The sequence below is a fragment of the Ascidiella aspersa genome, chromosome 2 (genome assembly GCF_963924565.1).
Source record: "Ascidiella aspersa chromosome 2, kaAscAspe10.2, whole genome shotgun sequence".
Taxonomy (NCBI): domain Eukaryota; kingdom Metazoa; phylum Chordata; class Ascidiacea; order Phlebobranchia; family Ascidiidae; genus Ascidiella; species Ascidiella aspersa.
In genome coordinates this window covers 7,001,430-7,073,518 of record NC_139448.1, presented here as the reverse complement: position 1 = coordinate 7,073,518, position 72,089 = coordinate 7,001,430, and the positions used below count along the sequence as shown (strand labels likewise).

Below are 72,089 nucleotides of genomic sequence, written 5' to 3'. Positions count from 1 at the left end.
ATTTTTACCGCAGCATCATTATTAATGGTTAAGGCAGATTGCTTTGCAGAGTTTACGTTTTTTAAGACCGTACATTGTCGGGACTTGACACGAAGCCGAACAGACGCTTTAAATTAATTATAAGCATTGCGGTAAACAACGGAAGCATTTCACAACTGCAGCGGGTTAAGTGGTCGTAAATAAATCGCTTTAAAAAGCAGCACTAAAGCGTTAAACGGCCAAGTTGGCTGGCTATGGAGTTGCAAAGGCGAAATATGAACAAGCAATATAAAAGTTTAATGTTATAACGCTTTTGAAATTTAATGTGGTCCAAGTAATGTATGCAAACGTCTCAAAAGTTTGCCCTAAAATAGGTTCCTAAACGTTTGAATCAGCCGAGTTGCCGGTTATGGATTGCGAAGGTGCATTGTAGATGTAGATATGCAATTAAAATACAATATGGTGTTTCATAGAAAAAGGCAAAACAAACGCTTGCAAAGAGATAACAAAACAGTTGGTAAAGCGTTTCAGGCTAATTTACAAAGGGCGATTTAACTCAGACACGAAAAATCAAAAAAGCTTGTTGAAAGGAGTGTCTGATGTTTTTTGTTGGTTGCTGTATACTGGCCATAACATGTGAAAAAATGTATGAAGTATCAAAAAAAAATGTTTTTTTAACCTTGTTGCACAGTTAACGCGCTGTTTCAATCTTGTTTTTTTTTGTAAACTTTCCAGTTAACCATCCAGTAAAAATACAAACAAGGGTGCCGCGAACTATTTATAATTCTATATTGTGCGGCAAGCCAAAAAAGGTTGCGAAACACTGATTTACAGTGGCTGAAAGAGTACATTGCAGATTTCAAGTTTTTTTTTGTCAAAATTATCGGATGATGGGTATCGCTAACGAAATATCAAGTTACGTCTATCCTTTGTTGAAATTTTAGTTTAAGAGTGGGGGAGTTACCAAAATCACAATGCCTGTACAGTATACACACATGAACGAAAACACCACATCTTGGCAATGAATTATTCCGTTATATGACGTTTGATTCCATTTACAATAAAGTCATTACACTTCTGCGTAGGCGCTGACGCTTTATTGACGAATGACAAAGCTCGACAATAAATCCCTGACCGTTTTTTGAAAGTCAAGACGTCATGATCAAGACGTCATTGGTGGCTAGGCAACCATTCAATCTATAAAAGCACTTGCAACTCAATGGAGATGCTTTTACTTGTGTCAATCAGAACTTGCTTTCCTTCATTTGCTCGTAAAACCCTCGTATACGTCTGTAGGCAAAATTGTTTGGATTGAGTGCAACTCGCGAGGTTTTTCGTTCGCCTACGTTACCAATATTGGCGACCTTATATATAAACGGTGTAGCTTGCCAAAGTCTGTCAAAACGTTGGTCCGGTTTTGTGCGAAGCGCTGAATTGCCAAACGGCAGTAAATAAGTCTAAGAGAAAACATAATTTAGGTTTAGTTACGCTATGCACGCATCTGTAATGCAGCTTGATAACGAAAATCGACATTATATTGATAAAGACGTTTCGATACGCCCTGTTCTTATACTTATTATCCATTAATATGTTTTACCTATTTGAATTTGATCGTCATTATATAGATACATTAGAGATCCAAGCATAGACCTAAGTGCTGTATAGATTAATATATTGCCTGAAAGCGACTGTTTATCAGTCAATGTTCTGATGAATATATAAGTTGTTAGCCGCGTATTGGAACGTCATTATGCCTATCATATTTGTTGATTTACGCGTCCCTTTTGCTTTGAAATTTACTATTAAGCCATACAACTTATGTTAATTGAATTGAAGGAAATGTTAGTTTTCATGCAGGATTTTAGGTATAATTTTAATTTTCGTTTGTAAAAATCGTGATCTACATACTTTTTTTAACTTGGTAAAAACTTAAAGTGGTATTGCTTTTGCATCAGCAAAATATGAAAAAACAAACAGCACGATCGTGCCCAGAGTCAATGTTTTGTTTCATGTATATGTTGAACACAAAACGAATTTGTTTTAGGCAGTCACAAACGAATTTGTTTTAACCCAACAACGAATGTAAAACAAAAAACACTAACGCATACGCTCACGCGAACGATAAAATAATCGGTACAACACAATCAGTTATGTTAATCATGTTATCACATAAGAAAAAAATCAAGTCAAGTACATAACGTGCCTATACATTAACGTTGCGAAGAAGCGGCAACATTTTGTTGCACTCTATACGGGCAATATGTGGTCTATGTAGGGACCAGACCGTATAGCGAACCTTAACAGTTTCCGCAATATTACTGTTGAAAAGCGCGGAAATGCAACAATGGTAAAGCCAGCTTACGCCAGTGCCACAAGAAAACGTTGGACAGTGTTTAACATTTTCTAATTTAAATACTGAAAGAAATATTGATAAGACTTAAGACACAAGGCTGATCTGTCAGGTTCTTAATTTATTTTTAAATTCATACTCATATTTTAGATAATTAATCAGACAGATGGGCATTGTTAGTATAGTTGCGCTTTAGCGAAGTCCTATACAGTTTTAAAGCTTGGGTTGGTTGTTTATAGGCTAGTAGGAAATCTAATAGAAGATTTCAGACTAGAAGTGTTTTTTTAAGGAAATATATAAACAAAAACACAAATGCAAAAGTTTGTTTGAAAAAGCTTATATTCTACGTGCATGGGATAAAATTATTGCAGAGATAGGGCTTAAGCTATCTACAGAAAATGCAGCAAAAAACAAAGGTGTTTCAGTTAAACAGAACAATTTCTTGTTTTAACAGCATTTCTCTATAATTGAACAAACATGGATAAAGTAAAATTGTTTCTATTGATATGCGCCGCGTGCAGCAACATCGCAACAATAATCATATGCTACTACAGAAGAGAAAGAGGAGAAGGTTAGTTTAAACCTATTCGTTGTCATATTATACCACAAGGAACAACCAACTTGCAGTAAGCAACAAATTGTTTGTTCTAACGTCGTAGAAATCTTTAAAAAAAGATTCGTCCCTTAACCGTCAGATATGCGTATGTCAAGGGCTGAATTATTTCAAATGTTCCAAATAAAGTATTTTGATCGTGTTTAGGCTCGTAAAAACTACGCTCAATCTGAAAAAAATGCGATGAATTATGTTCCGAATGTTTTTCCGGAACAAAATTTGTACTTTCAAAACAAACTTTGTTCCACGCGAAACAAAATCGGGAACAATAATGCAAACACAATGCATATTCCTATAAACATTTTGTTTGGAGTGCATATGTTTCAACAAACAAAACCTATTTTGAAAACAAACCTATTTTGAATGTGAAATTTTCTAGGAGACATTTTTTATTCAATTATTATAAGTTCGTATATGTGTAGGTTGTTTTTGCTTGAAAAACCTTGATAAAATAACCAACTTTCCGCTCCTGGTGGTACTTTTAAACAACGTTCGATTGAGGGAATTAATTTAATTTCATGACTTTTAAATTGGATTTTTAATGAGACTAAGCAGATGGCTTTACCGTGCCAATGTTTATTTAGGGTGGTTTACAAGTGGATTCGCACCGATTAGCATTGGTTAGGTACACAATTTTGTAATATTATTTTATACAACGCAGTAATCAGTTATTTATAATAACTCGTATATTTAATTGAAATTAACTTACGACAACCTTACATGTATACTGCCATACTGAGAGAACTATCATATATGTTATAAGGATTCGAATCAAAGCCCTGGGGTAACGTTACAACTCTTAATGTGATATAAAGTAATTCACACTCGTTCGACATAATCAGATCGATTTATTCCTTTGCCGCCTTTAAACTTCCAAACTGTCAGATATCTTCGGTGATATTTGAACTTACGGCCGTTGGGTAACACAACCACTCTTCCATCAATTGAGCTATCAAAAAAGATGTTTGAAATTTCGACTGAACAGAATAGATACGGTCAATTTAAGGAGAAATGTTTCGAAAAACCTTGGTAAGATTCGAACTACCAACCATTGGTTTACACGACCAGCTTTCTACCGAACGGGCTATCAAGCGAAAGCTCTAAAAAGCCTATTGCCTTCTCCAAGTCCCGTCATATTTTCTGTCTTCCTTGTGAAAAGCATCCTTGTTTCAAAATTCGCGCCAAGCCGTGAGCGACAAATTTGATCACGAGATCATTCCCGACCACGTATTTTTCTTCGTGATATGGCCGCTGACTTTCTTCTGGAACCTCCTGGGCATTTGCTACCTTCTCGCCTCCATTTGCCTCCGCAAGGAAATCAGCCCGGTCAAGTCGGAGCCGCCGCTAATCACGAAGGTGAGAGTGATTTTTATATGACTCAAGTCCCAGTCAGGTTGTTTGTAAAAAAACTTAAGTCTCAGTCAAGTCTTTTTGAATAAATAACAAGTCAAGTCCAAGTCATAATACGATCAAGCCAATTCCAAGTCAAATCAAAAAAACTTGGTAACCCCTTCCGATTATGATCAATAACTCAACTAAAAATAACACAAACAAAATGAAGCTCTGTCGTTGAGCGTTATATAAACAGTTTTTTTGTATTGCGTAATAAACCTTGATGTAGCGTACTCAAAATCCTTATATACACAGGCATTGTTTAGTGGACCCTCAATGATGGTCTTAACAGGTAGGGTTGCGGCAGCAGCGAACTAAAAATATAAGAAAAAGCGCTGCAGCCTCGCAAATCAGTCACTCTCTCGAGCAAGCGGCCAAGTTCCCAACATGGCCTTTTGGCACTTTACATTATACACGAGGTCATGGCGAACTCGAGCGGTGGTTTAATCAATATTGAGGCTTCGTCGAAACAACGATCTTTCGCGTTTCGTAACACGGTACCATTAAGGCCGGCGCATATGACAAACGTGTCATCGTGTAATGGAATTCTGAAAGTATGTGTGGGCGTGCCATGGACCATCAACATGCGTATATCTATATCAGATTGATGTGTCATTTATCAACGCTTTCTCGAAATAATGGACACTCGGGGTTCCTTGGTGGTTTTATAATCTTATTTTACAACGTTGCTAAATAGCTGTAAAATAAAGTTGCAACCAGATCGTTTAAATCTAAGTTTAATCAGGAAAAGCCCTTCTTAATTGATTATGATTTACATTTCTTCCGACAAAAACGTCTTATGTAAGGATTGGTTTTCCGCTCTCCCGAGAATACTGATCGTTGCCGTTCGATTATTGTGAAGCACACAGTATTATCACTTCATGCGGCGCATAATGTTAACGAAATTGACTGTTTATACTTCGTTTAATTTCAAGTGCTTTTAGGTTGTTCAATTTACATACAATATGCCTTAATAATCGTTTAGAATATTCCTGCATTTTCACTATCAAAAATTTTTTTAAATACTTTCTGCTGTGTGTAATGCAGTTAACAAACCTCAAAAAGTGTTCGAGAGTCAAACGTAAGATTCGTTTCAGCAATTTCATACAAAGAATTTTAAACAGTCGATACTAATTTTATCCAGCATTAAATATATTTTAAAAATGCTCTGAAATTATATCAGTACATCTGGCGATTTTAAATCCCAAAACACTTTAGTCCTAATTTTTCTCATTTTTTTCTCAATTCTTTTTATTTGGTCGTTTCTCGAATAGAAAGCATTTGTTTTAAACTTTTGGTAGTTTTTTCGCTTTTAAAGTGTTACCCGACATCATAGATTAAAACTTATTTTTTAAACTCATTCAAGGACAATTGGTATCCCGCAGACTTTATATTCGCACAAACTAACGTGGTACCGCTGCAAAAACTCCAACATTTGAAGTAAATGTAAAAAAAACTTTAAACGCACGTATGTTTGGTTCGGCCGTCTTAAGTTTTAAAAATTAAAAAAGGAACATTTTAAGAAAGGTTAGATTCGGGCTTCTGTATAGCATGTGAGAATTTGTGCCACTTTATTTATCTCAGGTTAACTTTCATTTCCATAAAGCAAAACGCTATTGGTAAAACTTCAGATTAAATACAACTGATATGTTTATCTTCTGACTATATTCAAAGCTTCAGCTTGAATTGTAATATTGACACAAAATATTGTAACCACTTCAACGCATGACCTGATGAGGTAATTTATGTATTTACCGAACAATTTTCTGCTGCTATTTTTGTTTGACTTACTGAACCATTTCGCCCCGGCGGAAAATCCTATACTGTTTGTTTGATGGCATATTTTAATTGTCCTGGGACAGAATTTTTTGAGAAATGACATTTAACACGTTTTATTATCTATTCAATTGTATGAGATGTAAATTGTGATGCTGTGGATTTCAGCGTGTGGAAAGTTATAACTGTAATTTGACAATTTTTTGGCGTGTATTTTACAACATGAGAGATGTTATCTTTGGATGCGATACTAAGACCAAGCAGTTTAAAAATTTAAATTAAAAAAAAATTAAAAATGGATGAAAAATTTATTAAAAGCATCAGAACAATGCCTCTTTAAATGCCCTTTTTTCTCTTTTTTCAAGTGTCAATGTTTGGTAAAAACATCTCAATTTTAAGTCAAACGAGCAACAGCGAACTCAAATACCACTTAACCGACAAAAATTGACCGATAAGCAAAAATTACGGTGTTCATCAGATTTTTTATTTACCTTTATTTTATTTTACAGTTTTAATAATCATTTGAATGCGAATATTTTTGTAAGATAAAAATTTTTAATTCATTATTTTATGGCAGGTCAAACCTTTGGAATTTTTACAAAATGAGCCATTGAAAAGCGCCACGTTGTTTTGAAAGTTAATTTCACTGAAAAATTAGGAAAAACCGGTGTAAAGCATATCAAATCAAACTTTCGTATATGTGTTTTTGACCAGTCAAGCGTGCTGTATTCGAGTTGTTCCCAAACAAATGAAAAATCGACCGTGTTTCAGACGAGTTAGGGCTTGAAGTTGTTAAATCTTAATTTAAAAAGGCTTTCGAAGTGTTACTTTTAATCTATTTTTTAAGCGACTTGACCGCTAAATTGCCGTCCATTATAATAAAACGTCTTGAAATAATAATAAAACGAGTCTATAGTAATAAAACGCCTTAAAAACAACACTCCCTTTGCTTTTTTCAGATGTTCCTGGTCTTCTACATTGTAGCCTTCGGTCTTCCCGTGCCATGGGAGTTTGCCTACGACCGCGAGAATATGGATCTGTGCCTTTGCCTCCTCATGCTGACCGCTCTGACGTTGTACATTACCACGGCTCTGTCACTCAAGAGCATTCATGACTCTATGGGCGCACTGAAGGAGAATAGTGGCAGTAAGTCAACCAAGCTTTAAAAGGCTTTGATCAGGGTTTTTAAACTGGGGTCCATGCACAGCCTTCCGTGAACTTTAGTTTTAGGTGGTTCGTAAACTAGTTTTAGGGGGTCTGTGAACTTTAGTTTTAGGTGGTTCGTAAACTAGTTTTAGGATGTCTGTACTAGTTTTAGGGGGTCCGTGAACTAGTTTTAGAGGGCCTGTAAACTAGTTTTAAGGGGTCCGTGAAGGCCCACTTGAAATATTAGAGTATATTTAAGAACTAATCAAATTTTATAAGGAAAGAGTTTAATTAAAAATAAAACGTTTTTGCACTGAATGTATTTAGACTCTATTTGCCTTACACATTTTGTGGACCGAAAACTACAGATTTCTACAGTTTATTTGTATTGTGACGTTAATTTATGACGTAAATTTTGATAATTTCTATTTTACGTTGGTCAACGCAAGGCAAAAAAACATTAGGGGTCCGCGGTGAAAAATGTTTGAGAACCTCTGGCTTAGATAAAAGTAATGTATACAACTTGTATAGCTAACTGTCCAGTTTAAGTACCGCATTAGTCCAATATAAGATACACCGACATATCCGTAGAACAACTGTGATATGCCTGTTAAAGCCATTTTTAATTTTTTGATTTTGTTACTTTAACCCAGCAGACGTCAGTTCCTGGGTCAGGTTGCGACAATACAAATGTTGTTGAGACTCATAGGTTGATAAATACTGCTATAAATAAACGATTTTATTCAATTCGTTCATTTCACCATCTCTAATGGATTCGGGTGGGGTAGAACAGTAAAGAAAAATATCTCATCCTGAAAACGTGATATTCACTTCCAATTTCGCAAAACAGCGAATCGTTAAACGAACGCCATTTCCCAAAGAGCAAACAGCGACCTTCTTAATGTATGTTTTTGTGTATGACTGTTAACAAATGACTGTTTCCTTGCTACATCACCAATAAAAGTACAAATGCGAGTCCCTGATGCTTACTCCATGGGAGTGTTGAAGGAAAACAGCGGCAATATGTTAGCCCAGTCGTAAAAGGCTTACATAACGGAATATACGCTACTTGTATAACGATCTGCCAAGTTTACTAATCGTATTTCAATTTGTTCTCTTAATTAGTTGTTTTGCCGTATACCTGCACATGTATTTGGATGATATTGCGGCAGGGAGCGGCGGCTGACTTTGATGACCTAACGGTCTTTCGCTACTCCCTGAGAATCTACCATATGTCGTTTATCGAACAACATAATAAATATAAAGCTTGTTTGTAGCTCTGTCCAGCCGTTAAAGGATTACACAAAGTAGCTCATACCGAACTGTACAGTTTGCTGACATATCGCTCAACAGACATCGCATTTAATGCAACAGGAGATCAACAGACATCGCATTTAATGCAACAGGCATGACAACTATTGTCTGTTATCGAACTGCACATACGAAGCTTTCGTGTAACTCGGTCAAGCCTTTAAACGATTATACAAAGTATAACGAATTGATCAATTTGCTGACATATCGCTAAAGATCAACAGGTATCGCATCTACAGAAACAGGCATGGCAACTATTGTCTTTTAGCGAACAATGCAGACTAAGCCTGCGAATAGCTTAGACAAAACTCAACACGAGTAATGTTTTAAAAAGATTTTTTTTAGTTTTTTTGTTTTTTCGTTGGTCCTAAGTAAAATTACGGATTAATATGTGCGCCTTTGCGAAAGAATCTGTATATAGTACTGGTATTACAAGCTAGATCACCGTCATTGCGCACATATGTGAATTTTTTAGTTAAGTAATTGCCCGTTAAAATGCTTTCCACCTAAAATAAATCATTCAGTAACTCTCTGTTACAGGAACTCCAAATGAAATACAAAATGAAATACACAGTTCCAACTAAAATAAAAACGTAGCGAAGTTTATATTTGGAGACACATTCGCCATGCCTCATCAAAACGTTTAAAAAGGACCATTCTTTTATATTCCCAGACATGCTTCGAATATACGTGGTGCTGACACAGAACGGCCTGGCGTTGTACTCTGCTGTCTTGAGCGTATCATGTGGCATTAACATGGCGGCCGTTGTGCGATACAAAACAGCAGCAACAGGAGAAGACGTCATTTTGAGAGGTAAGTTGTCCCAAAAGAGTCATTTCGCTTGGAGAGTTGCAGACACCTATTTTCCTAAAGCATATGGACAAGCACCATTTCGGGGAATTTCAATTTAACAAGTGATGACCCACGATTGGTTGATTAAGTAATAAAAACGAAAAACTTACGTAAGATAATTGCATTGTTAACTAACGTGTTCGAGGAATCGGATATATATAGTTCAAACACCCTGATCTTTGGTGAAATATCTTCCATCCGCAGGTCTACTGAGCGACGAGGGATCTTGCACTGCAGCCCTGGTGACCCTTTTCGTGGCACTTTTGGTCTGGATCTGCATTGAGAACCTCTGGTTCCCTCACCACTGTCGCTATCTGATCACCATCTATCCAGTGTTGGTGTTTGCCTGTGCAACCATCCTGGCTCCGTTGATGCGCGAAGGCAACTTCGGCAAGAGCTTCGCCATGACCACCGCCATTCTAGTGACGTCAGGCATTATGACGTTGGTCCGTTGCGTCATCGTGGTGACTGGCAAGGTCTCGCCCTGCGCCAGGTTTCAGTCGGTTAAGCTGTAAGGGCAATTGGTTGCTGGTTAAAGCACGGGTGTATAGTTAAGCTTTCGCTGCTAATGCTACTGTGACCGTCCTTGCCGCTATATAAGCATGCTTGTGTTTATCAAAATAAATAACGCAGAAATACGGTTTAAGCTTTTTTTTCAGTTTCGCCTTGTAGAAACACACTTCTTTTTTTCTTATCCCCTTCTCTCTCTCTCCATTACCCTCTCTCGCTATCTCTCTCTCTCTCTCTCTCTCTCTCTCTCTCTCTCTCTCTCTCTCTCTCTCTCTCTTGCTCTTTTTTTCTCCCTTCTCTCGCTAAATCTCGCTGTCTCTTTCTCTTTCTTTATTTTTCGTTTTTTCTCTCACTCACTCTATATCTTTGTCGTACGTGTTATTATTAAAATGAGGGTTATGACAATTTTAATGTTGGATCTTCGTCATTACTATTACACAACTTATGGTAAAACTTGTCGCCAGCCATTATGGTGTTCGCGCTGCTTCGTTTTTCAATCACGATCGTGTCCTGTAAAATTCTAGGTTTCGTTGATATCAATGTCTTATACCGTGAGTTTGGCCATTGCAAAAACGTAGACAATAACGTAATGAAAACTAGTCAGCTAAACAGTTATTCAACTGAAATAGTGCAATAAAAAATCTAATTCAAATTCCCACTTCTTGTACCTGCACTTTATAAAAAACACATTTCAAATAAATTCATTGACAAATAGGAGCAAAACTATTTTGGTATAAACTGTGTTTCTTCCCGCGTCAAACTGTAGATACTATAGCTTTTTTTAATTCGCTTCCTCGTGATGCCTTGCTCCTTATCGCTTCCTCAGTTTTTATGCGTTGTATATTTCATGCTTCCTTGCCATTACGCGAATCCCAACAGTAAATAAAAAGACATACATTTCATCGTCCAAAAGCAAAATACCTTTTTGGTTTATTCATTGTGACTTTAGACCAGTTTTTTTTTAAACTGGGGTCTATAGGCTTGTGGGGGTACGTGAATTAGTTTTAGGGGATTCCTGAAGCCCTAATCGAAATATTACTGTATGTTTGAAAAGTAGTGATTTTTTTAAAGAAAATTGTTGAATTGTTGAAAACGTTTTTGCACTGAATGTATATTTAAACTCCATTGCGCTTTCACAAACTTAAGACCGGAATCATGAGATGTTTTAAGTCTATTTGTATTGTGACATCAATACATGACGTCAACTCTAAAATTCCTTGCCTAGATTTGTCTACTCAAACCAAAACACATTTATTAGGGGTCTGTGGTAAAATAAGTTTAAGAAACCCTGCCTTAGATGAAGTTTGGAAAATGTACGTAACAGTATACAGAAAGGGGCAAATAAACCTAATAAAATAAATATTTCTTTTTTGTTGGATTGTTCATATTTGTCCTGCTGCAATAGCCCCGTTAAAAGGTAGATTTAAAAGGTGAATATTCCTGATTAGCAAAGTTCGATAACATCGGGTTGTAACCGACACCCAGATATCAAGTGGTAGGATCGGCACTCGTGCAATAATAAGGTGGAATCTGCGCTGATACCATAACAAATAAGTAAAATAAATTTCAGCTGCGATTTGCGATCCAACACAGTGATTCTACTTTGAAAAAAAATTAAAGGTAAACCACTCGTGGCAGTTCAACTTCTTAAAGCCAAAGCATATTTTTGAGTAAGAATCAGGAAAACCACTTTGTCAATTTCATCTATTTTGCTAGTGAAAACATACCATTAACGTCATTTGTTATCGAATCCGATGGCTTTTTTTCGTTTTTTCCCCCAAAACGGAAGCGGTACCGGAATAGAATATCAAGTATCGGAAACCACTATTCCTGATTCATGTTCCTATATCAACTTACGTTACGAATAGCTTCTCGCATTTAATAAAGTTCTTCAGAATCATTGCATCCGTTATGACGTAATTTCGTTAATTTCATTACGTCATCGATCCTCTAAATGTCTCGTGCACAAGGTGTTAGTTTGCTGCTACTTAGGAAAAACCACGAACTTGAAGTCGGGCCGATATCGGACACTACAAAGCCGACCAATATACTCGAACTTGGCATATTGAGCCAGATTGTGCGCTCGAGAACTATCTCTTAACAGCTGGCGACGGTATCTCGCCTAATTGCCTTCAGGGTGGCCTCGTGCGGCGTTAAGTAGGCGTTTTACTGCGTTCTACAAAAAAAATATTCGATTTCAGGAAGCCTTTGTCCAAGGTGTTCGATAAAATGTGCGCAAATATCCTGCGAGGTTTAAAATCGCATTTCAACCACTATACGGTATAACGGAATTTATCCTACATATTTTAATCAAAATGATGAAACTGAAAAATGGCATTTGCAAAGATGACCCGCCTATTTGGAATATATCATATCGTAGTCGATACATGATTCCAAGTGGTATAGTGTCGTTCGTCGTCAAAGCATATTGTTTTGTTTATTTCAGGAAATTGTTTTGGTCATTTCAGCCATGGTGTGCAATCTAAATCTTAAAAATTAATTTTTTAGAAAAATGACGAATGTAAAAGTTCCGCTGAAACACTTTTTTGGTTAGCAACCTGATGGAAACCTAATATATGTTACCGCGATATTTTACACACCGTAAATGCACAAACACAAAGCTACGTCATGACTTGACGTCCTAAAACAGTTATAGGATTAAAAGCACAGTTTTCGATCGAGCTCGTGGGCAAATTGCATTGAATCCGATCTAATCAAGCACGAATAAATGCGTTTATTTGATTAAATAGGCAAAACATTTAACGTCAAACGATTCATGCCACATCAAATAAATTAGCATTTTGTTAGAAATCGCTGCGTTTATAACATTGCACTTTATAAAGTTTATGAGTCCATAAGACCTAACATGCAACAGTGTGCATTGCGTCTTTGCACACAGAGTTGTTATGTCTGCTAAAATCATAGTGCAAGTGGTTTCGCTTGAATGACCTAAGCCAAAAACGGCTATTCACTTGCTAGAGATAAAGGGTCGCGCTTGTGGCCCTCTGAAAGAGAGGTCTCTGGTGACACGGATTAGCTCGGGAGCGTGATAGTTGAAGCGACCGCTTGAGAACCATTTGCTGTCACTTTCCTTCAAATAAGGCATGGGCCGACTGCCTGCCATTTTGCGCGGTTTTATGTTTACCTGAATACGTGACTGTCGCATTGAAAGCTCTTCAATAATTGCAGCGACTAAGTTTGGGACAGTATAAAAGCAGGCTGATGCACAGGCCGTGTCTGCAATGCGGTTTTTGTTTTCTCGGAACGAAAGCGCGGCCTAAAGGGTTGGTTGTGGCCGATTAGGCGAAATGTTATATTCGGTTTTGCGAGAGCCGCCTAATGTTGGTGGAATAGGGTTTTTTGTTGGATGTAGTTGCATGTCAACGTAATCGTTGCCCTAGATCTCTGTCAACGTGCATCGGTGACGTGATTGATAAACTTTTTCCATCTCAAGTATCTCTTTTGTTTCCTCACTATCTCCTAACAGTATACAACTTGGGGCATAATGGTGGAGGGTTGTAATAAGGCGTAATAAGAATATCAAAGCCTTTACAGAAGTAGGTATCATTTTGAAAGTTTCGAATAACTCTTTATTCATTTTCAACATGATGAAAATGAATAAAGAGTTATTCGAAACGTTCAAAATGATATCTACTTCTGTATGGGCTTTGATATTCTTATTAAGTATACACCTTGTTTCGGATTTAAAACGACAAATGCTTTAAGATATCGCTATAATAATAACTGATTAAACAACAACCTATTAAAATTTGAAACAAGTAAGGATAAAGAAGGAACTGGAATAGTTTTACAATTATGATTGCAAAAGATAAAAGCTTATTTCTACGCATGTAAAATTTAGATAAATGATGCATGAAAATGTTACAGCGCACCGACCATGTTACATGCGAACTCCGTTTTCGAAAAAAATGTAGTGAACTTATGACAACACATGACAAAGAAATAGGAGATAAAACATTTTGGATAAATAACAAAGATAAACGAGAAAAAAAATATTTCAGCTTGAAAGGAAGAAGGAATAAATAAACAATTATTTGTCACTTAAATATTGAACGGATTCAAAATTCACCCTAAATTTATCTCTGAACTTTTTTACCATGGACTCCTTATATGTTTAACTTCGCATGGAACAGTGTAGGCAAGAAATTTTAGAGGTAACGATATATCTTTACGTCATAATACAAATCGACTTCAGAAATTTGCTTTTTTTAGTCGTGAAAATGTGAAATGAGGGTTAATTATATTCAGTGCAAAAACATTTTATTTTTACTATACTAATTTCTTTGGGACTCCGATTGCTTACATCTACCCTAAATGCTTAATTATAGGCCTCCGTGAAGCCCCTAAAGCTAGTTCACGTACCCCCAAAGGGTTAATTGAACACCAGTTTGAGAACCCCTGGTGTATCGGGTGCAACGTTTTACCGATGAAAATAGTGACGGCACTCTCAAGTCTCGATTCGCCCTTTCAAGCGCCAACAGATGCTGTCTCGTCCTTGTCGCTAAAGCGGAAAAACATTTGGCGCCTTCCCCCGAACGACACAAACTCCCATGATGCTGGAAATATGCGCAAATGCGAAATACACCCGACGCGGCACTCGCGATTTTTCATGGGAGGATTGCGGCGACGCTAGCGTTAAGCTGTTGCGGCAACAAGCAGGCATCGAATGGCAGAAGAAAACGTATTTGCGGCACGCGCAAGTGGCTATTACGCGGTCGGCGGCCCACGGAAGGTCAACTCAGATTTATTTTCGCCGGGTCTACGATTGTCAGCGATGGTGTAGGTCCGTCTTGTGTATTAAAGTTTTGAAGGAGTCTGTATGGAACCGTAGCAAACACAACTCGAACCCTGGTAATACACATATATGCATATTTATAACCGGCGTCAGTCACTTCGATGGTCACAATATACTAAAGATGTTTAAATTAAATTTATTTCCCTATATATATATATATATAGTGTTATGTGGTGTATGTCGTTCCTTCCATATTTTATCTTTACTAATACACAATTTGAGTGCATCATCTGAAACCACAAATCTTTCTAAAAAGGAGGCTAATGATTGAAGGTTGTAGTAAGACGTATAATAAGAATATCAAAGCCCAAGTATCTATTTGAACTTTTGGAAGATCTCCAAAAATTAATAAAGCGTTATTCTAAATCTTTTAAAATGATACCTACTTCTGTATGGGCTTTGATATTTTTACTACTTCCTAAAAAACTAAACACTGGGGTCCGGTTATTGTCTGACTTTTAAGAACGTATAGATCAATATTTTAACTCTAAATTTTAAATATAAGAGGAGTACTCAAGATTCACAAAGCTGATTGGCACTTCGACTCAAGTCAAACTCCACCGTATGGTTTACCGTAACTGGATAGCAAAGCGACACGGTCGATTTCAAGTATAACGGCTTTGTTTTTGCGCGGGTCCTTCAGGTGGCGTGTGTAAGGGTTTTGTCAACCTTTGCCACCGTAAGGTTAACACAGATTTTTTTGGTTTGCGCTATTCTGAGTCATTGCAAAATCGTTGAAACCCAAACCTGAAAGAAGTAAAATATGGAGGGGGTTTGACCTGCTGTCTAATGAACGAAATATGTAGCCCGATGGTTTAGTTTTTTGGCGCACGGTATAATGCCTTAATGACGACAAAACATGGTTCTTAATATAGTTTACCAGTGGAAGTGTTAGTAGTATCCAAATCTAAAATAGATCTAATTGACAATTTAAACTAAATCACAGTTTTATAAAACTTACCACATGTATTTTGTTAAATATATATTCATGTTTTCGTCGATTAATTATTAAGTCCATCGCCATCACAAGATTTTATATTCTATACACACTTGTATCAAATTGACATGTAACTAAATCACAATTCTATAAAGCTTACCATTTACTTTTCGACCATGTTATAATATTGTTTAAAACTAAAATGGCCGTCAATCTTGGTGGCATAAAAGTTATTATAGCAAAGGTAGTTAAATACACTGCGTGGAAGCTGTCTAATCATTTTATATTGGGTAACACAGAACAAACTGTTGGAATGTGAAAAAGAAAAAGTTGTACTGATGACATTTGGCGACAATTCTCTTATGGGGACTATGGTTATGTCACAACCTATTTTTATTTAGCGAACCGTAAAAGTTTTAGTACCAGTGAGTGTAGTTAATTTTTTGCCTAATTGTTGCTAGAACTATGGAAATATATCACATCTATTAGGCTTGTAACAATCGAGGTAAAACATTTCAGTCCAGTATAAGTAGAAAACACATACAATATTATTTTGGTTATCGTTTCTGGCGAGTTTTACTGAAGCGACACAGTAGCAAATGTATCAAAAAATAATTTGTTGGCCAGTAAGATAAATACTTTACCTCATGTTTTAATATAAAACATACAAACGGTTACCAACATATCTGTTATATCAGGGCAATTAAAAAATCAGCACCAATCTAGGTATAGGTTGTAACCCTTCTATAGTCTGCACAGAAAAGCATGTACATCGCTAAATGGGTCACGGGGTTGTGTGGGTTCAATCGAGGGTGAAACCCCGCTGACCCCAATTTGAAGCAACTCCATTAGCGCAAACCAAACTCACTGGACAGGAGGCATGACCCTTGTTGTTATAGCGGACAGGGTATAAGGGCTTGTGTAAGCAATAACTAAACGGCTGTTGATTGTTCCTCGGGCGGCAGATTGCTTCTCCGGGTGGCGCAAATTCCTTGCAGTTCAACGCAGTGTGAAGAAAATGCGTAGAACAGTTGAAGTCACTATTTTTTCAAAAATATTTTAAGAATGTTTACATTCAGAGGGCCAGCTAAAAAGTCACAGCTCTATAACGTAGTAACCACGTTGTATATTATGGGATTGGTTTAGCCACATTATTTTCTTAAGGTCCACAATGATGATATCAGTTAAATTGTTTAACCTAAAATATAATTGAGGGTTTTCATTTGGTTTATTAAACTAAATTGAAGATATAATTTATTATTACGCATAGACTGAGCTGACAAAGGGGCTGACATAACAAAAAATAACTCCAAGGTCTACTGGAATTTCTAAATGAACATCTGAACATCAACACAACAAATGAGACATTGCAAGCCGCTGTGAAGAAGTTTAGCAACGCACGAACCCAAGTTTTATTTTTGGCAGCCTATAGTCCAAGCTCACGCTTCTCAAAAACAAGTCTTAGCCCTTGACGGCAACGGATTTGTAATTGCTTCAATTTCTTCTCATTTTGAACGCTTCTAATACGAGGCTTTGCCGTGCAAACGGTGCGGAATAACACCCTGGACTTAGAGGGATATTGACTGATCGCCTGAGCAATTAAACTCGCAAGTAACGATGATGCCTGAATGAACACAGCTTAGTATGGTCGATCATGCTTAAACGTAAAGTACAAACATAGCGATGAAGCGTTATAAAGTAATCCTTCAAATCGACAAGAATTCGCGAGAAAAAAGGTTTGGGCATAGTTGCTCTTAAACAGAATAATTGTAATGGTGAAAATAATTGTAATGTTTAAAAAAGGCCCAAATAGTCGCAAAAAGCGACATGCTTAATTGTTCTAACGTTTCGGCAGATGCTCATGCCATCATCAGTGATTCTCTATTGGGTTTCAGCACGTCTTTTCGTATATTAACTGTTCCCGCGCAGTGAACACACTACATATCGCTTGGGATACCGAGCAAATTAATATTAGTTAGGCGACGCAGACACACATAAGTCATTTTTAATTTACTGTGTTAATTTAAGGATATACACTTAAAAGTGGCAATGTTGTTGAAACTCGCCAATTTTTCAAATAATCATTTTAAAAGAAAACAGTATAGTTAAGAATAACACATTGTTTATCATTTAAGTTCAATAACTCTTTGGTTTGCCACCACGTTGCTCTTTACCGCTATTGGTGGCCGACTGCTTCGGAATTTCGCGCTAATGCCATTGTCATTGTAAATTATTTTAGCAGAGTAATTCTTTGCGTCAATTGTTTTGAATGCAAAGGCCATTGGTTTGAATGTAAAATTATTTCGCATCCTTATACTTCTTTACACAGGCTAGTCCGAACAACAATATCACTTGAAGATGCGACAGCGTATGTATTTCTCAAGCGGCGTGCAAAACGAGAAGACAGTAGGAGAACTAAAGAAAATTAAACGCTCTAAAAAAACTAACTTTGGCAATATATTGCACACGCCACAAAACACAGTACAACTGCTAATAAAATTAAATTCTATAAAGCATGATGTAGAATAAAATAACAGCAAAACTTATTCAGAGCCACGAGTTGACTCTCACTAAACATGCGTCTGAATCATAATGTTGGGAGGTTATAGTAAGACGTAGTAAAAATATTAAAGCACATACAGAAGTATAGGTAGCAATTTGAATGCGGTGAGGATTTATTCGAAATTAATAAACTGTGTGGACTTTGATGTTCTTACTATACGTGTCTGAATGTTATTGAATGTTTTGCTTGCAACCGAATGAGAGCAAATATAATTTGTCAGATATATAATTCACGCAGTTGTTGTTACGTTTTAATGGTGGAAATTGGCAAAACCTACCATTCAACATGTAGCAGGTAATCATCATTTACCCAGAAACTGTTAGGAACTTTCACTAGCTTGTATGTTAGAATTGTACTTTGATATCAAGAAATATAAGCATTTGTTGATGATTTTACGTTATACTTAAATAGCTGTGCTTATAGTTTAGCTTGGAAAAGCTAAGTTTTGCTTGAGCCAGTACGATTTAAATGGCGACAACGTTGCAGTAATCTCGTCTTTTTTGAGTTTCGAAGCAGTGTGTCCACGTATCAGCGCGTGGATCGTAAACCTCAACGGATTTTTCACCAAGCCTGCAAAAAAGTAGTATGAGCTAATATTATTTGAAATAGCACAAGTAACTTTCCGTTCGTCTTATATTGTTTAGCTTTTAGTACCTCTTGGCAATTTTTAAGTTTTCGGCAACCAGATTGGCGATTTTGTTTTCACAAAGGGAAAACAGTTTGCTTTGGATTTGGATTGATTCAGCAGATTATAATTTTAAATGAAAACAAAACTCAACTTCTAAGGGCCGTTGAACATAATTTATGCGTTTTTGCTTTTATAATAATAGGAAAATGTTGAAAGTAAAGAAAACAACATATGCTTTCGTGTGCATATCCGTTCAACTTACCCGGCGACCGCATAAATATTTCCTTGTGAAACGCAGGCTCCGTGGTACCAGTGACCAACGTTAGTTGATTGGAGTCGCGTCCATTCGTTCATTCGCGGGTCGTAACGTTCCACAGTTGTGTCGTTGGGATAACCTAAAGAACGGTAGAATGTACATTTATTTAATTAGGGAAAAAACTCGTCTAAGATGAAATCTAGAGTCTGTTGCAGTAAAGTATACGGTAAGGTCATGTTAAATAAGCCACCAGACGTTTCGACAATAATGAACCAAAAAAGCTGTACGGGGAAATATATTAAAGTGAATATGTATTAAGTTTACTCTATTCATAGCTTTTTTTGATTAAAATTGTTTTATTTTCTTACAATTTTATCTATATGCCAAATGTTGCCTCTATATGCCAAATGTAGGTAATTAATGGCATTTTGCCACAAAAAATATACAATCGCTATAATTTACCGCCCCCGATAGCGTAGATGCATTGTTCATGTGCAACGGCTGCGACTCCGTATCTTGCATCGCACATTGCTGGAATTTCCAGCCATCGATCGTCCTGGTATTTTTCGCACAAATTCAGGCTCGTTCCATTCTCGTCCCACCCACCAATGCAGTAACATATATCTGGCAATGAAAATTGTATAGTTTGTTTATAATATATATTATAAAAAAATAGTATTGTTATGACAAAAGGAGGGGTTTACTGTTTAGCTCAAAATTATTCCGAACTTGAACGACTCTTTTTTTTTTAATTTCTTATATCTTATCGTTTATTGCATTCCTATATCAAAATCGAGACCGTGGAAGTTATAACTAGAGCAGTGTTTCTTAACCTTTTTGGCGCGCGTACCCTTTGAGCTTTAATAAAATTTTCTCGTACCCCCCTGTCTACAATGGCCGACGGAAGTAAATAAAATTGGAATAATAGAAATTAAACTAAGTGTATTTATAACTTACGTGTTGAATGCATGCATTCAATAAAGTCTTGTGAGCAACAATATTTACAACACACAAAAGTTCAGTCAATTTAATATTGTTTTTTATTATTTTGCTTTTCGTACTTGCCTAAATACAAATATGCCTAAATAGTGCATAATTTCCCACTGCATGTCGTACCCCCTACTTTGGTGCTTCGTACCACCAAGGGGTACACGTACCCCTGGTTAAGAACCCCTGAACTAGAGGTATAAATTACTTTTGTGTGTTCTTCTGATTCCCTTATCCCGTAATCTCGGCAAAAACCTCAAAAACTATAACAATGGTACAATCGTCCCAAAAAGGAATTAATCAATTATTGCCTATATACGATCTAAGTTGTAATATTCTAACTTTAAAGTCAAAACTTCTACGTATATTACAGCTGAAATACACACATTTTTGTTGTATATAATGGACTGCGATATCACCCCAATATAGGACCTATATCTATGTTTTCACTTCGTATCGTTTATTGCCCCAGATCCGGTTATCGAACATTCTTGCTAACAACAACAATAATTTTAAAACTAAATTTTAAACATATACATTTTTACAAATGTGTGGCAAATTAAAAATTAGGAAAACGTTTTTTAACGAAAGGATCGGCTTAACTTTTAGTCGAAAATGTCAGAATAGTTATCACGATAAAATATAAAGTGTAAGTAATGCTTAACGGATATACAACAGCCTCTTACCATTTAAGGTCACCATGGCGTGACTTGATCTCGAAGTAATCATGGCACTTGTGCTCACCCAAGAATCTTGCTTAACGTCGTACAGTAAACACGTCGCCAATGACTTTCCGAATACCGTAACTCTACCGCCAGATATTAAGATTAAACCTGAGACGAACAAAGTCAAGTTTTTGCCGTAAACATATAGATTAGATATTCTAAGGAATCTTCTATATTGACGATTTACATGTTTGGCTGATCGAAAAGCTAAACAATATCTATAGCTTGGGTTATCGGCTTATCTATATGTAGTTGATTTACGTGCATTTTAAAATCTCACTTTAAGTGAAGTAATTTCCATGTAAATACAAATCTACTAGCGTTTTTTGCTAGTGTACGACAAAAAAGATAATATAAATACAAACAATATCTTGGAACCCTCGAACATTTCATGTAATTCAAAGTTAAATGTATAGTTAGACAATGTATAACCTAAGTGCACTAATTTTTTATATTTTCCCTTCAATGATAGAATACCTTGGCTTGGAATTTACTTGTTAATTGATTTAAACGACCATATTGCACCAAATTCTTATTCAAAATGATCAGGCGTCAACATAGTCTTTTGGATGTTATATGCTTTAATTTGCACAACATTGCAGCCAATTTCTTTTTCGCGTGTGAAATATAACCAAACATGAGTTGATGCTAGATTATTTGCGACAAACTTACCGTTTACAACAGCAGAAGCGGCCCGGCACCGACCCTCTGTCATTTCAGACAGGAACGACCATCTTTCCTCAGCAGAGCCCAGGTCGAACATCTCACAACTGCTGAGGACGCCCTTTGGGTCTTCTCCACCAAAGGTACAGACGCGATTCTCACATTTCACCGAAGTCGAAGCCCATCTACCCTCGTTTAAATTCTGTTGTAAATTCGTTTAAATGCTTGTGTTTGTTTAAATTTTTAGCACAGCGTATCGACTTAACAAGTTGCGCAAAATGTTTCACGGATGTAACTATACTATATAAGGTATATATATATATATTTCTACAGCAAACATCAGTGCACGAACGCCGAAAGCGTGGCAAGCTCGCATTGTAGTAAACATTATAGTTCTTGCTAAGGTTTGTCTTAATCATGCCCGTCAAAGCAAAATTTTACTGAGGATGATACAAGTGCGTATTCAAACGTCTTAAGCAAGATGATCTCGATTTGCTTTTTGGCTATGACATTCTTATTAAGTTACATTACAGATCCATGTATTGTGTACCTAAAAAGTTTGTCTAATTAACATGTATTTCTTTTTATTTATTTCATAAGTACTTTGTTAGGATGGTGTCATATCGTTAAGAAATGGATCAGAAAGTTGTAAAATGAAAAGGGCACAACGGATAGTATTTTTTTTTTACAAACTATGCAGGAAATAGGGACCGAATGAGCAGATCGCTGATTTGGATTGGTCCCCTCTGTTAAACGTTCAATGGCTATAATGGCTGTATATTTAAACTGAAATATTTTTCGATATTTATCTAAACTATTTACCGGCATGATTGTGATGTCATTGTTTGTGACGTCATATTTTGTGCAATCTTGTTCCGATCTTTGACCTCCAATTTGAAGCAAGAACGAATCTAAAAACAATAAATACAAAAATAAGGCCAATAAAAGTAAAATAAGACATGTATATTTATTTACAAATAAGATATATTTGTGTACATAGATTTGATAGGAACTCCAAGTGTGCTATGATAAAAATGCGTTATATTTTTGTTTTTAGCAAATGCTATAGTTATTACAGGTTAACACTAGTTGACAATTTACTTTTTATTTTCGCAGTATTTTCATGTTCTGTAAAGAATTCAAAAGTAAAATTACGAGAGGGTTTTCGTCAAACCTGCTTCACTTGACGAAGAAGTTGTTCGGCCGCCGGATCCTCCAGCACAAACTAAACAACAGATTACATATAAGGTAATATTCTATTATAGGCCATCTTCAATATTACCCAGTCCTACTTTTGTTTGTATCGGAATAAAAATAAAAACGCTTTTGCACTGAATGTAGACTCTTCATACCACTTTCACCTTTTTAAATCACAGATTTCTGTAGTCTATTTGTATTATTAGGTCAATTTATGGCGTCATCCCTAAAAATTGCTTGACAACCATGGTCCATGTTAAGGAAAAAAAATTAGAGGCCTTCAGTAAAAAAGAAACCCCTGACCTGAACTACACTCATTACCGGACAAACAACCTGCAACATTAATTTGTGTTTCTCATGTAAAAGTCACCACTGTTACGATCTATCATTTATATCAGTTTGAATTTGGAATTCAGCCGGTTCGCCCCGGTTCTATAGAACCGTCTCGCGGAATTTTATCACCGAACCGGTTAGCATTTTTGGTTACTGTCAATGGATTTTTGCATTTTATACATTGATTTTTGAGATCCAAATACCTCACGTGTTTTTTTTTTCAGTTGTGCAATGGTCAAGGTCGCACGTAACAGTCATACATTGTGTTAATTTTTATGATTGTAGTAATTTTTGTTTTGTGTTTGTTTGTCTGAAAATTTAATTGTTGCGTCAAGTACAAGTCATGAGACAACTGCTCCTTTTTAGTGTGTCGGTTAGCAGTGATGGGATTCAGCCGGTTCGCAGTTCGAATATGCTGGAACCTAGGGTTGCACCCTGTTCTCGCAACTACTTTAATTATTTCCCAAAAAATATGATTTGAATCCCACCACTGGACATACGTGAAACGTTCATGCTTTAGTTTTCTTTAAACTTCAGCTTTTGTTATGCTTCTTCCAGTGCTGGCCGTAGTAAAGTTAACCGCAAATATGTTTGAACTTCGGTTAAATATTACCTAACCAACAACGCTTGGCAGCAACGCGCGATGGAAAATATAAATTGCCTGAAAAATAATACACTCTCTCCAATATCATTCCCTTGATTTAAGCGCCGAAACATATCACTGCAAAAATAAATACTTATATGTTGTAAAGCTTTATGCTGTAGAAAACATATTGGTCGATGAACAGTGTTTTTCCTGCGTTTAAACAAAGACCGTCAAGGATGTATAGAGGGTAATTATACTCAATCTGCTTTACACTGCTTGTAGTTTATAACTTATTTTCTGAATGCCTAGGATTATAACCTATTAGTTTCATCAATGTTTTTAGAATTCATTTAGAATAGCAATTCATTCAACGGGTCAAATATAGTAACCTTATCGGTTGCAAATATTTGAAATAAGGTTATTACTTACAGTTCTCATCAAGTAAAACTGTGGGTGCGTTGGGGGCTTCAATGAAACGCGGAGCAAAATTTGATAGTTTTGTGACATGTCCAGATGATCTGCGATGTCGCCTCAACTGCCTTGAAATTTCCTTTTTCTCCTTTTCCAAATCAGAGTGCTTCTCGTTGGAAATTTCTAATTTTTTTCCAACTGCAATTTTAAAGGCGGGTTGGAGTGACATTTAAAAGATTTACGTACATTGTGAAATGTAAAGTTATCAACCTATTGTATTACTCGATAAGTTATCAATAGACTAACCTACTCCGTCAGTCAAGATAGTTATACAAGCAACGCAAGAACAGAAAGCAGCTAGCCTGCGGTGAGGTTCGAATTCACGACCTTGGCCATACCGAAAACGTCGCTCTAACAACTGATATATAACCCGTTATCGTTAAAAAAACTACTTCAGAAGGGCGATAGATCACAGTTGTTGTTTGCACATGTGTGTGCATCTTAACTGTCTATTCTATAACTTGTAAAAAGTTACAATTTTATGTATATGATTAGCACAGACAAACTGGATAAAATAAAGGTATCATGAACGTTTGTTTATACATGTAAATTCGTACTTTCCAGTGAAGTTGGTCTTTCTTTTGCGTCTTTATTCCAACATTTCTTCATTACGTTAACCAAAAGAGCAAAAATCTTTCGATCTCTTTCTTCCGCTAACGTTTCCTTGACCTCATCTATTTTGGCGGTGTCTGGCTTGATGCCATTCATAATCATCCCACCTAGAATATGTTGGTTCTGGACCTCCGTGTAGACTTTCGTTCGCGTGATCAATTCATAAAGAAACATTCCAAAACTGCCAATTAAAAAGTAAAACTGAGATTTGGCTGGCCAAATATAAATCTTAATTTTTTTCGGCTAAGAATATCCAATATATTTATTCAGCTAACGATACACGATGTTTTAGATAAAAATATCGTGATCTGATCAGATCCGATGCCACATGACTTCAATACTATAATCTAGAACGGTGGTCGGCAAACTGTGGGCCGCAGAGCCATTTTTAGCGGGCCGCGAGTTACTTTTGGATGGTTTAGTGTTTTTATGTAGTTGTGGGCCACGTGAAAGCCGTAAATTTATTGCACTTTATTTAAAAGTTGGTGTGGAAAGAATTTTTGAATTGACTGAGCTTAGAAACGCCCACATGCCAAATAAGGCCCTGAGGGCCTATCGGACTATATTTTTTGCCAACTATATGCGTAAACAATTTTTTTTCGCGCTGCGCGCGGGTAACCTTCGTTTTATAGTATGTTTTACATAATAACATGTCAGTGTGTTGGGCATCACGGCACCGTGTAATATTTTACCCCAAAATCAAATATCCGAAATCCGCCACTGTTTTCGTAGTGGTTTCCAATAGCTCTGAAAATTGTAATTTGGGCCGCGACAAAAAAGTTTGCCGACCATTGCTCTAGAATGTTAAAAGAATATTTTTTTTTCTGGAATGTTAAAGAATATATGGTTTTTGGGCCAAAAGTTGTTTTAGCATAATAATTTAGTTGTGAACACTAAACACGGATCTGTTGATTATCTTCAGTAGAAAGAGAGTGGCCCAAATAATAGATAAAAGATTCATTCTTTTATTAGCAAACGTTTCGACCGTTTCACTAACTGCAAATCTAGACCGTTTCACTTACTGCACTGATGATGGCAAAATAAATTGCCGAAACGTTTGCTAATAAAAGAATGAATCTTTTATCTATTATTTGGGCCACTCTCTTTCTACTGAAAATTTAGTTGTCTTTAGTTACTGACATCCTGTTCTTCAATAACATTTTCTTTCAAGGTGCTATCGCTGCTTTGGAACAAGAATGAAGGTAAAAATTTCATATTAATTTGATATCGGATCGGCACCGCCCTACTATCGGACGAGTGCTTCTTATCATCGGTATCGGCTCAGATCCGATATTATCGGCTTCCTTACTCTCGGCATAGTTATATTTCGCCCACCTGAAAATATCAGCAGGTGGTCCCGGATTTTGGCATCTGAGCATTTCAGGCGCCGAGTAACACAATGTATGTTGTGTAGTCGCAACCACGTCTATAGTAGTTGAATTCCACCCGGAGGCCTTGACTATGTTCACAGACCCGAAGTCCGCCAGTTTTACGTTCAGGTGCCGGTCAAGAAGAACGTTTTCTGGCTTGATATCGCCGTGGTAAAATACCTTCCCGTCTGGATGGTTGTGCAGGTAGCACAGGGCTGAGGTGAGTTGACGACCAAATTGGTGTCTCAGTTGCCAACTGAGCGCATGGTTTGATCTTATCAAGCGATCCAGACTCCCACACTCAACGTATTCAAGCATAATGGCTGTAATGTTGCCATCCCAGTTGGTGATGCCATGGATTTTCACAATGTGATGGTGAATCATTCGCACCAGCACATCTGCTTCTCGTTTTACGCTGGGAAATACAGTGTAAATTACAAATTATAACATCAAGCAACGCCTGAGTTGCAATTAACCTCATACCAAAGGAGCTTGCCCAAACATATTAAGCAAATATACATAGCACATAAGCAATAGTTTGTTTGCCATTGTACGTGGGCGTAATGCCGAGTTGAAGTTTGAATACTGGTACAGCTATCTTACATATCGGGATTGAAAAATATTTATATTAAGGTATTTGTCACGGAAGGCTTTTTTTTAATTCTGCAAAATATGCTTCAAAGGTAGTGTTTTAGTTTGTTAAGGCACAGTTCGGCCGGTATGAAACTTAGAATCAATAGCATATGAAACTCCTAATCATTAGCATACAAAACTTAGAATCAGCACATTGTAATTTGTAATGGTTTGTTTGAACCGTCGCTAAGTTTCAAGTGTAAACTTCAAACTTGTTCAAGGGACCGTGTAAAGGTTGTTACGATGTGAATTACGGTATTAAAGCGAACTTTTTATTGCAAGTTTTTCCTGCTGCTAAGTATGCCACTAATATATAATTGTAGTCTGGTAAATATTGGCAAAACTGGTAAACTGATGAGGTAAAACTATACATGTTAAGTAAATGAAAAATATCTGCAAACATGAGCAAAATTTAGCTAAACTGCAAGGTTTTTCGAATAGATTTTTAATTGCCCTAAAATCACAACTACCGTCCCGTAATTGACCTGTCATGCAAACAAATCTTAGCCCGGAACAATACATGTATATAAACGACCGGAATTGGCGCGGGTAACGCGTCACATGGCAAACAACATTCTTACTCGTTAAGGCGTTTTCGTATCTCCTCTTTTGTTCCAGTAACCGTAAAGCATTTGGCAACAACCCGGCCTAGCCTCGAATGGCGACACAACCGAACAGCTGCGAAACCGCCGCATCCCAGGTAGTCAGTATCGTCTTTGCTGGTCGTAAAATCACTGGCACTGAGAATTTCAACCTTCGATGAGAACGTTACCTGCGAACGCGAAATACAATCGTTTATGTGACATGTAGTTTGACAAGTCCAAGAAGTCCATACGGTTTTCATTAAGCCTGAGGCAACTCAAACTAGTTAACGTTAGGTACCCTATGCACGGAGAGTCGGATACCACGTATAGCTTGAAAATGTATACCAAAGTCAAACTTTAAAAACATGCTTGCAAAGATGGCGTCGATTTATACTTATTGGGTTTGTATACATTAATAGGTTAAAACTTATTTTTGTAAATGTGAAGTGTTGCGATGTTGATATCATAAAAAAGAAAAACACAACAACTGACCGTGATAAAATAGGCATTGACTTCAAAATGAATTTGTAAAATAATAAATTTTCACTATTTTATGTAGAACCATAATGTTATTTAAATGTTGGTGTTTAAATGCTTTTGCGTTTGCAATTACATGGTTAGTACATTTTCTATCAGGTTAACTATTAATCGTTTAGGAGTTCATATAAATGATTAGTAATTAAAAGTTTGCACGATGATGGCTTATCAATTTACGACATAAAAATACCAACGATACTCCTGCATGGTTTGAAATCTAAAACCTCCAACCATTTATGCGCCAAAAGACACAACCTATATAGTGAATAAACACTTAGTTTGTGGAATGCAAACACATTACAATTGGAAAATAACAACTCTTCCAACCGTAACAATATATAAAATACTATACAATTATTCGACAAGTGGTTGGCAATAGCATCTCCTCTAATTTTAATAACAATAATAAAGTTATTCTGTGTGTTATCATCTTAAGTTTTGCTAAATTAAACCCAGCATATCGCAAACAATTGATCGAATCAAGAAACAGCATAAACTTACCGGAGGCCTTTCCGCCATGTTTCATCACCTTTTTACTATTCACATCTAAACCCAACAATCATTTAAATTTCACTTTTTTAGGATGCTGTTCTTATTCATGTGTAATCCGTTGACAAATATGCTTCTGAATGAGTCTGAAATGGCTGGCATATCACTTTTACTCTTCCTACGCGAAAAATATTAGTTCCGCTGTACATGACTGTTAATGATTAACTATAACTCTTTTCAATTTACAAAGTCGTAGAAGTTTGATCCAAGGTTCAGAAATTTGTCAATTAAAGGATTTAAATTATTTTTTGGCGAACCATATTTGTAAAGCCGTGTTAAAAAAGAGCGTTTAAATCTGAGTAAAAGGCAATTACAATTTTAGTAATTTGCAATTATCGTTTTAAGAATCTATCTAAGGGGACATATAATAACTATTATATTAATTAGCTAGGATTCGTAACTATAACAGTTTAAAACTCACGTATCGACGGATATTATGAACAACTATAGAAAATGATTTAATACCCATTCTGCGACTATATGTTTAAGGTCATACACCCAAGTTCATACATCAATATTGGTTATATTCGGTGTTATATGCTATCAATGATTTATTGAAGAAAATACAGCAGACACAAACTTGAGCATATACAAAACGGACTTAGGACTTATTCGAACCTGCGGTTGAAAGTATAATACCATTGAAAACATGTTATTACATACCCTAGGACGAGGACAAATTCCATGACAAATCCGTATGTTAACGTTGTTTTTCTTTTAAAGTTCTAAACTAATCATGCACCAAAACTATTACAGCGCTGACTCATACGTATCACAAGTCGACTAATTGCTTTTTGAGGGATATACTTGGTTCAATACAACGGTTAAAATATGTTTAATAAATAAAAATCTGGTTAAAATCTTTTCAAGTCATGTCGATTGCATATTATAATTACTTTAGCTATAGCATGAATTTTGCTTCTATAGTTCAATTGTTGAATATGTACCCATCTTTAGAGGACATAAAAGTCGTCTTAATGGTTAACGGTGTTAAATATACAGAAAATCGCCGATAATGCTAGAAAGGACTTAAGGTAAGACTTGCACAAGAACATTTAACAGTTTTGATGCTTTGTTGTATAGCAAAATGTTGACGTGCGACATATCAAGTACGCAAGTTGGTCGTAGTTTAACACTGCGTTCTAATATATAACCACTATACCAGACACTTGCAAAACGTATACGCGCAATATACAGATCTAAATTTTGAACAAATTTTCACGAGCGCATCGTTGCTGATTATTATAAATTGAGATAACTTTCGCATTTAAACTCCAATGAGAATGACACTACAGGTCACAAAACTGTAATTTGGCGCAGCGTTGTAAATCTTTAGGTCCCACGTTTTTAAAACGCCGCGCGTGTAATTCGTCGCCTTTAAGCAATCATTGGCTGGACTCTTTCTTTGTTAATCAAAGTGTAGTTTAAAAAAGGCATGTTTAAGACTGGAAGGAAACTCCAAATCTGTTTGTCATCAAGAACAATGCGATACAATGATGGCGAAATATTTATTTTTAACTCAAAAAAGCAGGTTTTACTTTCGACTTTGCACGCCACAAGTTTGTGGATACTTGTAATAATTTCTGTATTCGAAAGCTGATTGTTAATGTTGTATATTATTGGGCACATAGTGCGTTGTTTATTTAATGACGATGTGTTACGACATGATATAGTTATTACATATTATTAGTATGTTATAAGATATCATATAAGCTTTAATGTCTCCTAAAATGCTCTGTTCAGATGTGGTAGGAAAACAATGTTTATTGGAGGAATGCGGTAATAAACTGGAAAACAGTGGATTGCGGTCTTTTCTGCATGTAGGTAAGTTAACCTTATGATATTCAACGTTTAAGTAAAATGTGGTAGAAACGTAGATTCGCCCTGTCCAAAATATTTTACCAAGGAGGTAATGTCCAACCTTCCGTATGTATATTTTGTTTTTCGGTATAGGTATGGACTTTGAGCTAAAATTTTGTTTAGCAGCAAGCCTGCCACTAATAGTTTTACATTTTTTACTATGCCTCACGACAAAGAAGTTTAAGAACCACTGCTTAAAGGTTTAGATAAACACTTAGTCTGATATCTAGTCTTCATTAAAATGCAATGCATTAAAATTAGATTTCTCTCTACAGGAAAAATCTTAAAATTAAAAAAAAATCTTACTTCGACGCCGAACTTGTAGAAGAAAAAGTTGAAGAATAATTGCTATAAGAACCACCGAATTTCTAGTTGTTAGTCAGACATTCATGTTTAATGGCTTCGTTTCTCGTTAAATCACATTGCTGACTTTTACTTTTCCTTTTTTTATGGCTTTTATTCTACGACAAAAATTTGAACGAAATATTTTAAAAAGACACATTTTTTGTTAAATACAGTTAGATATAATATACTGCTGGTACACCACGCAAACAAGATAAACGAACTGTGTGGTGTTATAAGGGTACTTTTTATGTCATCACACTTTGACGTAATTTTGTAACCTCTTCTCTAAAAAAATTGTCATGACCCAAACAAAATTGCCTTGAAATATATACAGAAATTCGAACATTTTACAAACACAATTAAATATATATACAACCTATAATTAGCGATATATCAGTTTAACCCTGTAAAATCGACGGTTTTTAGTCGCTTGAATTCTCAAAAGCGCGATTTAACTACAAACGCATCGTAATTTAGGACAAAATCAATTTCCAAAGTTTTTAAATTTGGATGCAAAGAAAGTGGTGTTATTTGGTGAAATCTGCCCGATTTAAACAGGGTTATTTAAATGGTTCATTTTCGACCATAATTTTAAAGCAGAATTGTTTTTCTTGCAGTAAAATACTTTTTTCATTTTTTTACTTTGGCGTACAAATCCTCGGGGGTAGACGATTGATTTAGGGGTCCTGGTTCAGATAAACTAGGTTGTTCTCGCAAATAGGAATTGTAGAGTGGGTTGACAATGGATTCGTTTTCATTCCCTTCACCGTAAAGCGGGTTGTCGACCATTTCTGGTACGCAGTTTTCTGAATCAAGAAAATAATCAGATATTTTTGTTAGAAGACGCTTTTCGCGCAACTCTATATTATAAAATTGATATTTGCACTTCAATATAAAACTTTCATCTTAATGAATTACAGTTTTTTTTTATGAATTTGGACGGCGAATTTTTTGACTAGAATATAATTTTTTAAACGAATAAAATATAAACACCTATGCAATAAAAACGGTCAGCTTCAATAAATTGTAGTTCAGTTTACAATTTTATTCAAATTTACTTCAGAAGGTTTTACTATTTATCTTGGGGTTAATACGGCTTGTTACCTGAGTTTATTTCAACATTTAAGTTTCAAACAAATCTTAAATACTTAAATACGTTAAATATTTCACTTTTGCCACAAAATTGCTTTGATTTAAATTCACGTATTGAGATAATTGTCTGTATTTTAATGCTAGATTAATTTTTATTACGCATTTTGTTCGCTGTTTTCTTGTAAAAAAATCTTGTCTATTATTTAAATATTTTACCAGCTTACATTAACGTTCTACTGGCTTTATACACCATTACGACCTAGCTAAAAATTTGTTTGTTTGAATCGAGTCTCAAGCAGAGAATAAAATGTTAAAGAATGATTCTTGCTTTCGAATCAGTTGATCGAAACTTCCTTTACAAAGTTAGCGAAAATCAATTTACCTTCTGGTTTGTTAGAGCAAGTCGCTTCCTGTTCATCGGAAGGCAAATCAGCGGGATTCTGGTTCGTCGAAGAAGCTGGAGCGTTTATTTGGCCGGATCCGTCGCCTCGTATTGCAGGTTGGTCGTGGCTGGTTGGGTAAATTGTCGACATCTCCATGACTGGTCCAATAACAACTCTCGGTTCGTCTTTAAAAAAATTGGGGTCATTTCTAATTAGAGCTTAAGTTATAGACTGCAGTGTTTTTCAAAATATGTTGACTGTTTGTTGGCTTTTTCGAAAAAGAAGACTAGAAACTGTTAGGCGGGCAAATCGGCATATAGGAAACATGGCGAAATGTAAATTATTTGTGTAATTATAATACATTGTATAACATAGTCACACGACAGCTCGACTATGGCCCAATTGAAAACAACACTTCCAGGATGTTTTTATTATATTACGAATTTTTGATAGTCTACACTACAGTATCTGCAGCTGGTTGTAATTAATTGACACTGCTAAAGTAATTGATTTAAATAGCTTGAATCATAATTCCTTTCGCCAAAGGCTTGCTATTGTGAGGTTAGAATATTTATATATATATAACAATTCATGCGAAACTAAGCGTTTATGTATTTGAATAGTCTTTCTTCCCCGTCGCTTCCTGTATTTATAGGAACTGCTGACTCAGATTTTGTTAAGTCGCGGCGTAATCTCTCTTAAGAATCAAACGAGGGTGAAGTGATATTTCCTCATAGAAGGGTTATCCTTTTATAGTATACATTGTATTACTGTACAGCAAACACGAAATACCTGTCAAACCGAAGTTCGGAGATTGCTGTCTATATGTTGATGTGCGAGTTCGACTGTAAAACAATACTTTCAATTATGAGGTCGTCAAGCAAAAATGTAAAATGCAAGTTTCAGGAAACAGATAAACCGTTTATTTGTAAAACTTCAAGCGAATAAATATAGATTACAAATTCATAACCTAAAAAAATTTCATGGCCTATGCATAGATACATTTGTTTATTATACCTTTTGTATACGATTAGAGCGACGATGCCAAACAGAATGTGCACAATGACTATTACTCCTACGATGATGGACGTTGATCCTTAAATACAAAACAAATAATCTTACGAAGGTCTTTCAAAAGATCACGACCACTGCAGCAATTGCATAAAATAAACTTCCATAATGCATAGATGCTTGTTACATCCATGGAACTTTTGGAAACATAACTCTACCTGTAGTGGTAACATTGTATTTCAGTAACACACTAAAATAATTTACACTTGAAAAAGAAATCTTGTAGCTCATTAACAATGTTATTTTTGTTGTTTTAAACCTTAGAAACCTAAAGTTGGCTTGCCAGACATTTAAAAGTTGTAAAAAACCTGTTTCAGCCTGAGTAGTGGGCACATTCTCGTAACCGGTAGTTTCCCCGGTTGACAAGGGTTGTTTCCCAGCGTGGGATGTAACTGGAACCGTACCCTCACTTTGTTTGGTGCTGGACGTCGACGTTTCAGCTGATGCTGTAAGGAAAGTATGGGCATTGGCTTCATGGTTATAGTGAACGTACGAAAATGTCAAAGATACAGCAACTATTTCATTTTGGTGTGTTAAAACATATTTTCCGAAAGTAACATGAATTAAAATTGAAATCATTTTCGAGAGAGAGAGAAACATTAAATAAATTTGAGATATCGTTTTTGGTTCCTTAAATGCGTTATATGCCTTATAAACAGCTATGGGCCTAAAAATGACCATCGCTGTCCGGATAACTGGAAGGCCTGACAATCGCGGGCTTGATAACTCTTAGGATTTTTCATCACGAGTTTGGATATAAATATTTTGTCGAACTTCATTTACTATTTAAACGAAATGCAAGTAACTATAATATGCAATAAAAGATTCAGCTTTCAATAAACTTCATCTTATTTGAATAAATTAATATCTGGCCAGCGGCCCGTGAGTGACCTATGGAATAGGCCAACCATAAGACTTGATCACTGCAGATCGTGTCAGCGGCATATATTCCTGATTTTCACACCTGTTTGTGCTGCTTGGAACGTTGAAGTTGAAGTCAGTCGTGTTCGGCCAGTTTGTAGGGTTCGAGATTGAGGGGGAATTGATTTACCGTTGGTGGCGATTATTGTGGGCTTGATAGATTCAGTTTTGCTTGTGGAGATGACGCTTGATGTAAAGGTGATGCCAGGAGAGGCGGTGCGAATGGTTGTTTTTGGTTGTCTTCTAGTCTTTGTGGTTCGCGAAGGTTTTGGTTTCCCTGTTGTACTTGTAGTGATGGAAGTGGTCTTAATGGGCTCTATAATGGAAAAATGTAACTATTGCTGTTGGTTATACTAACAGCCATGCATATAGAAAATTCGAACGTAATCGCGACGAAATCTGTCGATTTAAGTCTTTTGTTATCCATTGTAAGCACTCACTATGATGGGCACTGGGCACATGATTTACGATTGTATTTGTAAGCAACCGAACCTAGGAAAACTTGACATGTTCTCGGAAAAAAACGGTCGATAGAGAAATAATAATTTTTATTGCTAAAATTCACCCTTATAAAATAACTCACATTCGGGTTTCAGTACTAATTTACTTTAGGTTTGGGTTTAAAGTGAACGCCCAGAAATTTTCAAAAGACAGCAAAATTTTAAATTAGTATGTAAAACATCTAAATCATTTTCCAAGAGAAACGGTTTCTTAAAACGCAAAACTAAGCAGTCTATATGCATTACAGGTGTATGGATTTCTATACACTAAAAAAGGACATATACGCCTTCACCAACACCAATGGGCCTAAAATACACTAGATTGTGTTTTGTAATAAATTGTTGAGCCTTACTGAGCGAACTTTACCGCTACCTACTGGAATTATTACACTATTAAATAGATTAGGATCACCAAACATTTTTAGAAAGGGTTGGTTAACTATAAGATCTGTCCGTCACGGGTCGGATAACTGTTAGGATTTACGATCGCGGCCTGAATGTTGGTGGCGCGAATTGTTGAAGGTTTTGGTTTTACCATTGTACTTTTAGTGGTAAAAGTGGTCTTAATGGGTTCTGTATGCATGCCAAAATATAAGTATTGCTGTTAGCAGGTTATTTCTCGCCCGAAGACGGGCGAGGGCCAAATGATTTTAAAACCTATGGTCATAGGCCTACTCAGAATCGAACGTTTTTTTTAATTCAATGTGAATTTGTCAAAGACAGTATCATTCAGAAAGTACTCTCAACGGCTTTAGTTTCAATCAAAATGTATAAGTACGGTTAAAAATTATTACTATCTTAAACAACGTTATGATATTTTAACTTTTAAACTTTGCCGAATCCAACTGCTGATTTAGATCAGCATGAATGTTATGCACTTATACGACCAAAATATCGACTTCTTAGTTAAACCTTAAATTATTCTACTTTGCACACGACGTACCGATGCCTCTTTGCTGGCATATGTAGTGGAATGTTCCGTTGCATGAAATATTGTTCCAGAATCTTTTCTTGGAACGTGTAACAACGATAATAACGCAGTGATCTTTTCCGGTTTGATTTCTCGGTTTTCCTCCCTCCCAATTTTCCCATGACAATCTTGATTTGTCGAACCAACGAAACTCATGGCTGGAACGTTTTTTTCGTTTAAGGCCAATGTAATAATTTCCTGAACATAATTGTATGTTAAACGGTTTAACCAAAACGTAACAGCAGCAATTTACGAACCTCTGGTGTTCAGCAGGAAATTTTGAATCTCTTCAGAGTCAATTTTAGCTAAAGTTGAGTGTTTGTCGCTACAGTTCTTATGTGCCTCGTTGTACGTTGCCTTTTGTTGGTCTTCAACATAGTATTTAGTCTTGTTGTACTCCTGCCAACCGATAGCACAGGTTTCACTCAAAATACAGCACAAGGCTAGAATTATTATACAGCAAGTCACCATTAAGCGCTTATGCCGTGTCCCCCACTAATAACAAACATTTGTTGGCTCTTTCACAAACAGTCAAAAATTGAACATAAATATACAAGTTACACCTCAAAAGCCTTTTACTGAAATTAACAAACTAAGTTCCTTGTTTCTTCAAACTTTCAAGGCCTGTTTAAATGCATTACTGTCAAAGCTGACTCCAAAGACAAAGCAATCGTTCACATTTTCATTGTGCTGTGAATACAAATAGCTGCTGACAAGGAAATTATGAAACGACTACACTTTCTTTTGTTCAGACAGCCTTTCATTATCTAGCCCTTAATTGTTTAGGAGCGCTAAATGGTTTCTAAAAGAAAGGCCTAACTGAAATAGGTCTTACTCACAATCTGCGGTTGTAAACTTTCGACAGAACTATTTTACTTTTGGTCCAAAAATATTTGGCGGAACGCTTATTTAGGCCTCTTATAACTTTTCATATGGGAAACTTAGAATTATAAACGCCTTGGCATATAACATCAGTGTTCCATTTGGCTGGTGTTACTTGTTTAATTTTATTCATCTTATTTCCTCGATTAAAAACGCTAAATTAATTTCTATTTTCAAAATTATTTATGTGTATTCTTTGCTTGAAGATGTTTTACTTCGCAAAATAAAAAAAATACAATTAATAATGATTGTAGTCGATACAACAGAGGCATCTTCGACGATATTACGGATCTTAGTCTTTACAAAAATAAAAGTTTAATTAAACTGTTTGGTTGCGCGGACTAAAAACTTAATCTGCAGATTATCACAAATATATCAAGCAAAACGAAATATTTTCGTTTAATCTGGTTGCTTTTTGAATAAGTGCTTATGATTAAAACCATAAGGCAACGTTATATTGCTTTTCCTGGATATATTTCTATCATTTAACGCATTTATGTTATCACTATTTACATTTAAGGGGACAGAGTGTATCTGGTCTCAAATCCAGGTTGTAACTTTTTCAAACAAAAGTGCGGTTTATTTGGCGTTTTTTTAAGCAAATTGACAATTTACTTGTCGAAACCACCACATCGATTATGAGTTCTTAATCTTCGTAACGTTTTATTTTTTAACTTGCGAGTACAATTCACTATAGGTTTCGATTGATGAGTAAAACTTTGCCCTGAACTCGGCCGGTCGTGCGTTGATGACCCGTACAACGGATTGGCCACAGTTTCTTTTTCATCTGACTCGTTTCGCGTCCTACAAAGCGGATTATCGACCACCAACTTTTCCTTTGTAGCTTAAACAAAATTGTTGTAAGTTGTGTTGTTAAAAGCCACGTCTGCCAACGCTCTAAAACTTGAAAAATGTCTGGATCACCCTAATTTTAATAGCAAATAACAACTTAAAAATTGTATATAATATCAGTAAGATGGCAAAAACGAATGTTGCTTTGTTAGAGATTCGACAAATTAAGGGTATAAGTTACATTTATGAGAAACGGCGACCTTACGCAAAAGCTATATTTTGGGCTAACTTTAAGTATGTAAAATGGAAATATTTTCGCACTATGCGCTATTCGTCTTCCATTTTGTGTTTTGACGAATTCAAAAGAGTATTTTCAGCCTCAAGTAATATATTTGTATTTTTGTGGCCATAGCCTCATAGCGTTGTGTCGTCACTCTATAAAAAGCAACTCACGACCAATTATCTAGTTGATGCAATTACGTGTTGTTTGTAAAAATCTACAAAGATTGTGAATGTGGTAAGGCCACAAAAAGTTTTAATTGTTTACTAAATGAGACAAATATTGGTAAAAAATAGATTTCAAAGTCGTAAAAGTCGATATTCGAGCTATCTAAGATATGAACATCACATGATACCTATTTTGCACTACATGAAATGTAATGGTTTGTACGCGAATTCATTACACTTAGATGATATTTAAACGATTGCCAAATTGGACAACATTTGAAAACGTTTTATTGTTCCCTGCTATACGACATGATGTTGTCCTATTCTGATTGTGCGTATTGCTGAGGCCCATACAATCATAATTGCGATGGGTGAGGCTTCATAACTTATTAACGAACTGCGCCACAATTCACCGAAACCGTGGCTGTCGCTATTCCTGCGTGCAAACATCGGCCCACGTGTAAACATTGGCGCAACTTCGAAAAGAATTTGCAGCACGAGCATCAAAGTTTCATTATATGTACATTTTTTGTGTTTAGCGTCCATTCCGAAATTGTTTTAAAATCATACACCTAATACCCTCCTGTATACGAATCTGAACCTGTTCAGCGAATGTTGCAACAAATTTAACAGAAAAAAAAAAACACTTTGGAATATTTGCCAAAGCAGTTTAAATTTGTAACTTCACAAAGGTACAATTATGCGCAAATTAAGTCAGTTCTTATGCGTTGGCGATATTTCCCGTACTATAATAGTACAGTCAACGAAGGGTGACAGCGCGTAGTGCAAGAAACAACGAATTACTAAATTAATAATTAACCTTGTGGATATTTGCTTAAAGAGCATCGAATACAGTTCAGTAATAATTATTGGAACATTCTTTTTACATGCATTATACACTCGTTTTATTTTAATGTTATTTATAGGTAATGTTACACGTAAAAATGTTTTTAAATATATATATCCAGAATTTTTAAATTTTTCAAGTTAAATTTGCAAACAGACAACGATTTATACAAAATGAATTTATTAAAGAATAAATGCAATATACCAAAGATGTATTTTTAATCTTATGATCAGTAACAGCGTTTCTAAACGAGGTTGAATTTATGTACGATTTTCATGTTATAACTTTATACAATAAGTACATCGTCAACATGTTATGTAAATGGCGTCATCTATGCAGTCTCGACGCCTGTAAAATAGTTGTCCAGAAAACCCTGAAAAGATATGGTTAGAAAGTTAGAAATGATGGACTGTTTCAGCCGGATTCGTTAATCGGAAATGAAATAGGCACACCATATGCGAAAATTGGGTGCCATATGATGAAACTCAACAAACTTTTGATAGAAAGAAATACTGCATAATTAATTTTTTTTTTGACGTAAATTGATTCGCAACCAGAAAACATAATATAGCTTTACACTAGATAGTTTTGACTGTTTTATGAAACAAAGTGCTGTATTTATGGGTATTTTAAAAAACACTCGATCCGTCTGTTGGCTCTTACTGTAATTGTTGTCTATAAGTATGAAATGTCTATTGAAATTATACATCAAGCTGTATACATTTGTAACTTACGTTATTTAGAATAAATTATAATACATTTCAAACGCCTAGCGCGAAACAACACCTGGATGTATTCAAACGTTGGTCTTTTTTCGGGAGTTTTGTCCCAGCAAAGCCTCATCAGTTTATAGAGAGAGTCCGGGCAGCCCCTGGGTTGTTGCATCCGATAACCTTTCGTCAACTTTTCGAACGTTTCTTTGTTAGTCATCTCTGCCAAAAAAGTTCGTAATTGCAATGACAAAATTGAACGTATAGTTTTTATAAGACCCCCTATTCAATCGTGTAATTGCTCTCACTATAGATCTATGTGTATCCCATAACTCGTATTGCTTTTGATACCGTGACTTGATATTTAGGTAAGACGTCACTCCATACAATATAATTCACCAAGGGTGAGCAACCTTTCGTCTACAGTGTGCCAGTTCATGAATAATTTCAAAATATCAACAACTCGCGTGCCAAACATTTTTCTATGTTTGTTTTTGCACTGCCAACCAACGCTGCGGAGTCGATTGAAACATGACTCCGGCCAAATGTGCAATTTCATCGAGTCTTGAGTCCGGCTCCGACTCTACAACCTGTATTTCACCGATTTACGTAACTAAAATAAGATGGATATTCAGCAATTCACTCATAAGGGTCATGGTATTGCGGATGAGCGCGCGTCGAACTCGGGTGGTTTTATGCAGTCTTACCCGATTCAGCTGCTGTGATCTGACACCTATTTTACGCAACTTTGGAGACGCGCAATTAAACCTAATATTAGAAGTTAAATTCTGTAAAGATACACTAACCGTGCTGAAAAAAAAACGAACTGTCACAAACACAATATTGTGCCCGCTATTTTTTAATATACTCCGGCGCTTATCAGCCGATACCTAGAAGACTAGAAGTATTAACTATCAGCTTCGCTTTTCGCTTGCTTTCCCAGTCGCACAAAAACACAGGGCTAACATTAAATGTGGAATGCCCTGCTTTACCGCAGTATACATTACGCCAATTTTAGGGCATTGTGACGTAATAAGAACGGTTAGTCGTAAACAACAAGTTTAACGCCCACAAAAAATGTGATACAACAGTTAAACGCAAAAATTGTGACACGAACACTGCAGATCAAACTGGAGTTATGTGCAAACATTTAGTTAGCCTTAGTGCTAGTGATTTAATGAATGTTAATAATGTAATAGTGATGTAATGGTTGCACTTTCTTAAGGTGATTTAACGTGCGCGTTAAATCATTTGGCGTGCCATGAAAAATCATCTCGCGTGCCACTTTTGCCACGCGTGCCAGTGGTTGTCGACCCCTGTAAAACACAATACCGCCCGATTACCTCGACAATCGTTTTGAGTTGCACTTTGCTTTAGGCATAAGGACTTTGACCCTAAGAAGCACGTTTTGTGTAAAGTATATTATTTGTATTTTGTACCTGCACCGATTTAGACACATTTGTAGCTTAATGCTTGTGTTTACATCACTACAACCACTAGAATAATAACTCCATTTAACAAAAAAAACTGTTTGTTTAAAAAAGCAATCTTCTGTTGTGCTATTTGAGATTGACAAAGAGTTCAGGTTTCACATCCTGTGAATGAGATCAAAATAAATCCGAAATTAAAGTTGTTTTCCTTAGAGAAATATATTTCCACTTCGGGAGTCGTACTGGCTAATCGTATTGCTAGTACCGAAGTTAGTCCTTATTGAGAAACTGATTTCGGTATTTAACGCAACTACAGTTTGACCTTATTTGCCAAAATAGAACAAAGTTGGTCTGTTCAGCTTCAGGACTAAACCCTCTATAGTTAATATTATTTTCGGCAACATACGTGGGTAGGGTAGTTTCCCGTTGGTGACCACTTCTGTAAGCAGGACTCCGAAACTCCAAACGTCGGACTTGATTGAGCACTGGCCGTGCTCGATTGACTCAGGTGCGGTCCACTTGATGGCATAGGGGGCACCTTTAAAATAACAACATCTGTTGAAAAAGGCCAACATGACGGGAAAAAAATATGAAAAATAATTGTGAATAAAAACGCAACTTGAAATTGAAAACAGGTGCGCCAATGGCGGACTATGTCATAATTTATCTTTTTAACTGCCTTAATGTTGAAGTTAACGAACTTAAAAGCTGGCAGACTATTTTGGTATTCTGATTTGTGTTTACAAAATATCTTTCAGAAATGTGCCAGGACTTCACAGCCTCACAGCACGTATTTCAGGAACTTCAGAAAGATAAAAGCCCTCACAGACGTGGGTAAAATTGTGTGAACTTTTCAAATAAAACCTTACTGCATTCGATTTGGCAAAAATGCGACGGGTAGAAACGTACCCAGTTTAGCAATGTACATGCCGTCCACAGTGTGTTTTGCCATTCCGAAGTCGGCGATCTTGCAAATTAGGTTTTCACCAACCCAGATTTTGCCCGCCCTCAGGTCCCTATGGATGTAGTTCATCCTTTCGATGTAAGTCATGCCGGTTGCAATCTGTACGAGAGATTTGTAGGTTGGTAACTAGAAAGGTTTTACAAACCAGGGATGCAAAAATATTAGAGGAAAAGGTTATGCTATTATGATACAATCAAAATTAAAATACGTTTATTGCCGGTTTCGAATGTCGGTCGCAATCTGCTCAAGAGAGATAAAATATTGCAAAAATGTCCTTCTTGCCCGGTAGGCTGGAAATGAAAACAGAAAGAAAGTATGTAGTCTGGATAGTTTTGTGCCAATTAAATGTGTGTTACTAGCTTACACCTAACAAAGCCGATTTAGTGCTACAAGATGGTTATAAGGGCCGTTACCTGAGTCGCGATGTTGATGTGATCAGTGATGGTAAATTGGTGCCCCTCAGCGTGCTTTAAACAGTCCAACAGTGTGCCGTGTAACATATATTCGGTCACGATGCAGCTTGACACGTTTGGGACAACGCCGAGAAACACAATGACGTTCTCGTGACGCAAGGTCGACATAAGCTTAGCTTGCGCAATAATTTCTTCTGAAGACTTTGCTCCGATTTCGAATTTCTTAATGGCAACCTGTGTTGATCCGCCCCACCATCCTGTTGGACAAATACAGAGCGTCTTTTGAGAGACAAATGTCAGCAAAAATTTACAAGCAAAAATGTGTAAAAATATGCAGAATGTGCACACATTTTTAAAGGCATTTTAAAGACATGTTGAAATGACCGCACATTTCTGTACATTTTGAAGAAATGTAGAAACATAAATTTTTTCCATATCCAAGTGCTATAAAGAAAATTGGGGAACACACAATAAGACCTAAAAAGCAACAATACCTACAGCAAAACAATCTATAAAACCATTATATTAAGACCAACGACGTAATACAGCCAAATACGCAATAGGCCTAATATCCAGTACAGCATAAGATCAAAATCATCTGAATAAGACCGAAATCTGTCGGAATAAGGCCTAAATTAATCGGAATAAGGTCTAAATTAATCGAAATAAGGCCTAAATTCATAGAAATAAGGCCTGAATTCATCGGAATAAGTCCTAAATCTATTGAATAATTTTAAGAAGGCTTAAATGACCAAAATAACGCCCTAGCCTGGTGGTTGGGGTATGTGACGATCGGGGGCCATCGGTCTGGCATCGCCGTTTTGGTGATTGCGTTTGGACGCCTTATAGTCTGACTGGCGCCTTCAAGGCGTCGCTGTTTTGGCATCGGACGTTTGGTCCCGTTTGGGGTTATTGGTGGGTAATTAGTGATGAAATTATTAGGGGCGTCATTAATGTACTTCGTGGTGGGGTTTAGGGTTTGTTAAAGTGTTGTTTGGCCCTTATTCTGACCATTTAGGTCTTATTCCGTTGGATTTAGGGTTTGTTAAAGTGTTGTTTGGCCCTGATTCTGACCTTTTAGGTCTTATTCCGTTGGATTTAGGACTTATTCCGATACAGAAAGTAGTGATACCAATATGTATTAGTCCTTTTTTTGGATTTATTCCGAATGGTGTTTTATTCTGACGTGGCTGTTGTTCTTAACTCGCTCGGTCTTATGGCAGGAGTCCGAAAATAGTTCGTAATGAAGGTAATGTATTTAAATTTTATTAAACAAAGTACGGGTTTTTGTCTTACATATTTCGTCAATAAATTCCACTCTTTACCGTTTTGCCCGTTCACATAACGGACGCTTACATATTTAACTGCATTATTTAAAAAATGGCAAGCGCGGGCTTACTATGCAAAAGGAGAATCGTTCATAGATGGTAAAAATAATTAAAACAAAAACGAAATCGTAATTAACTTTAAAAAATAATTCATTATCTCACAATTTCCCTAAACCCTGGTTGAAAGCGAGTTGAGTTCGTTCGTAACCATTGCTAAATAACACAAACACGGGTAACACTGAAAAAAACAAAAAATATTTTTATGCCTCTACCTGTGTAAGTTTTTCCATACATATCTTCAGAGAATTCCTCTTGGAACACCAGCGACTCTCGGCGTATTGTCTTTACATCCCGACCAATGGTGCCGCTGTCAGCTGCATTTAGATAACACGAAGCTAAATGCCAGCATGTCAATGTGATAGTTAATTAGACAAAAACACACAGAAAACAGTGATTTAAACTAGTTGTGCTCCATTTTGTGGATCGGAGTCAATACAACGGTGTTACAATCGGGTAGACAAGCGGTACTCGTTCAGTACTACTCAGCTATTAGTGCTTATCCGAGTCATATCAAATCGTTATTTTGGAACACTATATACGGATCTGTTCATAAGTCGAAAAATAACGGCCCAAATAGACGTTAAAAGCGACAATGGTGAAAATAACGGCCCAAATAGACGTTAAAAGCGACATGGTTTATTTTAAAACGCTTCGGCAATTTCTAATGCCATCATCAGTGATATGAAGGCCACATCGGTTGCACCCGTTTATACACACTTTGGTCGCATCAAGAAATGATAAGAATGATAAAAAACGTGCGAAACAAGCGTCGCAAAAAGATAGATAAAAAGGTGCGCAGCAAAAACGAGGAGCGAGGTGTAGCCACCTGAAAATAAAGCATGTCGCTTTTAACGTCTATTTGGGCCGTTATTTTCACCATTAAAATCGTTTATTGTTTTTAAAAAAATTAAAAAAAAATTACATGACTTTTGCACTTTGCGTTTTGGATATATGTTTTTTTTCATGACGGTAAAGAATTGTGTTTTTTTTGGCTTAATACACGATCGGACCGCTGGAATTTCGAAGATAATGGTCTAATGAAGCATCGTGCATTTATAGAAATAAAATGAATTGTTTTATTTTCTCGACTCTACTATGAACTATTTAAACTTTCATGGATATCATCGGAGATCATGTACCACTTTTATCAAAACAATGTAACTTTTACTTTTGGTTTATTCATACACATTTTTGGTGGAAATCCTTTGTAAAACTGCAAATATTTTGCAGTGATTATTTAGTGAAAGGGTTTATCGCAAAAACTTATCAATACATTTTATTACTTGATAATAAGGAATGTTAGACTTGTAGATTTGTACGTCTCACCTCTTGTCGATTTTGCTGTGTTTCTGGCTGGTTTTCGACGTAGCGATGCTAAATAAACAGTAAATTGTCAACACAAATTTTACAAACAACAAAATGTTTTCAAAAAGTCGAACGGTCCTATTGTCTTTCATCTTCAATGTTGAAATGACTATGTAATTGGAATGACAAGGGAAGTGGGGGGGCAGGCCATGAACCCAACAAACTATATTTAATTCAAACTATTACCAAATAAAATCGTAATTTGTCGTACGTAAAGGCTCTGTGCATATTATGGAATGTCGCGGTGTTAATATTTTAACTTTACAAAGTGCAAATTATATGCAATACAACAACTTAAACGAAATGTGTTTGTCGCCTGGCGATATTACTAAGAGATTAAATTGTAATTATAGGCACGAATTCGATCGGCAACAGAGTTTGTTTTATAATAAGTTGTTTTTTGATGTTATGCTATTACGTAACATATGACGTCATCACTGAAATTTTCATGCGCCAAAACTTTGTGCTGGATGCGCCCCAGTGTGTTACAAAGGCATTATTTCAGTATGACATAGCTTATGACGTCACTTCTGAAATTTTCATACATAAAAAATTAATGCTAGATCCGCCCCTGGTTGTTACCAATGCATTATTTCATTTAACTGTGCACAATTTTTGTATGTTGTTTTTTGTCTATTGGGCCGTTTGAGAGTAAACAGTATCAACAATTTAGTATTAAGAATAATGTATTCCTATAATAACATAATCTTTTCAATTTAAAAAAAATTTACAAAGATATCCAAACTGACCTCGAGGTATTGGAGTTGGTCTGTTGGCGACGAACTCACTTTGTTGTGTTTCTGAAAGCATACAAAATTACAAAAAAATTCTACTAACTATTTGGTTCATTCACAATGATATATTAAAAGTTCATCAAAGAGTAGTTAAGACGTAAAGTGTTTTACCGTTGTGATTGAAAATGATTATTTTCACTCCAATTTTTCATACTAAATATAATTCATTGACCAACAAAATAAATGTTTTTCTAGCGCAAACGATATATTAGCAGTTTGTGCGCAATTTCGTCCAATGAATTTTTACGCCATGTGTTTTGGGAAACGAAAATCTGCCAATTTTTTTAATTTGGCTGGATGTTTACATAAACGATTGCCTTCTTTCACTAAATCGCAAGGTACGGACGCTCTTAAAATACAGATGCGATTTCAAAAGTTGTAGCATCAAGAGAAAACCGATGTCAAAATTTGAGTTTTTTAGCAAAGCAAAGGAATATCTCAAAAATAAAGCCAATTGGTGAAAGCCATGCCATTTTGGGATTGTGAGGCATCCAAATATCCGCGAACCAGTGACACTTTATTGGCGCTATAATGTGTGTTGACCAGTGATCGACAACAGATGTAATGTTAGACAAAATCGCGTACACATGTCGATATTGTTCCTACTGTTTGCAATTGTGACTTCCCATGTATAAGATGGGCCAATGCACAGCTTTAGTTTTTGTTTGTACTCTCAGGATTATTGAACTACTGCGACAATATGTAAATAAACCTTGCACGTATGGGCGAGCACTGCGCAAATATTTGCACAACATCGAAACGGCTTGCGCAGGAATCGAAGTTTCATACCACGTACATGAGTCGATGAACAAATGCTGAAACCAACGTCAGTTGTATATCGCACAGTTTACACATAGCCATACTCCATGTGAAAACAAACGGCTGATTTGTAACATTTGTTTAACCCAAGCCCGGTTTCAGTGTCACTCGAAAAACAGTGTGCTCTACATTTTAATATATATTGAGGCACATTATTCGTACTAGGTTTCACGCTTAATCTTAATAACAAACCAAGTAGCAATATCAAAAGTGTCCTGTAAAATTGGTTTATTTGTGCAATATCCTCTATCGTTCATAATGTTAACCACTAACCTGTTGATATTGACACAGATGCCTCTGATAGAGAAGAGACGACAACTTGTTCCTCTGAAGGTGTATAACAAATGCTATTAAATTAACGCATTTCAAATATACCTATTGTTTTATTAGGGTGAAAGCAATCGGACAACACATTACGCCACTTAGTGAGCTATTCTCAATGCAAAGCTGCATATTCGGAGTGGGTATGGCTGGATTTGAGTAACCGACCGAAATGTAACGTGGTTTAGTAAATTAAACCAAAATTAAACTCAATCAAGGTATAACAAGAAACTAACAGGTCGGTTATGGAAATACCAAAATTGCAGTCGCCTGGCTTTCCTTCGTTTACCTAACTATAGAGGTGTACCTGCGAACTACAAATGGCGACATGTTTTTGACACACATCTACTGTTGGATAATTGTGCAAACCTGTTGAAAATGTAAGTGCATCGGTAAATAAACGACTGAGTGGAACAGTTCCTCGTGGAGCTGGAGAGATGTTAAGCAGCCGAACAACCTCTGTACTTTGTTCCAACAGATGATGGGTGCTGAACTTGACATGAAGTTGTTTAAGGCGATCTCTGATCTTTATCATGTCGGGGCGCTCCGAAGGGTCTGGTTGCCAGCAAGCCTTCATTTGACTTTGAAGTACCTTAATAACCTCTAGGTCTAGGCCACTAAGTGTGCGTTTGTATTGCTCAATGTCCTGGCTGTTGGGACGTTGACCTTTGATGACGGCATCTTTTATTGCCAACTCGCTGTTAAGTCTATAAGGTGCCTTTCGAGTAAGCAGTGTGTGCAGCATGATACCGTAGCTGAACGTATCCTGCTGCCTTTTGGGAGGCAGGCCTGGATTTTTCAGAACTTCAGGGGCTGCGTAGCATACAGTAAGTGATTTGGGTTGCGTGGATGTCAGTAGATCCTGTGAAGCTCCCACCTGGTTTGCGCGTCGCGTATGTGGCGCTAGCTTAGCGCTACCAAAGTCAGCGAGCTTGCATTGCAAATATTTGTTTAATAGCACGTTATCTGGCTTTAGGTCCCCGTGGATCATTCTGTTGTCGTCGAAGGACTCATGCATGTAAACGAGGCTGTCCGCGACATCCAAAGCTATGTTTAAGCGCAACAACGGCGTTAGCGGAATGTCTTGCCTCAGAAGTAAGGTCCAAAGCGTCCCGCCGTCGTAATATTGCATGACGAGCCCAAGGTTTGAATTCCAATTCACCCATCCATGAATATTTGCGATATTTTCGTGATTTGCTTTCTCAAGCATTTCCATCTCCTCAGCAAAGCTGAAACCCATTGCCAATTTAATTTAATCACGGTCGTATTTATTTACAAGTTGCTTGGATGAAAGACGAATTCTAAAAAAATCTAAAGTAATGTTTTACAAGTATGTTTAAAATGTTTTAACTATGTTCTAAAATCCTATGTTTTGAACTAGGTATGTGGTATTTTCGGGGTTCAAAGATTAGTTCAAAAATTTCACAACATATTTTCAATTGATAAAGTAAACAGGAAAAAGTTAAATCAGTTCGAAAAGGTGCTTATATTTGCGCCAACCAAAAACACCAATTTTCGTATCTGTCAATCTAGAGAAATTTATATCTGTACCTGCTTTGTATACCGTCGACCTGGCCTGGGTTGACTTGAATGACCTTGACTGCGACATCCCCCAGTACATGGTGAACGCCCCTGTGCACAACCCCAAAGCCACCGCTACCGATATTACTTGTTTGAGGGTCGCATAAGATGTCATCTGCCTCCAGTTTATTACCCTTGAAGTTAAAGTAGTGCATAAAATCTGACACTTTCGATTTTTTAAACAGGGGCCAGGGTTACGTTTATCATTTTGTGTTGTTGCCCTTAGAATAACAAGCGGTTGTATAAATGATTCAAAACTACCCACCTTTGGCCTGGTTGCCATCTCGGAAATGAAGTTGTGCCCAAGGCAAAGTTTATAAGTTTAATTCGATATATTTCACGTTAGTTGCCGCGTAAATTTACTGGTGAACAGACTAATAAAACAAATTTGAACATCAAATAACAATATAGAACTCAACACCTTCAAAGTTGGCATAAACCTTGTTCACCAGTAAAAAATATATCCACTATTGTAGATCATTAATAACAAAATGTATCGCTTATAAATTTTGTACGTTTTGTTTACAATACTGACTGCCTTAGATTTTGCATTTCGCTAAACTCGGCAAATCATTCATTAATATTCTGCCCAGAGTCTAAAAGCAATTCAATTGTTGAACAGTGTCTGCTCTTCGTACGTCTCCAATCGTTACTGAGAGAAGCATTGACTCGGTTTAATGTATAGTTTATGATCTGAGCTCAAAAACAAACATTCGGCTACTTCAAGCTTGCTAATCACATGTGGTCGTCGATTAAGCGACTGGCAATGTCGATTCCGCACAAACGGTTTTATATGTTTGACATTAATGGAGAGTAACCTCATGAAACGTTGTTTGAATGAAATCGGGTAGACTATTGTGTTTGAGTTATGGAAAAAATGCACTCTAGCGTCTGCTGTGATGCATAATATAACTTTTTTTAACCATTTCACTATTGAACACTGGTAAAGTATAAAACTCCTTTCCAGATCTTTAAACATAATTTTATAGACAAGAGTAGGCTTCGGAGACAACTAGGGTAACTCATTAACAAAATATGTCACTTTCTGACATCAAAGTCAAAAGGAACACAAAATAACGTACACAATTACCTTAACAAGCAAATACTGTACCACCAACCACAGACATTCTGATGAAAAATTTAAACTTAAAGACTCTCGAAAAGTTTAATTAAAAGAATAGTTTCTCGTACTAAAAAACCTGGTATAGAGCATCCCTTTGTTGATTTATAGTGTTTACGTTTAGTCTGGTGATTTTTAGGATTGGATTAATTTAGTTAAAGCTAGGGATGTCCTATATTTAATATTTTGTTCCGATACGCGATGTCTGTGGCAAAAAGAACCGTACACCGATCCGATACCAAATGACGCCAATACTATACTTAACGAGCAAAATGAATGAAATCAAAACGTTTAAAGTCGTTTTTTATCAAGTTTTAGCTAAAATTGCCTTGAGCGTTATGAAAATAAGTTAGAGAGGTGTTACCTAACGTTACTTGAAAAATTTAACTTTCCAAAAACTCTCTCAATTGATGGCAAATCATGGCTAAAATTTGTATGCTATTTGTTGTTGGTTCGGCATCGATATCGTGTCTGAAAAGTACAGATAATACCTCTTGCCATCGAATATCGTCTCCTCTCCGACATTATCGGACAAACTTAGTTGGAGACACCATGTAGCATAATTATTGTTCTTCCGGTGTATGTTTTTTATTTAGAGGATTTCTATTTTAAATATTCTCACAGAATGAGACAGCTGGTATCTGCTTCTAAATTTTACAAACTCGATTGTTACGATCGTTTTACACAATAAAAGCGTTTTTTCCGGAGTATGAACGAGGGTTACTGGACAATTCGCGCTTCAGATCTTATTTTTTATTTAATAAAATTGAGACATTTTATTTTTTAACTTGCGAGTACAATTCACTAGGTTTCGATTGATGGGTAGAACTTTGTCTTGGACTCGATTGGCCGTGCGTCGATGACCCGTACAACGGATTGGCCACAGTTTCTTTTTCATCTGACTCGTTTCGCGTCCCATAAAGCAGATTATCGACCACCAACTTTTCCGTTGTCGCTTAAATAAAATATTGTTTTGTTTAAAACCAGTACTGACATGGACCCCCAAAATAAGGAAATCTAGAACAATGTGATTTACATTTTACATAATGAGCAATCCCTTTACATTCCGTATAATACAATTAGGCTTAAATATGCAAATGTTGCATTGTTTAAAAATTGACAAATTTAGGTTATAAGTCGCACTTAAAGCAAAACAATAAGAATATATATCTATATGAGAAATATGTAATGCATAACCCTGCTTATATAGGGAACGAAACATTGCACCGCATAGGTCTATCGCCTAAGAAAATTTAGGGCAAAATATAACTTTTATCGTCATAAAAACGTCAAGACTTTTCAGGGAATACAAAATCGGAATAATAAAACACCGAACATGATATGTAATTCATAAAATAATAGGTGTCCGTGTTGGAGCGCAGTTTAAAGAACGTGATTTATTTATAGTTGCATGCATGCCATATGAATCATCTACACGGAAGTGGGCCGACCTGGGCATTTTAGATAGATAAGACTTGGAGCAACACATACCTAGAGAAATTTATATCTGTACCTGCTTTGTATACCGTCGACTGGCCTGGGTTGACTTGAATGACTTTGACTGCGACATCGCCAAGGACATGGTGAACGCCCCTGTGCACAACCCCAAAGCCACCGCTACCGATATTACTGGTTTGAGGGTCGCATAAGATGTCATCTGCCTCCAGTTTATTACCCTTGAAGTTAAAGTAGTGCATAAAATCTGACACTTTCGATTTTTCAAACAGGGGCCAGGGTTACGTTATCATTTTTTGTTGTTGCCCTTAGAATAATCTTTCATTCGAATTAAGATTCATTCGAATTAAGGTTTCACTTTATTAATAAACGATAAAATAGTTAAACATTGAAAATGCCAACTGACAACACATTGAAGAATATACTCAAAGACTTGAAAGAATTAAAAGCATCAATGGAGACATTACAGTCAATACAGTGCACAGTAGGTGAAATCAAGAAGGAAACCACTGAAACTAACACTGAGGTTAAGAAGCTAAGAGAGGAACTTAAAGCCACTAGAGAAGAAATGTAAATTTTAAAACAGGAAAACGAAAAACTAAAACAAGAAGTTCACAGCACAAAATATAAACTGGACAAACTGGATCAATACGGACGCAGAGAAAATATCAGGATATATGTTGTACCGGAAAGCGAGAATGATGGTGGAGATGACGACGGGGAACTGGAATTGATAAATATTGCACAAGATTTAAACATTTCACTTAAGAAAAAGGATATACAACGAGCTCATAGACTCGGTAAAAAAAGAGGAGATAAATCACGGCCGATTATAGCTCGATTTGTTTCATTTAAAAAAAGACAAGAGTTTATCAAACAAAAACGAGCCCTGGTATCACAAAAAATATATATACATCAATGAGGACCTCACATATACACGATTCAACCTAATGTACTACCTAAAAAGCCTCTCGGCGGTTGAAGCTTGCGGCACTTTCAATGGAGCCATAACGGTGAAGGTTGAAGGAAGGTGGCACAAAATTGATTCCCCTGAAGACCTTCTACAAACAGGCCTTGAATTAGATTGGCTACAAATCGCAAAAATTTATGAAGAAAAGGTGTAGTATGTAAATTTTTTAAGTGTTTTTGCATGTTCTTATATTATTGTGTAATTATGAATACCACTGAACAACTAGAAATCAAAAATATTTCAATATAGACGACTGTTTATACTACACTGAAAATTCGCTAAACTATGCCATAAAAAATACAAATAATTTATTTATACTGCATTTAAATGCCAGCAGTCTTGCAAAAAACAAACATCGTATAGAGGAGCTGTTAAATCTATTAATAATAAGACCCAATATAATTCTGGTATCAGAAACAAAAATTAGTCAAGGAAACTTTCTTTTTGATAACAACATAACTGGGTATAATTTTTTACATTCCGATTCACCAACACTAGCTGGAGGGGTAGCTGCTTACGTTGAAACAAAATACAAAACAACAATCAGACATGACCTCCATATTCAACTAGATAAGGATAATCAATGTGAAAACCTTTGGTTTAGTATTATAAATAACCAATCAAAAAGTGTTATTATAGGAACAGTATACAGGCACGCCGGGGCAAATTTTGAAAAATTTGAAGAAAAATTTATCCAAAATTTAGAAAAACTCCAAACAGAAAACAAAAGAGTTTTATGTCGGGGGGGGGGGGGGGGACCTTAATATAAACCTATATAACCAATCAAAAAGTGTTATTATAGGAACAGTATACAGGCACGCCGGGGCAAATTTTGAAAAATTTGAAGAAAAATTTATCCAAAATTTAGAAAAACTCCAAACAGAAAAAAAAAAGAGTTTTATGTCGGGGGGGGGGGGACCTTAATATAAACCTATTAAACACAAAGGAGAGAAAAATCAATGCATACATTAGCAACATTAACAAACATCTATATTAACAAACCTACACAATTTGACCAATATTCGAAAAATTCTTTACTTGACCACTTCTATTCCAATGCTATATTAAATCATATCACACCAGGTATAATAGAATACCATATATCAGACCATCTACCAACATTTCTAGTCATCCAAACATCAACTAAAATTAAGAATATTTCCCAACCTAAAAGAGATGTATCCAAATTTAAAACTGACAAATATCTTGAGGATCTAGAACAGGTATTTAATAACATAAACTTTGAAGACAAGTGTATAAACCAAAAATTTATTGCATTGATTCAATCGATTACAGTAACCCTAAATAAACATGCACCACTTCGCCAAAATTCACGCAAACAGAAAAAACTTGCAACCAAACCCTGGATTTCAAAGGCAATTCTTAAATCAATTATGGTAAAAAATAAAATGTTCCGCAAATGTTATAAAACAAAGAACAACAAACAAATTTTGGAATATAAAAAATACAACAATAAACTTACACGAATCAAAAAACAAGCGAAGCAAATGTATTATCAAACACAATTACAACAAAGCAACAGCTCAGCTGAAACATGGAAAGTAATAAAATCAATACAAAATAACAGTTCACCAAAACAAAATATTGATAACCATAAGGATGGAAATGGAAATATAATTACATGTAAAACTGAAATAGCAGAAACCCGAAATACCCACTTTTCTAAAATAGGTAGCAATATGGCAACAAAAATTCCGACAACCAGCCATAAGTTTCATCAATACATTAGCAAAACAAATTCACCAGTAGAATCATTCTATTTTTCGCCAACCACTGAATTTGAAATAAAACAACACATACAATCTTTACACACACGACAAGCCAGCGGTCCTCACAACATTCCGATGCAATATATAAAAATGTCTTCAGAATTATTAACACCTATTTTAACCAAGCTTTATAATACATGCGTACAAAATTCTGAATTCCCAGATTGTCTAAAAGAAGCTCAAATCACCCCCATTCCAAAAATTCCAAGACCTCTGACAGCAAGTGATTATAGACCTATCTCGGTAACATCAGTATTTAGTAAGATTTTCGAAAAAATAATAAACAACCAATTGCAAAAATTCTTTAAGAAAAACAAAACTATAACCAAAGAACAACACGGATTTAGAAAAGGTCACTCCACTTCACATTCTACAACTGAACTTTATGAAAATTTATTATTAAATAAAGATAATCATAATCACACCTGCATTATCCTGTTGGATCTTGCTAAGGCCTTTGACACCGTAGACCATAAAATTTTACTACAAAAACTTAATCATTACGGTGTCAGAGGACTACCCCTTTTGTTAATTAAAAATTTCCTAACTGGCCGAAAACATATTACAAAAAATGGGACAACAAAATCTAATCCACAGGTGCCTCTATACGGAGTTCCTCAAGGTTGCATTTTGGCTCCACTACTTTTCCAAATTTATATTAATGATTTACCATCTAACACAAACCTAAATTGCAGCTTGTATGCTGATGATACTGTTCTTTTTACTTCCCATTCCGATAAAAAACAACTGGAAAATATAATACAATCTGAATTAACTGAAATTGATCATTGGTTTCGAGCTAACAAATTATCCATAAATTACTCAAAAACCCATTTCCTTTTAGTTGAAGGTAAGAACCAAACTGGTCAAGTCAAAATTAAAATTGGGGACTACAAAATAAAACAAATTAATTCAGCAAAATACTTGGGACTTATTATAGATGACAAACTTTCATGGTTACCACACATAAAAATGATAGAGCAAAAAATATCTAGGGCAATAGGTCTAATAGCAAAAATGAGATTCTACTTAGACAATCATGCACTACATCTACTATACTATAGTTTAATTCACACCCACCTTCAATATTGCATAGTTGCTTGGGGAAGGGCAAATCCAACAAAATTAAATCATATTAGGGTCCTACAAAATAGGGCTATCCAAATCCTAAGCAGTACCCCTCCAAAAACTAGGCTACTTTCCCTATACCATATACATTCCATTTTAAATTTGAATGATATATTTAAGCTTGAAATTCTTAAATTGATACACAAATTTAAAAGCAATGAATTACCTGGGCGCTGGTCTAGAACCCTACCACAACGAAACACCATTTGGGTTAGGGTGCGGGTTAGCGTTTGGGTTAAGGTGGGTCAAGTATTATTATTAAACAAAGAATATAATAATACTTGACCCACCCACACCCGAACGCTAACCCGCACCCTAACTCAAATTTTGTGCGTTGATTTATGAACTGTGGTAGGATTCTAGACCAGCGCCATTACCTGAAACCTTTCTAAACCTTATGGCACCAATACAAAACATACACTCCTATGAAACAAGACTGCGGGTAAATCAAAATTACTTTAGGACTGGTGTGCAAACAAATTCTGGAAAAAAAACATTAGCTTTTTTGGGTTCCAAACAATGGGAAAATATAAGATTAGATGTTAAAACGCTGCCATATACTCAATTTGTTAAAAAAATCAAGGAACAATTCATTCAAGCCTACCTAGTTTAAAAAGGTAATCTAAGCACGAAAGAATAATCATAATTAAACAGATAAGAAAGATAAGAATAAAACAGCTGCTGCTGAAAACGGGCGTGTGAAATCATGCGTAACAACCGAACTGTGACGTATTTTGACAAAAATATAAAAATATTTACACAAAAAGAAAAGCGCCAGCCTTATCGCGAAATAGATGTGTCTGCAATTTAAAATTATGCTCTTTTTGTTGCTTCTAACTGTTTCAATTCTTTGTTCGTTTTATATACTTTCATTATCCTTTTTGTGAATAATCATTTATTTTGTGGCGTATGCTACTTAACGTAAAATATGTATTACACGTATTATGTGTCTGTATTATATGTATCACAGGTATTTTATGTATTGTATGTATTTTATGTTATATGCATGGTATGTATTGTACGTATTGTATGTATTGTACGTATTGTACGTATTGTACGTATTGTACGTATTGTACGTATTGTACGTATTGTACGTATTGTACGTATTGTACGTATTGCACGTATTGCACGTATTGCACGTATTGCACGTATTGCACGTATTGCACGTATTGCACGTATTGCACGTATTGCACGTATTGCACGTATTGCACGTATTGCACGTATTGCACGTATTGCACGTATTGCACGTATTGCACGTATTGCACGTATTGCACGTATTGCACGTATTGCATGTATTGCATGTATTGCATGTATTGTAGGTATTGTAGGTATTGTATGTATCATATCTATTGCATTATATGTATTGTATGTATCGTAGGTAATAATTATGTAATGTATGCAATGAATCTAATATATGAAACGTATGCAATGTACGTAAGGTATATGTCTTATGTATTGTATTGTAAGTAATACAAGTAATGTCAATTATGTGATTTGAATTTAGCATTCCAATTTTATCGTTTTTTCGAACTGAATCTAAACCAGGAGACAGCTGACTCGATGAACCTTACGGTCTTTCGCTGTCTCCTGGGAACGTCAAATATTTCAAAACATTGTAATTTCGGCGATTCTCGTTTTTTGTTTTTGTTTTTTGACGTTCCAAATAAAATATTATCCTATTATCCTAATAACAAGCGGTTGTATAAATGATTCAAAACTACCCACCTTTGGCCTGGTTGCCATCTCGGAAATGAAGTTGTGCCCAAGGCAAAGTTTAAAAGTTTAATTCGATATATTTCACGTTAGTTGCCGCGTAAATTTACTGGTGAACAGACTAATGAAACAAATTTTCAAATAACAAAATAACGACTTAGAGCTAAACACCTTCAATGTTGGCATAAACCTTGTTCACCAGTAAAAAATATATCCACTATTGTAGATCACTAGTAACAAAATGTATCGCTTATAAATTTTGTGCGTTTTGTTTACAATACTGACTGCCTTAGATTTTGCATTTCGCTAAACTTGGCAAATCTTTCATTAATATTCGGCCCAGAGTCTAAAAGCAATTCAATTGTTGAACATTGGCTGCTCTTGGTCGTACGTCTACAATCGTTACTGACACAAGCATTGATTCGGGTTAATGTTAGTCTATGGTCTGAGCTCAAAAACAAACATTAGGCTATTTCGAGCTTGCTAATCACATGTGGTCGTCGATTAAGCGACTGGCAATGTTCAGTCTTAATCGCTGTCCATAAAAATCTACCGCACAAGCTATTTTCACATTTTTGTCGCAAATCTAGTTTAACCTATTAAAATGTTAGTTTGAATGCAATCTGATCAACCATGGTATGGTGTTTGAGTTGTAGCAAAAACGTACTCTAACATCTGCTGTGATGTATAATATACTTTTTTTTTAACCATTTCACTATTGAACACTGGTAAAGTATAAAAATCCTTTCCAGACCTTTAACCATAATTTTAATGGCAGGAGTACTGAGACAACTATTGCGACAACTCGGGTAACTCATTAATAAAAGTTGTCACTTTCTGACATCAAATCAAAACGAAACCAATACAACGTACACATTTACTTTAACAAACAAATACTGTACCACCAACCACAGACATTCTGATAATCAATTGGAACTTAAAGAGTCTCGAAAGGTGTAATTAAATGAATTCGTTCTCGGACTAAAAAACCTGGTATAGAGCATCCCTTTGTTGATTTATAGTGTTTACGTTTAGTCTGGTGATTTTTAGGATTGAATTAATTTAGTTAAAGCTAGGGATGTCCTATATTTAACATTTTATTCCGATACGCGATGTTTGTGGATAAAAGAACCGTACACCGATCCGATACCAAATGACGCCAATACTATACTTAACGAGCAAAATAAATAAAATTGAAACGTTTAAAGTCGTTTTTTATCAAGTTTTGGCTAAAATTGCCTTGAGCGTTATGAAAATAATTTAGAGAGGTGTTACCTAACTTTACTTGAAAAATTTGACTTTCCAAAAACTCTCTTAATTGATGGCAAATCATGGCTAAATTTTGTATGCTATTTGCTGTTGGTTCGGCATCGATATCGTGTCTGAAAAGTACAGATAATACCTCTTGCCATCGAATATCGTCTCCTCTCCGACATTATCGGACAAACTTAGTTAGAGAGACCGTGTAGCATAATTATTGTTTTTCCGGTGAATGGATTTTTTTATAGAATGGGACAGCTGCTATCTGTTCATAAATTTTCCAAACTTTGATTGTTACTTCGTTTTACACAATAAAAGCGTTTTTTCTGGAGTATGAACGAGGGTAACTGGACAATTCACGCTTCACATCTTATTATTTATTCAAAAAATTTAGACATTTTATTTTTTAACTTGCGAGTACAATTCACTAGGTTTAGATTGATGGGTAGAACTTTGTCTTGAACTCGACTGGCCGAGCGTCGATGACCCGTACAACGGATTGGCGACAGTTTCTTTTTCATCTGACTCGTTTCGCGTCCCATAAAGCGGATTATCGACCACCTCCTTTTCCGTAGTAGCTTAAATAAAATATTGTTTTGTTTAAAACCACTACTGACATGGACCCCCAAAATAAGGAAATCTAGAACAATGTGATTTACATAATGAGCAATTCCTTTACATTCCGTATAATACAATTAGGCTTAAATATGCAAATGTAACATTGTTTAAAAATTGACAAATTTAGGTTACAAGTCGCACTTAAAGCAAAACAATAAGAATATATATCTGTATGGGAAATATGTAACGCATAGCCCTGCTTATATAGGGAACAAAATATTGCACCGCATAGGTCTATCGCCTAAGAAAATTTAGGGCAAAATATAACTTTTATCGTCATAAAAACGTCAAGACTTTCCAGTGAATACAAAATCGGAATAATAAAACACCGAACATGATATGTAATTCATAAAATAATAGGTGTCCGTGCTGGAGCGCAGTTTAAAGAACGTGATTTATTTATAGTTGCATGCGTGCCATATGAATCATCTACACGGAAGTGGGCCGACTTGGGCATTTTAGATAGATAAGACTTGGTGCAACACATACCTAAAAACTACAATATAAACAAGCGTCGGTTTAAAGCCAGGTTATTAATTAAAGGTGTTGCTTCTTCCTTGCAATATATCATGTTTTCCTACCGTAGGTTATTTATTACTCTACGATGCACCTTTGCCTGGTAAATACCTTTTTCGTCGAGCTGTATTTGCTCTGCTGGTACATCAGTCGACTGGCCACCTCGTCTGTACAATTGTTTATGTTTATTTTTCACGTATATATACTATCTTGTATTATATCTACAAACAACTATAATTTTGCATAAATGAACAAATCTTAATGTGATCTTAATAAAAACGTTAATGGCTTACATTCCACGAAAAGATATGAATCGAATATTGAACTTACGAAAACCTACCTTTTGCAAATGAAATAAGATGCAACGATAGTCAGAATAAGCAGTCCACCCGCTGTTGCACCAACCGCCATCGCTATTGTCTCTGAAACGATATATGGACGTCAATAAACATTAATATGAAATACGAGCCACATAAAAGGATGGGCTGCTGCCCTTTCTCGGAAAACGGATTTCTTTGCAAAAACGGATTTTCTTTGATTTCTTTTTTTATACCTTTTTCTACTTTGGTGGTTCCTGAGTGTTCTGCTGTGGCCTCGGTGCCTTTTGCTGCATCTGTAGTAAGAGCGTTCACGGTTTTTGCGGCGAGTGTAGACGATACGGTATTTGGTCGTTGTGCTTCAGTTGAGGCAGGTGTGCCCAAGGTAGGGTCTGTAACTGGAAAAATGTTTGTTTTACTGATGTATTTGTATTTCAAATGGTGTAAACCAGACCCCAATTGGTCAAGCTAAAGACTTGTAATTTGTCAAGGTAACAAATGCGCTTCTATAGCAGTTCGCGTCCGTCAACATTTTAATCCGGTTGTTTAGACGTCCATATGCTTACCAATGTATCTCTCGCATATAAATCTGTTATGTGGTGAACAAGTGACATCGCTCCATTTTTTACTGTCCCCCATTATAACACAGTTATCTTTTCCACTTGTATTATCCGGTTGTGTATCTCTCCAGTTAGACCACGTCAACATTGTTCCGTCCAACCATTGAAAAATACCATTGGATTCGTTTCGTTTCAAACCGAAGTAGAACGTTTGTCTTGGAGCTAGAATCAAATTTAAACTTTACAAACCAACATACAATAAAAATATAAGCATATTTTGTAAACCTTTGTATTTCCCGAAAAGTTCGAGAATCTGTATAGAGTTGACTTTCGCCAAAGTAGCATTCAAATCTTTACATATTGCAAGCGCCCCGCTGAAGTTGCCGGAAGAATTGTTTGCAATGTAGTATTCCAAATTGTTCAGCGTGTGCCAATTCACCGCTAAATCGGTGTGCAGATGAAATCCAACCAGCAATAGTAGAACTTTAAAAACCGTCATCGATGACCAAAATATATTTTACACTTTAAAACACAAACAAAATAAGTCGTCTTCAAACAAAAAAAATTCATACTAATCTTTAAACTGGTATCTCAGAGAATGAATGAGAATGCTTTCTTTGCTTACTACATAGATTTTCATACTTTTGAAAACCTGAAAATAATCTATTTAAACAGTGCTTTTCAACCTTAATACTTTCCATCCGCTCGAAACGAGCTCAGTAAGTTAGTTATTTTGAAATAACTAAAGGTTATTTGTGAAAATTTGTGCAATAACACTAAAAGGGATTGTGTATTAAAACCGTGTGCCTGAACCTTGACATTTATAAAATAGATAGCTTAAGCTGCAATGGATCACTATGCGAGACTAAATTACTGTACCTTAAACGCAAGTGGGTGCACCAGCTTATTTGATTGCTGTAATAATCATAATAAAAATAATAACAGGACCATTTTATACGCACATTCATCAGCACAACCTTTGTCATCTGCATTACATTTTTTTTCATTCACTCAAGTGCGTACCATCCCACGGGTTGAAAACCACTCTATTAAAATAATATAAGGCTTCATAAAGTTCTGTTAACAGAGTTATGGTTTTGTTCATTAGAGAATGGTCTGAAATGAGGCGTAAAACACGGATGAATCTAACTCTTGTGCAACCATGATTCCAACCAAGCTATCGCTTATAAGTTTATCAAACGAATAAGATATTGTTGGGTAACTTTCAGCAGCCACTTTCCTCAGCTTTACTTTACTACGTCTCTTTCTCTTGTGGGTTTCCATCACAATTCGGTGCAGCAGACGCATTTGGCTGAAGCGTCTGTTTAGTCACGAGGAAAAGCCCCTTTCTGTCGCGCGAGGCGACTTTATACAGGGAAGCACTATACTATTGTGTAATTTATACCAGCGCTTCACAAATTTCCCTATTGTGATACACTAACAGGTTTAGAATAAACTAACAATTGGCTGAAAAAAATACAAAGCAAACGACAGTACACGCACTGACAAGAACATAAGGCAACCGAGCGCTAAAAAACGTGCAAAATGTTTAACTGCAAAATGTTGACATATTTAATTTTTTTAGTCCTTCTTGCAGTTTTACGTTTCTTTCTAAAGTCTCATGCCCGTTAACGTCGTTGGATTCGCCTCGCTTACCTCATACGGTGTTAGTTCCTATCGAAAATATAAATATAGATTAGGAATATCGAGCGATCGAAAAGGTTATGCAACAACTGGGTCATTGCGGGCACGACTGGGACATTGCATAATTAAAGCCTTAATTTCTGCCTTTTGGGGGGGAATTTCTGCCTTTTATATGTGAAAAATATACTTTGCATGAATGGTACATTTTTTATTGATACAAACACGCAAAGTTCATACACCAAAAATGTAGGGCACGCAAAAGAAACCCACGTTTTGAAGAAAATATTTTGCATTTTGTAGGCATTTGGATACAGGATTCCAGGTGGCATGCACATTATTGAGATTGACGATTTATAAATACATGGGGTTCTATTAGTACATTTTTGTCTGGTACACATCAAAGGATCTAAGGCGTTTTCATGGGAAAATGTATTCGGTTAACAATGTCCTGTCATTTACCATTAACAACTGTAAATTCCAACCATTTTCTGCGTAGCACTATACATACAGCAAGGTAAATTAGTAAGGCTGAGAGCAAATAATAAAATATTTACCATCAAATACAAAGTTGCATAGCCATATCATAAGCGTAGGCTATGTGTCCTATTACTAGGTTGACCATGCTGCGAATTTCGTTGACAGTGTTTGGATCAAAAGCGTCTTGCCACCGGTTTGTTTATCAGTTTGTTGTATTTTTAGGCGGTATGTTGTTATTAAATTGTAGAAAACGTTCATTCCTAGCATTTAACTTAACTTATGGGCTTTGAGAGACAAGTTTCAAAGTAAACAAAAAACTACCATACAAAAACTTACAGATGAAGTTAATAGAATAATATAAACAAAAATCTCGCTTTTTTGATCCATAAAAGATGAAGTAACCGCCTAGCAATCAGAAGTACCAGGAGGGTTAAATTCGATGTAACCATCTTCCGTTAAACCGGGCGCTTTGATCGGCAAAAATGGGATTTCTCTAAAACGCCCAGATAAGTCCTTTTCGTTCCCTGCGGGTAAAATTATGCAAATTCGATAATTTGCATTTATAAACGAACGTGTACATTTTATGAACATGTGCCATTCTGAACCTTGTATGTTATTATTAGGGCAAATATTTTTGACTTGTCAATAAAAGTCAATATTTTATCAAAATTTACACGTTAGGTCAAAATTTGTCAATTTTTGTAAGTTAAAATCGAATAAAATTGCACAAAAACTAAAGTCAGCTTTTTGAAATTGGTCGTTCAGTTGTTTTGAAATTTATCGTTAATTTTATCAAAAAGATTTAGTTTTGATATATGTCAAAATATTTTAACGGTATTATATCTTTATTAGAGCAATATACAATATAAAAAACGTGTGAATAACGACGCCCGTAGGTAATTCAAATCAATGTATTTTAACCGGTTAAAATTTTGTCAAAATAAATTATTTTCAGGTAAAAATTTCCTATTTTTTTGGTCAAAAAATATTCGCCCTGGTTATTATCATCATTTGACGTTTGTTTTTTTCAACTGGTTGGGGTTCTTATTCGATTTTTTGTGCAAACTTTCTAGACATTTTTGGTTTAGTAAGATTGCAAAGCGCTCAACAATTTGCCGTTAGCTAAAAGTTTTACGTGCCCTTGCATGATAATTTACGCCGAAATTTGCAACTTCAAATAAGGATCTATATGGTTGGTTTGTAAGTTATGTTTTACGGACTTCAAGCAGCATACTCATATATAATCTTATATGTTATTTTTTTGAGAATGGGGAAATTTTCTGTACACAAATAGTAATATATATTTGTCATATTTCATTTTTTAATCGTGGTAACTTTGTCTCACCGCTGTCGTTCATGTAAACATGGATGTGAGTTAATTCTCTTGTTTGTGAGCACGTTGCTTTCATGACTTCCTGAGATGATCTGAAAGTAAAAATAATTTAGTAATAAAGGCCGTATAGAACGAAACGTTTATTCAAATGTTATAAAGGCGATTCAAAACGCCCACTAAATTTAAATTCCAAAGCTATAACACAAACCAGGATAACCAAAATCAAGTTGATTTAATCACAATGAATTCAATAAAAATATTACTACAAACACTACAGCGAAAACATCTACTATATAGGCTGGACAAAAAGCCTATAACTGCCCTAAACTCAATTTACCTCTGTACTGTTGCCCCTTCATCCCGCGACACAAACACATCGTTGGGAATGACGTAAATATTTTCGTTTTCGTCTTCCTCAACTTCACACACTGCAAAGAGATATTATGTAAATTCTGTTTGGCATTCAAGTCTAGCTGTTTGGTTATATAGCTGGCACACAAACAGGTATAAACCTAGTGTTTCGCTGCTTGTTTGTTAATTTTAATAACTTTTAAAATATTTCTATATATAGAAATATTATCCATATGTCTTTTGTAAAATGCATTTATGATAGGTTTTAACTTTGTTGGACCCATTTTCACGAAATATAATATTTATACATCGAATTCTGAATTTCATAACTGCGCGAAATTTGATATTAACTTTCACCTGATGGGTTATGTACAACTTGGCTGCTGTATTGTGCAAGGTTTATTGTAGGCAGGTTGTACACATGTTCAGGACTTGAATTTGTGTTTTTTGTTGATCTTCTTAAAACAATGGCACCATTGTCTTCTTTTAAACTGAAACAATATTTGCCAAGAGGTACATTTGTTTGTTTCAAACCATTTTGTACAAGTGCTTTATTTTCCAGATTTTAAACAAATATATTTGAAGCTAGTGTAGCAGCGTTGTGCTAAATGTCAGCAATTTTATTAATGCAGTTTTTTATTTTTGCCAGTTACGACTAAAATAAAATTATCAAATCCATACTTTTATTTATAATATCTACCTTTTATAAAGGAGAAACACAACAACAAAAAGTAGAATAGCAAGTCCTCCTTCTGAAGCACATACGGCAATTGTAATCCTTTCTGCAACAAAATTGATAGATTTGAGCCTCGTGTCCGACTTAGTCAAGATAACTGTTTCAAAAATAACAAACCTGGATGTTCTTGTGCGCTTGGCACTTGATCAAGAATATCTGTCGAAGTTAAGTTTGTTTCATTTGTGGCTGATGTTGGAATTAATTTAAAATGTTTCATCGTCTTTCGATAGATTAACTTTCTCTTTACTCGATAACGATCTAAAGCAGGGATTCTTAAACTGGAGTCCATTGACCCCTTGGGGACGGTGAGCTAGTTTTAGGGGGTCCATAAGGTTAAAAATATTAGTGTATTTCTAAAATGCAATACATTTATCAAAAAAGACAGTTTAGTTTAAAAAAACGGTTTTGCACTAACTGTATTTAGACTCCATTACACTTTCACAGTTTTTTACACTGAAATCAGCTGATTTATAACGTCTATTTGCATTATGACGTTGATTTATGACGTCATTTTTGAAAATCTTTTACCTACCGTGGTCCAGGTGAGGCAAAAAAAATGTTTAGGGGTCCGCGGTAAAATAGATTAAGAAACTCTTATCTAAAGTGTTTTATTGCTTGGCCGTAAGACGATATAAGTGAGGCACAATACAAACTAAATTTAAGGTCTGGCAGTTAACTACTAAGCAAAAATATTAAACGACGTATAATATGGTTAACCTCGTCAGTCCATGTAGTATTGGCAAAAATACCATTAATTTAACAGACATCGAGATTTAACGCATGTCTAAATTATAGGTACGTTTCTCACAAATAATATACTTTTCACATTTACGGTTTGTTTCTTTACCTTTAAAAAGCCAGCCCAAAACAAAACTTTGCCCGTTTAACCTCTTGCATTTCAATTAAAAAACAAATTAAATTATAACAGTTTTCAAAGATAAAGGCCTATTTAGAGGTTTGGCTTTGAGACTCTCTTACCCTTGTTTCTCTGACAAATATAACCAAGAAGTTGTTTGCAGCAGTAATCGTTCCAACGCAAGTTTCCCCTAGGTGTTGAGCTAATAATAACACAGTCTTCACTTCCCACAGCACTGTCCGGTTGCCCAGGTTCCCAATATGACCAAGTCAAGTCGGTCCCATCAATCCACTGAAAATTTCCAGTAGACGCGTTCCGTTTTAAACCAATGTAAACAGCTGTACCTCGCGCTGAAAAAGATATTCAATTCACATACATTGAAACAAAACTCGTACAATCACAAACTTGTAAATTCCTGTTTTAGTTAATCTTTTGAGTGGAGCTTAAATATTTAGATATTTAGTCGTTTAAATATTTAGAAAAAAAACTATTCCCATCGGACGGATTCATTATCTAGTATAGACAATTTAAAGACGCAGTTAAACCTAATAACGTAATTGCATTTGGTTCAACGTAACTATATAATACATATAATTGATTTAAAATAATATGCAATAATGTATCATTTGAACGTCTAATAAAGCACAGCAGAAAGATGAATTAAGGTTTATAACCGAGGTTATAACATCTAAAACGCCTTCCATTTAAGTATGGATTACACCTCTGATTATACTCTGTAAGAAAGTCTTTTCTTATATATAGATAAACAGCGTTTGGCTGCGCTGCATATTTGTAAGGCTAACTGTTCTTCTTTGCAAATAAATGATAACAATTTGCAAACCTGAATGTTTGGCCACGAACTTTTGTATCATCGGTGAGTTGACTTTAACCAAAGTCGAGCTCATTTCTTCGCAGGATGTAACAGCCGTTTCGTAGTTGAACTTATCGTTGTTGGCAAAGTAGTATTCAAAGTTGCCCAACTCATGCCATCGAACAGTAGATGTTCGGCGAATAAACGTAAATAACATCAAAACACAGAATATCATCATCAGTTATTTCTCGATTCTTTTAAATCATTAATTAATGACTATATAAACATAATTCATCAATTAAATGATTACATGTTAGCTGAATAATCCAAATTAGAAACATATCTACGCTTTGGCCTGTATTGTTTACCAAAATAACATCTAACTTCATCCGTCCTGTCTAAATAAAGGTGTCCTTGCCATTCGCTTAACTGTTATTGTCATTTCAAACAGGTCAAAACCTGAGTAAGACGTGATTGTTGCTAGCCGAAGTTTGACAATAGCATCCAGACACGTGGCAAAGGCAAGCAATTGTCTATTCACCTCTTGGTGTCCCGAATTGCATACATAACATTGTGTTTTCGACGCGCCAACCAAAGTCATTTGGAGTACGCAAAGTTCATAACAAGGTTTTGTTAAAACCCGTAACCTCTCTCTTTTGAAATATAGGCTACTACTGACAAATCCCCGGTTGGTTTAAACTAAGTTTTATAAGAAAATATCGGGGTACGATTTTGTTAGTTATAAACGCGGTGTCTTTCGTGTAAGTTGGAATAATTTATTCATATTTTCTAAAAAAATCCTTGAAATAATTTGCAGCAGGCATGAAATAATTCAATTTATATCATAATTCGAAAATTACTTAAAATACATTATCTTTATCTTCGATGTACATAATCGTTATGGTAGGCATTGTTAAACTAATGTATGGGTAGCAAAAACTATAGGTTTATCTAACCGTTTTGTAATGTGCTTTACATTGTACATATCGCTTTTTCGAATTATTGTTGCCCTAAACCAGTGGTTCTCAACCTTTCATGCTTCGTGCCCCTTTAAAAGGCTATCGACCCTCGTGGCCCACTGCTTATAAAAATACCAGGCATTGTGTTTAAAGTCTTTTCACTTATTTTACTTCTTCACGTTAATGACCAATACAGCCATTAATCAGCGGATAATCGCACTTACTTTCTACAAATTTAACAAATAAGTCATTTTAATTAAACCTATAACTTAGTTAGTCATTATTCTTCGACGCCACAAAGGTATTTTTTATATTCGGCTTTGTTTTTGTACTGAGCCAAGCGATGTCACTACATTCGTCGAGATGATTACTCGAGTTTCGTTTTATTAAAGCGTTACTATTAGCCTACTTCACAAATAAGCTGCATAAACCGCTAAATGTTGGCCTAGAAATAATATTTTGAACCCGGTAGCGTACTTTATGCGTTTTACGGTGACATTTTTCGTTTTACGGTGAAATGTTTTCTCAGCATTTATCGGAAACTTAATGATTAGGCGAAGGTATCGCAAGTAATAATTGGCCCCTCGAAAAAAACGTTGACGCCGCACGAATCATGAGCATCTACAAAGCAGCACAGTAATTGTTTCGACACAGCGATAGGTTTCTAACCAAACTGGCACTTGCGAACCACCAATTAGGCGTAACTTTCCGCGATAAAACGAATAAAAAGGATTCAATAATCTACGTTAAACATCCCTACTGACTAGTCAAAGCAGGTGTCAGAAAAATGTCTTACAAAACGTTACAAAAAGGTTTAAAGTCATAATAAAAACACAAAATTGAGTTTAAAATATAAAAATAGTGACACTTTGGTTTTCGCAATATAGCTGGAGAGTTATGCCGGTGGCCCCCCCAGGGGGGCCGTGGGCCGCAGTTGAGAAACCCCGCCCTAAACATGTCTTTATTAAAGGTTGAACCTATAACACGATTTTTATTGAAAAGTTGGGCTTTTTTGCAATATGACATTATACAAGACAAAGCATACGTTTATCTTGAAAGATATTCTAATCTAAAAGATTACGTCACGAATTTATTATTGATATTCGACTTTCATTTTGTCAAAATTTATGTGCTTATCTCAATTATCAAGGAAACTGACAAATGTCAATTTTTTGCGACACACATTGAACAAGGGGCGAAAACACATAAAAAAATCAATTTCGAAGAGACAGGACAGCAACATTGTTTACAAAAAGAGAAACTTATTGAGTCCATGTTTCAGTGGAAAATAATTTTAATCGTCCGAAGAGATTTAAAGCGAGTTAGTAAGATGTAATAAAATAGATGGTTAATTTATATTCCCTGAATATTCTTTGAATCATTATTGACAGAAGTATACAGTTTATATTTTGACGTTAATCTCATAAATCGAACATTTCGCCAGGATTAAATTCCTGTTATGTTTCATTGGTTACAACATAGGTCGACACTGGAAACACTCGATTCGCAGAGACGTAACCATGCTTGTCTTCGTCATATTCCTCGTCAGGTACTATAAAAATTACGATAGAGTGAATGCTAAGGATTTAGGAATACGGTAAAGCATTCGTATCATGCTAACTCTCTACGAGCATAAAACTGTGATATATAAGTTACATAAAAGTAGCGAGATTGTTAAATGCTGAAAAGCACAACGTTTTTAATGTTCATTCGCATTCAATATTTTATTAAGCAAAATTTGGAATAAAGACAGTATGTAAGTGAAGGTTTTTCATTTCAAAAAATACCTGTACATCTGCAATTTTTAATTAAATAGTTATTGAATTACGAGACATGTATTTTGTCGTTTCTGGTCATTACCAAGTAACACATCACAAGAATTTAAGACAAATGTAACTTTACTACTATTGTGCTATTAACTACGTCGAGCTAAAGCACGTATAATTATGCATACACTCAAAACCGATTAATTGTTTTTATTTAAATTGAATATATAACTACGCGTTGATCGTTTGTTTTTCAAGGTAAGACGTCATTTATACTGCTGACGTACTTGTATGCAAATCCGCTTGACTTCAGGTTTTTTCATTGTAGCATAATGGTTGGAGGTAGTAGTAAGACGTAAAAAGAATATCAAAACCCAAAGTAGCTAGCATTGAACGTTTCAAATTGGTCGTTTTTTATTTTCAATATAAATTTATCAGTGCTCAGCGTATTCACTAAGCTACAGTATTTAATATTTTTTTTAACTATTGTTTTTATAGTGTTTTCTGAATTTAGAATTTTGAGTTACTTCGATTTAAAATTTTGGAACAAAGGAATGGTGTCCACAGTATTATTGTCAACTTTTCCACATCGGAGAAGTTACCTTTTGTGTTCACGTAGAATTGGTTGCTATTTAGTGTTCCATGTGAAGCGATTTCGTGTGCCAATTCAGGACCTTTCGACGAACTGCAAATAATATTTTACATCTATTGAATAGGCTGCTTATTGGGAGTAACATTAAGCTTGTAGAAATACTACGACTAATATGTCGTACTGATGAGATCTGGGTTTTGTAACATCCTTTGAAGTAATATTGCTAGTTTTAAACTCTTATAGGTTATGAATATTTGTTGAGCCTTGTTTTGAAATACACACACCGTCTGTTTGTGATGTTCGTTCGGTTGTCTTCAATTATCTTTGTTCTCTTGGACGGAAACACAGGGTTGGGTCTTACGTAACCATTCTCGTCGCGAACATGTGATTCTACAAAAAACAAAATAAAATTAAATGAAAATCTTATTTTTGTAATTAGCATAATTATTTCTTTAAAAAAGCGTGGTAGAATAATATGATTTGCATTAGAATTAGCAAATTCGGTGTCCGTTTGAGGTTCGAAACGTCAAATAATCAATTTTTTTAATTTAACATTTTCTTGTATTGCTATAAGAAAAATTATATATGTTTAAGGAGTCTTGTTCTGAACTACGTACGTCTTAGTGTGTAATGCTACTCTAAATACGCTTATTGAAAAATATTTTCTTGTTCAAATATAAAATAACCTTTCAAATTATCTTTGGTTTTCATGAAGACACGGCTTGGATATAACGCTCTTCCCCTCGCTAATTCGTTCACTGTATCTCCTCCGTACGTTTGCTGTGGCGGGCTGCACAAAGGGAAACTTTATGGTTGGACGGTATATAAATACAACTGTATATAAAACGTCATTTTTTAATGCACTACTACAATCTTTAATCACTTTTCAAAACACAACGCTTTCACGCCAAAATCGGTTAAACATACCGTTTGCAAACAAGAAAAACAAGAATAAACAAAAGAAGAATTTCGCCGATCATTGTACTGATGACGATGGTGATCGGATCTGCGAAACAATACATGAATTCTATTTGCATTAGAGTGACCTTACTTATATAACAGCAGGCAATTATTATATATGATTACATAAGCTACATCAATATAACCAACAAAACTCTTTTGTAAACTGGACTTTTAAAGTTGAAGTAATTGCGGTTTTGTTATATATTAATTTAAACTGAGAATGATAGCAGTGCAACCACTTTTGTTTTGCTTCCGGCCATCTTGTGGTGACATTTAACGTGAGTTTTATCTATGTCTTGACAACAGAGTGACGTAAACCCGAAGAATGGTGTGATGCCCGCTGTTACTTTAAGATTAAATGGAAAAAAAGCGATGTCGTTGTTGCTCACACTATAGTGTTTTAACCGAACACCCCTACATATTTCAAAAAGCATAGACATAATTTTTGCACTATACTCGCGCAGTTTCTTTCTTAATGGGACACTACCAACGGAGCATTTTTTTTTTAAACTTTCTGATTATCATATGCGATAATTAGACAATTTGCTTCGATACTTTCATCAAGCGTTCCCGAAATGGAGCGTTTCTTAAACGCGAGATCTGGCAAAATTTCGGATTTTTACATGTATTTTTGCAGTTAGGCTACCAAACATACATTCATGGCATCTATAGTAAAGTCTGGTGGAAGAGACGAATTCAGGTGGAGGTCAGTGCTTGACACGCAAATATAATTTGCCAACTTTTGCTATGTAAATGAAACAAAATCCGTTTTAAGTAAATGTATTCAGTTCATTGCACTTTACATACTATGGCATGCAGCACCGAATGATTCACAAACTCTTTGAAGTGCAATTTTTATTAAATTAGACTATGAATGCCGTTATTTGGAGCAAGATGCAAATTTCATTGAAGTGCCTAATACGTCGCGTTTCCTTTTAAGTTGATTGTTTAATTAATTTAGACGAAATAAACGAAACTTGTTCCGCGCTTCGCGCAATTAGACTGAATTTCACCTAATTAACAGCGCTCAGGTGTACAGGAATACAACAGTTGCTTTAGGATAAAAAGTTATGACGTAAATTTGCAGCACCATCACTGAAAACTTTTATTGCTCTTCCCGAACATTAATCCTGGATTCTCCCCTGACTGGTGGGGCTTAACATTTTTTTACAAAATATCGAGGCCGGACTTAAACAAGTGTAGAAGCACTGCTTTAAAGCCATGTTTCAAACCGCTTGATTGCTATGCCTAAGACCTGGACATCTCTTTACGCGTGTCTTTGGTGGCGTAGCTTTGTGTGACGTCATCCTTAAATTTTAAATTGCTTTCCCTTACAAAAACCCCGGATCCGCACCTGCTTGGTGTGGCTCGACATTTACTTTAAAAACAAAAGTTGAGACTGGCTCAAAAAGTTTGAGAAACACCACTTAAAAACATTTTTCAAACCATTTGATTGCTGTGCTTGGGAGCTTGGCATCTCTGTACGTGTGTTTTTGGTGGTTGATAACACGGTTGCCGTTACGGAAGGTTGCTGTTGCAATAGGTGGTGATCTTGGGGCGGGAGAACATAAGGATAAGACGTTGTGGCTACAGAGGAAGAACCAGTAACTTGAACTGAGGCACGTTATACTTTGCGGTATAGTTTTCAGCAAACGATGTCCCAATATGCAAATTCTATTGTCAAAAGCCCGTTTATATGCACATTTAAGCCGGATTCGAATCTGTTCGTTAATTCATTCTCTCTCGTTTTGGTTCTGGAATGAATTAAGTTCTCTCGTTTCTTAATCGATCAAAAGGAGTGGTTTTCAATCCGTTCGCCGCTTAATCTGTTCGTTTCGCTGACGGCCGGAATTGCTTGATGTAGAATGACCTGCTTTGCCGC

At 35.7% G+C, this 72,089-nt stretch overlaps 4 protein-coding genes and 1 long non-coding RNA gene across 6 annotated transcripts in view; 1 reads left to right on the top strand and 4 right to left on the bottom strand.

Annotated features, from left to right (window-relative positions):
• Window positions 1-2,782: 2,782 nt before the first annotated feature.
• On the top strand, window positions 2,783-9,935 carry LOC146163344 (uncharacterized). Its single transcript, XM_083380456.1, has 5 exons — window positions 2,783-2,900; window positions 4,102-4,298; window positions 7,070-7,256; window positions 9,241-9,381; window positions 9,625-9,935. Exons 1-5 carry the CDS (start codon window positions 2,807-2,809, stop codon window positions 9,933-9,935), a joined length of 930 nt encoding a protein of 309 aa, XP_083236582.1. The 5' UTR covers window positions 2,783-2,806.
• A 20,943-nt stretch (window positions 9,936-30,878) lies between these two features.
• LOC146163343 (uncharacterized) lies at window positions 30,879-36,534 on the bottom strand. The gene is made up of 9 exons (XM_083380455.1): window positions 36,517-36,534; window positions 35,777-35,918; window positions 35,493-35,717; window positions 34,093-34,365; window positions 33,437-33,574; window positions 33,075-33,153; window positions 32,850-32,902; window positions 32,057-32,242; window positions 30,879-31,388 (listed from the first exon to the last, which is right to left on the bottom strand). Exons 1-9 carry the CDS (start codon window positions 36,532-36,534, stop codon window positions 31,213-31,215), a joined length of 1,290 nt encoding a protein of 429 aa, XP_083236581.1. The 3' UTR covers window positions 30,879-31,212.
• A 13,654-nt stretch (window positions 36,535-50,188) lies between these two features.
• Window positions 50,189-54,913, bottom strand: LOC146163342 (uncharacterized). Of its 2 annotated transcripts, XR_014494591.1 has the most exons (6): window positions 54,688-54,913; window positions 54,292-54,354; window positions 51,807-51,908; window positions 51,489-51,571; window positions 50,906-51,068; window positions 50,189-50,347 (listed from the first exon to the last, which is right to left on the bottom strand). It is a non-coding gene; the product is annotated as an uncharacterized LOC146163342 (long non-coding RNA). The 2 variants fall into 2 exon arrangements; XR_014494590.1 differs by lacking the exons at window positions 50,189-50,347; window positions 50,906-51,068 and having other exon boundaries at window positions 51,095-51,571.
• Window positions 54,914-58,107: 3,194 nt separating this feature from the next.
• On the bottom strand, window positions 58,108-60,218 carry LOC146163341 (uncharacterized). The gene is made up of 6 exons (XM_083380454.1): window positions 60,005-60,218; window positions 59,726-59,941; window positions 59,396-59,557; window positions 59,183-59,264; window positions 58,954-59,009; window positions 58,108-58,286 (listed from the first exon to the last, which is right to left on the bottom strand). The coding sequence occupies exons 1-6, from the start codon at window positions 60,216-60,218 to the stop codon at window positions 58,108-58,110; spliced, it is 909 nt and encodes a 302-aa protein (XP_083236580.1).
• A 7,534-nt stretch (window positions 60,219-67,752) lies between these two features.
• Window positions 67,753-72,089, bottom strand: part of LOC146163340 (uncharacterized) — a 5,969-nt gene continuing 1,632 nt past the window's right edge. The window contains exons 3-8 of the mRNA XM_083380453.1: window positions 71,654-71,794; window positions 70,172-70,250; window positions 69,931-70,034; window positions 69,529-69,634; window positions 69,255-69,337; window positions 67,753-68,438 (exon numbers count right to left, since the gene is read on the bottom strand). Coding sequence (XP_083236579.1) covers window positions 68,344-68,438; window positions 69,255-69,337; window positions 69,529-69,634; window positions 69,931-70,034; window positions 70,172-70,250; window positions 71,654-71,794 — 608 coding nt within the window. The 3' untranslated portion in view covers window positions 67,753-68,343. The remainder of the gene's footprint in view (window positions 68,439-69,254; window positions 69,338-69,528; window positions 69,635-69,930; window positions 70,035-70,171; window positions 70,251-71,653; window positions 71,795-72,089) is intronic.

What these genes read in the sequence shown, in the direction of transcription:
- LOC146163341 (XM_083380454.1), bottom strand. Translation starts at nt 60,218, where the DNA reads ATGACGGTTTTTAAAGTTCTACTATTGCTGGTTGGATTTCATCTGCAC. An exon ending in TATATGCGAGAGATACATTG is followed by an intron (nt 59,558 to 59,725) that starts GTAAGCATATGG and finishes ACATTTTTCCAG; the next exon opens with TTACAGACCCTACCTTGGGC. An exon ending in AATACAGCTCGACGAAAAAG is followed by an intron (nt 58,287 to 58,953) that starts GTATTTACCAGG and finishes ATTTTATTTAAG; the next exon opens with CTACTACGGAAAAGGAGGTG.
- LOC146163344 (XM_083380456.1), top strand. Translation starts at nt 2,807, where the DNA reads ATGGATAAAGTAAAATTGTTTCTATTGATATGCGCCGCGTGCAGCAAC. An exon ending in ACTGAAGGAGAATAGTGGCA is followed by an intron (nt 7,257 to 9,240) that starts GTAAGTCAACCA and finishes TTATATTCCCAG; the next exon opens with ACATGCTTCGAATATACGTG. An exon ending in AGAAGACGTCATTTTGAGAG is followed by an intron (nt 9,382 to 9,624) that starts GTAAGTTGTCCC and finishes TTCCATCCGCAG; the next exon opens with GTCTACTGAGCGACGAGGGA.
- LOC146163343 (XM_083380455.1), bottom strand. An exon ending in CACTACTCAGGCTGAAACAG is followed by an intron (nt 33,154 to 33,436) that starts GTTTTTTACAAC and finishes TTTGTATTTAAG; the next exon opens with GATCAACGTCCATCATCGTA. An exon ending in TTGCTCTAACAAACCAGAAG is followed by an intron (nt 31,389 to 32,056) that starts GTAAATTGATTT and finishes TTCTTGATTCAG; the next exon opens with AAAACTGCGTACCAGAAATG.